The sequence below is a fragment of the Staurois parvus genome, unplaced genomic scaffold (assembly GCF_062004578.1).
Source record: "Staurois parvus isolate SC_StPar_1 unplaced genomic scaffold, SC_StPar_1.0 ptg000493l, whole genome shotgun sequence".
Taxonomy (NCBI): Eukaryota; Metazoa; Chordata; class Amphibia; order Anura; family Ranidae; genus Staurois; species Staurois parvus.
The window spans coordinates 521126-593214 of NW_028318289.1; the positions used below are offsets into that span (position 1 = coordinate 521126).

The 72089-nt window shown below is 43.5% G+C and overlaps 1 protein-coding gene across 1 annotated transcript; it reads left to right on the top strand.

Moving 5' to 3' along the window:
- Window positions 1-14419: 14419 nt before the first annotated feature.
- LOC149452165 (membrane-spanning 4-domains subfamily A member 4A-like) lies at window positions 14420-42805 on the top strand. Its single transcript, XM_089689703.1, has 6 exons — window positions 14420-14639; window positions 20611-20721; window positions 22303-22359; window positions 24011-24133; window positions 40005-40130; window positions 41969-42805. The coding sequence occupies exons 1-6, from the start codon at window positions 14427-14429 to the stop codon at window positions 42047-42049; spliced, it is 711 nt and encodes a 236-aa protein (XP_089545829.1). The 5' UTR covers window positions 14420-14426; the 3' UTR covers window positions 42050-42805.
- The last annotated feature ends 29284 nt before the right edge of the window (window positions 42806-72089 follow it).

Genomic DNA, 72089 nt, shown 5'->3' on the forward strand with positions numbered 1-72089 from the left:
AAGGGGTTAATCCTCTGCGTTGTGTAAAAAGGCTGTTTGATCCTGTCTTCTCTGCCCCTCCTCTTGTTGAAATGACCACCTGATGCAGATTGAATCCATAGTCACATGCACATGCTGAGTTTGGTGTGTATTACTAGAGTGTTTTTTTTTTTCTTGGGAGAGTGCATGTGATCAGCACAGGGCCAATCAGCACTGTCCAGACAGAGGGTCAGAACTTTCACATCCTCCTAGAGCAGAAAGAAAACTCCTCTTACAAGCTTTAACCAGTGCTCAGCTGAAGTCACAAGACTGCTCTAACTGCTGATGAGAAAAGGTATTTAGCAGTTTATATTTACTAAAATAATTGCATTTCCATGCTCTGTGTACTGTGGGAGACCAGATATAGTGAATGCAGGGTGTGGGGAGAGCGGATATAGTGAATGGAGGGTGCGGGGAGACCAAATATAGTGAATGCAGGGTTCGGGAAGAGCGGATACAGTGAATGCAGGGTCCAGGGAGAGCGGATACACTGAATGCAGTGTCCGGGAAGAGCGGATACAGGGAATGCAGGGTCTGGGGAGAGCGGATATAGCGAGTGCAGGGTCTGGGGAGAGCGGATATAACGAGTGCAGGGTCCGGGGAGAGCGAATATAGCGAATGCGGGGTCCGGGGAGAGCGGATATACCGAGTGCAGGGTCTGGGGAGACCAGATATAGCGAATGCAGGGTCCTGGGTTTAGTATCACTTTAAGGCAGCCTTAGCAAAGTACAACTTTGCAGTCACAGGCTGCACTGTGGGTTAGAGAAAAAATATTTGTAGTAGAGCCCCTCCACACTGCATGGGTTAAATGCTTGTTTTGTCTATGGGATGATGAATAAGGTGAAACACTTACCTTATTCCCAGTTTGCCCAACAGAGAGCCATCTCTTGTGATCCTCAACACTCAATGGATGTGGGCGATCCATAGGCATCCTCATTTTCAATGCAGTGGCATGGTTCAGTTTATGCTATCTGTTTCAAGGTCAGTAAATTTTTTCGACAAAATATTTTCATTGACTAAATTAACACTATTTTAGTCAACTAAATAATGACTAAAACAATTAAGATGAATAAAATACAACTAAAACTAAGATGGCATTTTAGTCAAAAGACTGATTTAAAATCGAAATTTGATGTCAACGTTAACACTGCACTGCTACATAAGGATAAGTAGGGGGCATTTGCTAAGCTGCTGAGAGAAAACAAAATTAAGAAAAATGTTTTTCTTATTTTTAGTCTTCATATGTAATGTTGGTAATATATTCAGATAATATGTGCAATGGCATTACAGCCTATAGAGTTTACAGTTTTTGAGTTTTCTGATATTTTAAAGTTGCACTTCTGTTTGTCAAAAAGCAATATTTGTGTTTATTTGTAAAGCCGTTCTATATCACAACAGCTAAATAGTGTTCAAACCTTAATACCATAAATAAAAATGCTATTAGATTTTTACTCCAGGAGTATACAGTATAAGACGTTTGGCAATTGTATAGAAATGCTTAAATAACTCCATTAGTTATTTTTTCATTGATCATTGTACCTGTGGTTCTTTGTTTGACCCTTTGAAAGCATTGAAAGGTTGGGTTCCCTCCCAAGCCTTTGTGATTGTTGAATGTCAGTAAATTTTCCTCATATTTATCAAGTCTGCAGACTCTTCTTTTAAGTAAAGTTTCCTGGTTTTTCCAGTAAGGTTATACTGGAGGGTCAGAAGTATCATACTGTATGTATGGATCCATAAATATTAAACTTTGGGACAGCTCTACCAAATATGGCCCATTATCCCTTATTTATCTTCGGAGATGTGTGAATAAAATTTGGCTACTCATGTTGGGGTCATATACCCTTTCATTATTAATTTATAGGAATTTTCTACTTTACATGCTGAAGCACACAATACACAGAAGTCGTCAACTGTCTGCAGAGTCAATAGTTAAAGACCTCCAAACTTCATGTGGCCTTCATATTAGCACAACAGTGCGTAAAGAGCTTCATGGAATGGGTTGCCATGCCCGAGCAGCTGCATCCAAGCCTTACATCACCAAGTGCAATGCAAAGCGTCGGATATAGTAGTGTAAAGCACGCCGCCACTGGACTCCAGGAGAATGGTACTTGCCTGACTGCATTGTGTCAAGTGTAAAGTTTGGTGGAGGTGGGATTATGGTGTGGGGTTGTTTTTCAGGGGTTGGTCTGGCCCCTTAAATCCAGTGAAGGGAACTCTTATTGCGTCAGCATACCAAGACTAAATTTTGGACAATTTCATGCTCCCAACTTTGTGAGAAGAGTTTGGGAATGGGCCCTTCCTGTTCCAACATGACTGCCCACCAGTGCACAAAGCAAGGTCCATAAAGACATGGATGAGCGAGTTTGGGGTGGAGGAACTTGACTGGCCTGCACAGAGTCCTGGTCTCAACCCAATAGAACACCTTTGGGATAAATTATAGTGGAGACTGCGAGCCAGGCCTTCTCGTCCGACATCAGTGCCTGACCAAATGCTCTTCTGGAAGAATGGTCAAACCTTCCCATAGACACCCTCCTAAACCTTGTGGACAACCTTTCCAGAGAAGTTGAAGCTGTTATAGCTGCAAATGGTGGGCCAACTCCATATTGAACCCTACGGACTAAGACTGGGATGCCATTAAAGTTCATGTGCGTAGAAAGGCAGGTGTCCCAATACTAATGGCAATATAGTGTGTGTGTGTGTGTGTGCGCATGTACAGTGAAGGAAATAAGTATTTGATCACCTGCTGATTTTGAATGTTTGCCCACTCACAAAGAAATGATCAGTCTAAAAATCGATTGGTAGGTGTATTGTAACAGTGAGAGACAGAATAGCAACAAAAAATTCTAAAGAAATGCATGTCTAACAAATTATGCACTGATTTGCATGGTCATGAGGGAAATAAGTATTTGATCCTTTTCACAAAACATGACTTAGTACTTGGTGGCAAATACCTTGTTGGCAATCACAGAGGTCAGATGTTTCCTGTAGTTGGCCACCATGTTTACACACATCTCAGGAGGAATTTTGGCCCACTCCTCTTGGCAGATCCTATCCAAGTCATTAAAGTTTGGTGGCTGACGTTTGGCAACTCGAACTTTCAGCTCCATCCACAGATTTTCAATCGGGTTAATGTCTGGAGAAGGGCTAGGCCACTCCAGGACCTTAATGTGCTTCTTCTTGAGCCACTCCTTTATTGCCTTGGCTGTGTGTTTTGGGTCATTGTCATGCTGGAACACCCATCCACAACCTATTTTAAATGCCCTGGCTGAAGGTTCTCACCCAAAATTTAATGTACATTGCCCCATCCATCGTCCCTTTGATGAGGTGCAGTTGTCCTGTTCCCTTAGCAGAAAAACACCCCCAAAGCAGAATGTTTCCACCACCATGTTTGACAGTTGGGATGGTGTTCTTGGGGTCATAGGCAGCATTCCTCCTCCTCCAAACACAGCGAGTTGAGGTGATGCCAAAGAGCTCGATTTTGGTCTCATCTGACCACAACACTTTCAACCAGTCCTCCTCTGCATTATTCAGATGTTCAGTGGCAAACTTCAGATGGGCCTGGACATGTGCTTTCATGAGCAGAGGGACCTTGTGGGCACTGCAGGATTTCAATCCTTGTCGGCGTAGTGTGTTACCATTTGTTTTCTTGGTGACTGTGGTCCCAGCTGCCTGGAGATCATTGACAAGATCCTCAAGTGTAGTTCTGGGATGATTCCTCACTGTTCTCATGATCACTGACACTCCACGAGGTGTTATCTTGCATAGTACACCAGACCTAGAGAGACTGACAGTTGTTTTGTGTTTCTTCCATTTGGTAATGATCGCACCAACTGTTGTCACCTTCTCACCAAGCTGCTTGGCGATAGTTTGGTAGCCCAGTCCAGCCTTGTGTAGGTCTACAATCGTGTCCCTGACATCCTTGGACAGCTCTTTGGTTTTTGCCATGGTGAAGAGTTTGGAATCTGATTGATTGCTCCTGTGGACAAGTGTCCTTTATACAGGTAACAAAATGAGATTAGCAGTACTCCTTTTAAGAGACTGCTTCTAATCTCAGCTTGTTACCGGTATGAAAGACACCTGGTAGCCAGAAATCCTGCTGAATGATAGGGGATCAAATACTTATTTCCCTCATGAACATGCAAATCAGTGCATAATTTGTTAGACATGCATTTCTGCTGAATTTATGCTATTCTGTCTCTGAGTGTTACAACATATCTACCATTCGATTTTTAGACTGATAATTTCTTTTGTGAGTGGGCAAACATTCAAAATCAGCAGGGGATCAAATACTCATTTCCTTCACGTATGTGTATATATATATATATATATATATATATATATATATATATATTATAACATAACAAAATTAATATAGGTATCCTTTTTTCTCTGTAATCAGTTTAGTTTCCATTATATTTTGGGTGTGCAGCTTTCATCATTAATTTTTACAGCTTTTTTTTTTTTCCTCCACATGTCATTAATATATATTGGAAAACTATGTAACTGTGTAACTTGAGAAGGTTGTAAAATTGTGCAGATAGTTGAGTACAAATAGGACCTGTGTTAAAGCAATGTACACAGTAACCTATACATCAGTGAACACTGTACAGGTATGGTACTATCTTTTATAGAGGATAGGACAATCCTTTGAGGTTCTACAACTATAAGTCATTTTAGCAAATATGTTAAAGGGATTTGTAACTTTATTGAAAATCAGATTTTTTTTCCTTTTTACCTATGTATAATTTGAATATTTGTGTGAAAGGCAATATTAGCTACCCTGAAATTTTAAGGTGAGCTACAAAATGACCCAAAATCTGTCTAGCTAAAAATTGCAACTTGATTTTTCTTTCTTTTTACCATTTTACTTACATATTAGCATGTGATTGTGATTTTACACAAATCGAATATTGTGCATCATCAGAAGGAAACATTTGTTCCATCAGTGAGCAGTCAATTGATTAATCTCACATTGTCATAGTAATATTGAGCTATACAAAGTGTTGTTCATGTGGCCTAACTGTTTATTTTCTCTGACTGTTTATGCGTATTTTATAAGACAACTATACATGTTAAGAGTGTATTTATGTTGTTTAAGAGCAATCAGTAAAGCTCCCTGCTGATGTGAAAGCTGTAGCTTTGATTCAGCAGGGGGAATGTTGGTGGTCTGCAGAGAGACCACAGCTTCCACACATAGAGCAAAGTTCTTTCTCTTCATCATTCTGATAGGTAACAGGCTTTTCTACTCAGGCTGTGGCTTCTTTCCAAAAAAAAACAAGCACACCGCAAGACTTTTTACATCCTTTGATTTGATGCACTTGGATTGTATTTAGTTGATTTAAACTATGGCTTAATTACCACAGTCGTTATAATTTTACTGATGCTATTACACATGTGTTTTCTAAGAGAAAAGATCTATAAAATGTATAGATGCGTTTAAATGTGTAAATATGTGTATGCGTATATAATTTGTTTTTATGATACTTTATTTTTTCCCTTGTTTAGACTTAATTTACATGCTTAAAAACACATATGTGCGTATATGTGCAAGAGCATACAGCGCCGCATGTTCTTAGATTTTTGGATTCTATGTTACAGATCTGAAAGCAGCTCATATATACACAACTGTGTGAATGGCTCCATTGAAAACAATGATGCTGCATTAAGATCTGTAATTAAAAAACGCTTGTACGTGTGAATGAGGCCTTTACGTGCAGATTGTCTTTCAATATGAAACTTCCTGCTCTGTTCCACTACACAATGGTTTTGATTCACTTCTTCTGCTGTGAGTTGGTCTCTTCTCCGAAAAAAATGCACTCCCTGTGATGCTGATATCTTATTTTCACAGTTGTTATAATGGGGGGTAAACTGTAGAGGTTAGGCTGACCATAAAATGAGCAATTTTCTTTCCTGCATCCAGACAGTGTTGACAGGGGAATCCCTCCCGTAGATTCATTGTGTTCTCCCAGCAGGGGGTCGGGGGAAGCTCTACCCTCCAGGAAACCACAGCAATTATTGCTACCAGCTATAACAACCTCTAGCAATAATCGCATGTAAAATCCCACAGACTGGTTGTATGCAAGCTGATCTATCGGTCAGCTTGGGCACATTCAGCCTGCCCATTCATGGTTCAAATCTCGGCCATTCCATGCTGAACTGGCCAAGATTCAAACCGTCTATGGTCAGCTGTAATCTTCTCTCCCTAGTTCTAATTCTCTCTAGTGGCTAATCTATAAATCTCTACACCTTTTTGGCTAAGATCAAGTGTAGTATCTGTTCTGGCATCCTCTTGAACTGGGGGGTGGGCTGGTTAGTAATTCCTGATGTATTAGGGAGGGTACTGCGGGAGGGATCCTTTCCTCCCGGGTTGAGTCTGACCTTGATCGCTAGGCTTGTCCTCGGGCTTAGGTAGCATTTTTCCAAGTGCTAATGCTTGTAAACATAGGGCTGCATCTTGTGTGTGGTCAGGGACTGGGAGACACAAGGAGCTACCGGTGATGGAAAACACTGAGGGGTTTGGGACTCTGGCAGTAGGTCATGTCTTCTTGGTATACTTGCAACACTTTTTGGAGGGTGTTCTGGCTAGTTCAGAGCATTTTTGTACTGGCCTTGTGTATCATACATGGTACTTTTTATTTACCAATGCATGTACTCTATCACTGGAACTTCCACTGCATGTGAGTAGATAAAAATGGAAGTGTGGGGTTTTTTGGGCCTGTGCTGATGTCGTGGAGAGGATCTGAGGCCCTTGGGTATTTTTCCTCTCCCCAACCAGGGTCCTCTCTTTGGAGAAGCACCCCACCAAGACCTTAGAGGACCAGCTTCCTTAGGTCCCCAAGGAGCAGGTCCCACCTGGCTTTGGCCTAGGTAGACCAGAGTACCTCAAAAAAGGAGAAATGCTACGAGCGCTGGATGGAAATGAAAAAGCGACTAGCATGAAAAGGCGAACACCAGGAGCCTCCAAAGTACATAAATCAAAAGAACATGCAGCGCTAAAATACAATATTACATGCATATATACTTATAGTGCATATTGTCAAACAATGGTATTGTGAGCACCATTTGATCATAGGATTGATCTAAACATATCTAAACGTCCAGAAATAATGATAATGGTAAATAAATAAATAACTCCAACACAAGTGTTATTGCGGTGCATCGTGCAAAAAATGCAAGGCAAGGTGGTACACAAATTGTATTAGTGACTTCTGTGACCGTATTCCTCCCACAGAGATGAGTGTAGATTGCACTAACCAGAAAGCGCAATGGTACTGCGCATTTGAGTGTTAACCAACTCCTGGTCATCCGCCTATTGAAACTGGATCACAGAGAGGGTCGTCAGGCCTACGTCAGCTGGGCAAGGATCGCAACCTCAGGGTCTCAAGATAACAGGGGATATGCAATCGTCTCATCAGCAGGGGGAGTATAACCATTCCTTGTGTGGCCACCAGATCCTCCCAAGCAAGCCTTGAAGAAGGATGGGGGGGCTCGGAAGTAATGAGCCAGAACAACAGAAAGGTCTGATAGTGTAGTACTTTATTATCCACAGGGCTAAAACATACAGAGTACTAGAACTAGGTACTCACATGCAGTAGTAGGCAGTTGATGTTAGGGAATTCCAAAATGGCCACCGGCCGTCCACAAGAGCCGTGCAGTGTGACGTCACAGGATGTAGGGCACCTCTCTAACGCGTTTCGTGCGCTTGCACGTTATCAAAATACTACACTATCAGACCTTTCTGTTGTTCCCCCTGCTGATGAGACGATTGCATATCCCCTGTTATCTGGATCCCCTGTTATCTATTCAAAGTAATTTGAATAGACCAATGAACAGAAGTATTATTAATTTAAAACACCAAACAGCTTACACTGCAACAAATAATTATCGTTAACACATAGCACTTTAGTGTAAATGGGAAAGGTAACACTTTTTTTTCCCTCCATAACTGAGGTATTTGGAGACACATGCTGAAAGGCTGTGCTCTGTGTAAACAGTGAGCTAACACATTGTTAACTGCCTTTTGAATTATACACACATGCATTCATCTGTTAATTTGTGTTGGGCAGTCAGAAACGTTAAATTAATCTTGGCAGATTCACCAAATCTAACTCTATGAGCTATTAACATAGGTTGATTATTCAAGGCACAGCTGGCCCTGCAGCAAACTGGCAATGTAGATATTTGAAGGAACCCATAGAATTTTGCCCATTATAGAGGTGAGCTATCACAGTCAGTTCTAAGTGAACATTTCTAGAGAGTAAAATAACCAACCAGGATATAAATTCTTGTTTGCTTCCCTGTGCATGCAGAAAAAAATGCCATGTTTTCCTTACTTTTGACTATTTGGGAATACTTAAATCTTCTATCTTAAACATTATAGATTTACGAACGGCAGTTATGGCACGAAGTATCAAGAAAGTAATATGTTAGGAAATTTCCTACTGGTCCATTTATTGGCAGGATTATTCTAAAAGAACTGGTAATGAATCCAAAAACCTAATTATCTAATAAGGATCTAACAAGGAAATCCAACTCTGTGTGCATGCTTCCTGGAAAAATTTGTATAACCAGACGGTCCAATCCCTTTAGGAGAAAGGAAACACAATGCAAAAAAAAAACAAAAAACCTATATGTTCCCTTTAAAGTGCACTTCCCACATAGAAAAATACCTGTGCAGGAATCGGTCGTCTGTCTTGTAGCTCTGGAGATAAACTCCCATGGTTTGGCTCCTTTGCACTATTTGAGATGGATATCTTGCCCTAACTAGTTTACATTTTTAAACCATTTCAATAGCCTGGTCTCTCTTGTGTTTCACAAAACTAAAAACAGTCTCCTACATGTTGAACTACCAATCAGCCCAAAAATTGCATATAATAGACTTGATATTCAAGATAATAAGCTATGGGTGCCCTTAGAAGAGGCCTTATCACCCCTCATGCACTCCTTTGGATGTCACCCTCCTGTAGACTGTATTCTTCCTCTCTCATAATGTGTACCCTCTTTATTGAAAATCTAAGACTCCTCAATGAAGCATTACTGTCACGTTGGCCCATTAACTCATTTGTAAACCTGATGTTCCCCCTCGTTTTTGTATACCTGATGTTCCCCCTTGGCATGATCTGCCTTCACTTTCTTTTCTGTTCTCGATAAACCCTGTTGCCAGAACAGGATGTGTTTCATAACATAAATTCTCTGCCGTTACCTCCAGCCTACACACCTCTTTCCTGGGCTGGCTTCAATATCTACAAATATGTGGCCTTAACAGTTCTCTGCGTAATAAAGGCAGCTTTGATAGAGAATTGTCACCATTGGAAGTCCAATGCTTACAAAAGAACAAAACTACTCATCTTACCTCATATCTTTGAACTGTCTTGCTCGTTCATGCATTTTACATGCCCACCTTTATCTTACCATAGGAGAAGCACCTCAATTGTAAGTGCCTGGAGGCATCTATACAAAAGTTATTAAATTTGGCTCAAATTCTCGCACAATTGTGCCACTGTCCTGTTACAATCCACCGAATTTTCCTACCTGTACTAGGAATTTGCTGGAGACGTAGAGTTGTACATGAAACCATGTAGTATATGTGGTGGACCTTTTCTCTCTTTACACGACTCCTGGTCTTGAGCCTTTCAAGCTTATAACACTGTCATGGATACACACATCCATGAGTCTCCTGCTATCTCTGTACTCTCGATACTCCAAGGCTCTATCTCAACTGTGAAAAAGGGACAATAACAATTTTTCCATTTGGCCACCAGGAATGTAAATGGCATTGAAAGACAACTTTTGGCCCAACAGACATATTGGAGTTCTAAACTTGCCCACTTGCAGTGTATTGAAGAACTGATAGCACGACATCATGACTGGCACTCTGCTTATGTTTCTGTGTTGGGGAAAAGATCAACCTCAACAAACCATCCATAATATGTACAGTATCTATTCGGGGTGGCAAGTGATGTCTGCAATGCACCCACTGACTCTGTGAAATAATGCCTATAAAACCAACCCATCGATGTAAAAATCTTGATATCTGTTATGGCACACCCTGGCAAGTAATGCAGGGTCCCCCAAGGCACAAAGTCTAAGCAACTGCTAATTTCTCAGCGGAGCTCCTGATGGTTGATGGTGATGGTTGCATGCTAGTACCATGGTACATCCCCCGGGATCTGCTCACCAAATGAGTACAAGAAAGCTACAGTGTGGGGACAGTAAACTAAACTACAAAGAGTAGTCAGATTCAAGAAGAGGATGTGGCAAGAGTGTGACAAACAAATGGCAACCACCCCAACCTATAACTGACTTCTGCAGAAAGGGGCACATGGAAGGTTGACGCATGTAAAAAAAGAGCTACACACAAAAATTCCCAGCTCGCTTACCAGCCAGCTTGCAACAAACCAAAATACTCTGTCTAGCAGTTTACGTTAAAACAAGAGGTTTAGTATACACACTTGCAAATATACTGTATGTGTAAGCTGCAGAGGCCATGTCACAGCGCCCCAATGTCCTGCAGTCCAAACTCTATATATAAAGTACTCTATATGTATATATGTTTTGAGAGTCTCTAAAGTGGGACCATAAATATAATAATAAATAGATTGAGGGCATTAGTGTGGTCTGGTTCAGCCAAAGGTCCTGGGCAAGCAGCAGGCAAAAGATTGGTTAGGCTGTAGGCAAAAGATTAGCCAGGTTAATCCGGATCAGCAATGAAGCAATCAAAAGTATAATTCAATTGGTTTGCACAATGTAGCTTGCAAAAAGATACAGTGCCAGCCCCTTCCAGGGCTAATGCTTAAATATCTCTGTGGGTCAGAGGACACACACCTCATTGGTTTAAGGAGGACTTACAGTACTAGCAAGGATTCTACGAGCACTATTCGATGCACTGGCAGGAATTCTCTGAAATAAGAGTTTTGGAAGTCCTGCTCAGGAATCTGAAAATCATGGTAGGAATTCTGAAGGTTCTACCACAAGTCCTGGTGGACCTGGAGGTACCGTAATAATACCACGCTACATGACATATGCTTTTTGTGTTTGAGGTATTCCCAAAGATGCTATAGAGCGTGGAATTTCTTTCCGTAGCTTTGTAAAGAAAATGAGAAGTCATACTGAACAAATTTGCAAATCTTGTGTGTGGGGACAGGCAGAGTCATGGGGCACATTTGATATTACCCCTTACTAAAATAACTAGCTGAAGACAGATCAGGTTGAATCAAGCAGGTTGGAAGGAATAAATAATACCTAATATTTGGGAAACCTCCTAATGGCTAATTAGCTACTGTAAAAAGCATTAAGCAGAAGACTTTAATGAAGCCCTATCATAAAATAATTGTTTAAACAATCCCTGGCCTGGTGTTTTCATAAATGGCTAATAGCCATTGTAAACTGCTAGCAGAGCCTTTAACAGGTCCTAATGGAAGTCATAAATACTCTAGCAGAGCAGCTGAAGGAATACACATTTCAGTCTAGTGTGTGTTTTTTTTTAACTGCCAGAACCAAAACCCCAAGAAAGCCATACATAAGTATCATGATTAAAGTCTATGTAATAATATGTCTGTCATAACGTAAAGCATGGTCTGCATGAGATATTGATTGGTTAGGTATTGGCAATAAAAAGGAGTGTCTACTGAAATAACACAAATGCTTCAGCATTCCTACCTTCCATTACTCAGTTCCCATGATTGGTGAGGGTTGGCTCAGTGACTCCCTCTAGAAGGTACACAAAAAGCAGCAGCAGACAGCTCTCAGTTTTCCCTTAAGGCTCTGTGCACATATATGCATTTTGCATTTGATGCTTTCTCCAGTGCTTTTTGCAGTTTGTTTTGCGTTTTTCTACATGCATTATTACCACGTTTTGCTCAGCTCTTTTTTTATTTTTGTTAAAGTGCCTTTTTTTTGTTGTTGCTGCACAGAATAATGCAAAATGCAGCCAAATCGCAGCAAGAATGCACTACCATGCATTTCAGCAGCTTCTCCATTGAACTCTATTGTAGCAAGAACACTGCTTTTTGCTTTTGAAAAAGTCCCTGACACTTTCCAAAAATGCAGCAGCTCAAAAAAGCATAGATGTGAATATGTTCCTTAGGAAACAGAGTTAAATGGACTGTAGTGCATTTTTGCAAAAAGCACTAAAAAACGCATTGTGAACAGAGCCTAAACTATGTTAGATTGCTGGGGACCATTCATAAGAGCCAATGATAATAAATCAGACTGAACATTGGACTTGACTGCTGGAACCAAAGACCAGGCAAACCTTGAAATCATTTTAATGGTACCATTGAGATTGTCTACTTTTGTAATGTCTTTTATCAAAATATTTTCTTGTTCCATTTTTTCTTTTTTATTTAATTAAACTGTATTGAAATGAAAAAAACCTTAAGCTGATTTTCTAAATGTTCTAAACAGAAAGTAACTACTTCTCCCTGGGTGGACGTTCTATATGACGTCGCCAGGTTTAAGTGGTTATACTGGGATGATGCCTACAGCTACAGGCATCATCCCACTATCCAACTTTTCAGCCGGCAATGCTCTGTAATGTAGAAGTGATTGAAGTGGCTTCCCAAGCTCACCTGTCCCACTGGAGGCCAGAGGAGAGAACTGGGGTCTAGCAGATCCCAGATGTTTCCATAAAGAGTACATGTTATGGCCCATGCTATCATGTTGTTCATCCCTTGTGATAGCGATAAAGTTCATAAAAAAAATAAAAGGGACAGTGTAAAAATAAGTTTTAAATAAAATAAAAATTAAAGCATTCCCGTCCCCCTGTGCTCACACGCGAATGCGAATGTAACATAATCTTTTATACTTTACCAAAAAAATTGGTTTTACAATGTGTTCATGTTCACTAAAACTCATTAAAGGGTATTTTTTCTAAAAAGTCTGCATTTGAAAACCTCTGCACAAATACTGTGAAATAATAATAAATATAATAATGTAAATAATGTGACATTAAAAATGTAACACCCACCATTTTATTCTCAAGGTCCTCTGCCTAAAAAATATTACATTTTGGGGGGTTTTAAGTAGATTTCTAGCAAAGACGTGCTGGTATGTTAATTGGCTCCTGTCTAAAATGGCCCTAGTATGTGTATGTATGAATGTGCGTTAGAGACCTTAGATTGTACGCCCCTTGAGGGTTAGGGACTGATGTGAACATAAAATATAAATGTAAAAAGTGCTGCGTCAATCCGGGGCGTTCTGACAACTCATGGCGCCCCCGGGCAATAGGGGATCATGGGGCCCCTGTGTCCTTGGCCAAACTCAAACAAGCCTATGAAAAAGGTACCAGGGGCATCTTATGGGGCCCCTACTAAACCCGGGCCCTTGGGCATTACCCAAGTTTCCAAATGGTCAGTCTGCCCCTGGCATCAATTGATAGAGCTACATAAGTACCTGTAATAAATAAATACATTTTTACATGTATGTGAAAAGTTTTAGAATTTGCCCGGTAGGCAAGTAAAGAACATACTGCCTCTGGAGATTATTATTGTTATGGTAGATACTGTGGATGGTATGTGACCCTGGCAAAACATGTCATGAAGGCTATTGTCTGTGTATAAATGGTTACTGCGGAGTTAACTAGCCCAAGAAACAATCACTTTCAGTCTGCCGGAATTCAGATTGTTGTCTCGTAAATTGGAATAATCTCTGTGCAGGATGAGGCTGAAAGTACAATTGTGACAATTTTATCTGTCAAACCCATGTCAGACTGCACAACCAGCCTGGTGACCTGACTTTTCTACTGCAGTTAAGCAATTCAGCCACTTATTTATTTATTACAGGTTCTTATATAGTGCTGTCAATTTATGCAGTGCTTTATATATATATTGTACATTCACATCAGTCCCTAACCCTCAAGGGGCATACAATATAAGGTCCCTAACTCACATTTATACATACACATACTAGGGCCAATTTAGACAGGAGCCAATTAACCTACAAGCATGTCTTTGGAGTGTGGGAGGAAACTGGAGTACCCGGAGAAAACCCACGCAGGCACAAGGAGAACATGCAAATTCCAGGCAGGTGGTGCTGTGGTTGGGATTCAAACCAGCAACCCTAGTATACTGCCAGGCGGAAGTGCCAACCATTTAGCCACTGTGCCGCCACTTACCTATCTTCCCTTCAGCCTGTGATTGGACAGCAAAAGAGCAACAAAAAGATGATTGGTTTCCCTCTCTCTGCAATCTGAGTGTAGCTCAACAGGAGGTCATTAAAGGTGAAATCAAGTCAAAACTAAGTTTTCAATTTAACTCGGTTGCATTTAAAATACATTTAGTATTTTTTTAATCAATGATTATTGGCTTTATTTTGTAATATTTTTTTCAGTATGTCTACAAAAATATTCTCTCTGTCCTGCTGGGTGTTCACTTCTGTTTTTCTTTTTTTTTTAATTAGTGAGGCTGAAAATGTCTACTGCCCAGTTCGGTAACAATGATTTTGCGCAACCCAACCCTGCCTACCCCCCTCCTGCCCAGTGGAATGTTCCAGGTGGCCCTGCACATAATCTACCTCCTACTGCACAGCAATGGAACAATCCAGCATTTACAGCTATACCTCAGATGACCCAGTCAGCTGCCTTCCATGAAGAATTTCTGAAGGGTAAACCAAAAGCCCTTGGGGTAAGTGTGGCCTGCATGTGCTTCTAAAAAATGTTTAATAGAATTGGGTGAATCTGTTTGCCTGGATTTAGGCTCCATTCACACTTGTGCAATTTGTCTTGTGACTTTGGACACTACAGTGGCATGACAAGTCATACCCCATGTTGTTTTTCAATGATACCTGTTCAAATATGTACAACTTAAAGTTACAGCGAATTCAGAGTAATTCAATGAAAACCCTCAAAAGTCATATGACTGTTGCACCTGAATGGTATACATGCAACAGTTGACCATTATCATTAATCAAACCCAAAGTTGTATCCAAGTTGCACCCATCCAAAGCTGCGTCAAAGTTGCACTCCAAAGTCATATGACTTTGGAGTCGTACAAGTGTGGATGGAGTCTTAGAGGGAGATTTACTAAAGAAGAATCTCATGCAGCAGGTATGGCTCTAGGAGAGTGCTGGGGTGGGCTTTGCTCCCCCAGATTTTATTTTTCCCCCAGGAGTGCATCCACTGATCCATGAGGCATGAGTCTGATGGGCACAATTGATGTAAGGGGAACTCTGATGGGGACAGTTCATATAAGGAGGGCTCTAATGGGGACAATTTATGTAAGGGGGCACTCTGATGGAGACAGTTGATGTAAGGGAGCACTCTGATGGAGACAGTTGATGTAAGGGGGCACTCTGATGGAGACAGTTGATGTAAAGGGGCACTCTGATGGAGACAGTTGATGTAAGAGGGCACTCTGATGGGGAAAGTTAATGTAAAGGGGCACTCTGATGGAGACAGTTGATGTAAGAGGGCACTTTAATGGGGACAGATGATGTAAGGGGGTACTCTGATGGAGACAGTTGATGTAAAAGGGTACACTGATAGGGAGAGTTGATGTAAAAGGGCACTCTGATAAAAACAGTTGATGTAAAAGGACACTCTGATGGAGACAGTTGATGTAAAAGGGCACTCTGATGGAGACAGTTGATGTTAGGGGGCACTCTGATGGAGACAGTTGATGTAAGGGGGCACTCTGATGGGAACAGTTGAAGTAAAAGGGCACTCTGATGGAGACAGTTGATGTAAGGGGACACTCTGATGGGGACAGGTAATGTAAGGGGGTATTCTGTTGGGGATAGTTGATGTAAGGGGGTATTCTGTTGGGGACAGTTGATGTAAGAGCACTCTGATGGGTACAGTTGATATAAGGGGGCATTCTGTTGGGGACGGTTGATGTAAGGGGGCATTCTGTTGGGGACAGTTGATGTAAGGGGGCTTTCTATTGGGGACAGTTGATGTAATGGGCACTGTGATGGACAGAACTGATGCAAGGGTGACTCTCTAATGTTGACAAATGATGTAAGGGGGGCTCTGATGCGGGCATTCCATAAACGTGGCACTCAGATGTGAGGAGGTACTCTGATGAGGACTCTGATTTAAGGAGGGAATCTGATAGGGACATTTGATATATAGAGACACAGGTTCTGTTTAATCACCCTAATCTTACAACAGCCTAATAGTTATCAGTGTTCCTTGTTCACTCCTGTAATGCTTCAGCACTACCTGTCAGATGTTATTTCTAGATTGTGACAATTGGTACAGAAGTGAACAAAGAATACCGGTTCCTTGCATCTTTTTCACACTGTTGACATTGTGCCCTCTGACTTTTTTATACTGCACCCCCAAATCAGATAGATCCAACCCTGTTGGGCAGCTGTGCGTAATAGCCAATCACCTTCTAATTTCAGTTTGCTCAATTGAGCTTTGGTAATAAAACATGGAAGCTGATTGGTTTCTATGTGGCACTGCACCAGATTTTGCACTCTCTAGTTTTAGTAAATAACCCCCTTAGTGTCAATCAGTCCACTGAGACTCATAGGTAGTGAAATATTTGTGAAATCTGATGTAACTTTTTGCTGGATTCTTGTCCTGGAGATTTGAGTGTTTGCTGTTGAGTGGTTGGTGCACATACTGTATGTTTTTCACATTATTATTTGCATATTATGAGAATATTGCCATTTATTTATGTATGAGTATGCTGTAGATTATCGCTAGATTGAGTGTATCACAATTTTTGCACTGTTTGTCTGCATTAACACTACACTTTCGTACACGTTGCTTAGTACCGGGTATCAAAGTACAGTACAGTGTGGATTCATTTACACATTTCTCATCTTCTTTCCAATTGACTTTAATGCCTATTTTGTACTCTCACATTGAGGACTGCAGGCTACCAGGCATTACTCTCTGATCAGGACAACCAACATGATTACGTTTTTTCAATAACTGGCAGCAAAGGGAACAATGCTGAATCTCTGCCTTGTGGTCATTAATTATGTCACTTAATCAGTCTGACCTATTCGGACCCAATTCAACAAGTCTGCTCTACTGATTATTTCTGCATTAAACTGGTAAAGGGGATCAATTGAATCCAACCTTTAAATAGCCAATGAGGATCTCCATTTTTTAGTGTCACATGGTGCAGGGGTGATATATGTAAGAATATGCTACATTTTCTGATAGAACGTTGCACTAAGTATAGTAATTTCCTACTGGGCATCTGACATCATACGGAGGGGGAGAATCTAACCCCTCAATTCCTTGTATACTTAATAACTAAAGACATACAGAATACCTTAGATTCCATACAGTAATAAACCGGAGGTGACTGTAATAACACAATCTTCTCAATGTCAACTGTTTTTACAACTGCATGGCTCCTGACTGTCCCTGATTTAGAGGACTGTCTCTCTTTTGAAACAAAGTCCAACAACCCCTCTTTCCTCACAGTTGTCCCCCCAAAAATTCTTCAAACATAATAATAGTTAAAAGGTCAGCTCTGAGCATGTAGTCCCTTTCATAAAATGATCTGGAGTGGGTGACTGGGGACAAAGAGAAGGCAAATTTATGAAATACCTTCTTCAGCTCTGTGTATACAAAGGAGCATGGGGGAGCTCTTGTCCATAATGGGCATGGTACTGACACAGCTCCAGATGATCCACATTGGCTCACAACTGATGTGATCCAGAAATATTTAGACAGAATAAAGGTGAATAAAGCACCTGGACCGGATGGCATACACGGGTCCTTTAAAGAATTGAGCTCTGTCATTTCAAAGCCATTGTTTCTAATTTTTAGGAACTCTTTAATAACTGGCATAGTACCCCTGGATTGGAGTAAGGCCAATGTGGTGCTAATATTTAAAAAGGGGTCAAAATCTTTACCAAGTAATTAACCTCCTTGGCGGTATTCCCGAGTGTAGCTCGGGGTAACATTTCAGTACCACAAACAGTAACCCCGAGCTACACTCGGGAATACCATGCGGCACTGCTCCGGCATTTGTTCTTCACCTACCTTACCCTGCGCTCCCGCGATGTGTCCCCAGCAGCGTCCCCGGCCATCTCCCCCGGCCGATGCCGGCATCCGGCTTCTGTGTCCTGTCCCTGTGACGTCGGGACGTACGGGCGCCGCTGGCGGCGGGAAATTTAAAAATTTTAAAAAATGTCTTTTTTTTTTTTTTTACATTTTACATAGTAAAACATTGCTGTCTCAACCGATTTCACATACATCTTGTCCCTAATGCTTTGTCCTGCGCTCTGCCTGCATTTTGTCTGTTCTTTCTGCCTGGAAACTGAGAAATGTCCATGGCATCCAAAAAGTGTCCCTTTAGGTCAAAAGCGGTTTAGATCAGCTAGGAGAACAGCGATAGTAAATCAGAACCACTTGCAGAATTGAGTGATAATGACTCGTGGGGAAATTCGTCATCAGACACTGAAAACGATTTTGCGACTTTGCTCAGCAATGTGCTAACTTGGCGCTATATTTCACATTTCAGTGTTTTTGGTTTGATTATATTATTGAATTAAATGTATTATTATTATATTATTATTTTTTATGATTATTTATTAAATTATAATTTATGATTACGTGTTTCAAATTTTATCCTACCCGGGATGTTTACTAGACTCTTGTTCGGACAGATTTCAGTGAGTTATTCCTAAGAATTACAGGCCTACAATAAAAAAACTACATATTTCCATGCAAAAAAATGGTACCGCTTTCAGCACCAAAAATCGGAAAGAATCATAACGCCAAGGAGGTTAAAGACCTGTTTAACTTCTATAGTTGGGAAGATACTGGAGAGTTTAACAAAAGACCACATAGATGAGTTCTTGCTGGAAAAAAAAACATTTTAATCAACAGACAGCATGGATTCATGAAAGACAGAAGTTGTCAAACAAATTTGATTTCTTTTTATGAGGAGGTGAGCAAAACCTTGGACAGAGGGATGGCAGTGGACATTGTATACTTGGACAGAGGGGTGGCGGTGGACGTGGTATACTTGGACAGAGGGGTGGCAGTGGATGTGGTATGCTTGGATTTTGCAAAAGCATTTGACACAGTTCCCCCACATGACTAATGTGTAAGGTAAAGTCTACAGGCTTGGAAAAATCCGTATGTAAATGGATAGAAAACGGCTAAAATATTGTTTTCAGAGAGTAGTGATTAATGATTCATACTCTGAATGGTCTAGGGGTGTCAGTGGTGTACCCCAAGGTTCAGTGTTGGGACCCTTACTTTTTAATATATTTATAAACAATATAGGGCCTGGGATTATAAATCCCATTTCAGTCTGTGCAGATGACACCAAGCTGTGCAGTGGAATAACGTTCTTACAGGATGTCTCCAATTTACAAGCCGACCTCAATGCTCTGTGTAATTGGGCAACTATGTGGCAAATGAGGTTTAATGTTAATAGATGTAAAGTTATGCACAAGGCGGCTAAGAATAGACATGCATCATACATACTAGGGGGGGGGTACAACTGGGGGAATCAATGGTGGAGAAGGATCTGGGAGTTCTGGTAGATCACAAGCTTAATAATGGCATGCAATGCCAAGCTGCAGATTCCAAAGCGAGCAAAATCCTCTCTTGTATTTAAAGAGGTATAGACTGAAGAGAGAGAGAGAGAGAGACATAATTTTACCACAGTACAAATCATTAGTAAAACCTCATCTTAAATATGCAGTTCACTTTTGGGCACCAATTCACATTAAGGATATCGGGGAACTTGAGAAAATGCAGAGAAGGGCAACCAAACTGATAAAAGGCATGGAGGAGCTCAGCTATGAGGAGAGATTAGAGGAACTGAATGTATTCTCTCTTGAGAAGAGGAGATTAACAGGGAATATGAAACGGAAAGTCTTCTTTACAGTAACAGCGGTGAAAATGTGGAATAGACTCCCTCAAGAGTTGGTTCTGGCCAGCTCTGTAGATTATTTTAAAAAAGGCCTGAGATTACCTAGATACACAAAATATAACTGGATACTAATATTTTTAGGTAAAGTTGATCCAGAGAATATCCGATTGCCTCTTGGGGATCAGGAAGACATTTTCCCCCTGCTGCAGCAAATTGGATCATGCTTTGCTGGGGGTTTTTTTTGCCTTCCTCTGGATCAACTGTGGGTATAGGATTGTGTTTATGGGGGTTTTCTATTCTATGTGTGGGTGTTTTTTTTCTCTATTGGTTGAACTGGACGGACTTGTGTCTTTTTTTTTCAACCAGATTACTATGTAACTATGTTTGGTCTGATGTATAGAGCCCTATGAAAAATGTAACATTCAACAATCACCAATGTTTTTCTGTGCAAAACCTTTCATCCCACTTCTAAATCATTGCATTTGTCAATTTCAAAAGCCAGTATAAAGGACAAGAAGTGGTAAAATAGAACTTGTGGGTTCGACCAACCATTTTTTGTCTAATAATTCTTCATAAGACTGAGTGTGTCTTTTGCCTACATACATTTTGCCAATGGATGTCCTCTTTTTCATCTGAAAAAGTTGGAAGGTATGCAACTGCATCCTCTGTTCAGTGTCCTGTACCATGGGATAAAAATACATTTATTATCTACAGTATTATCACCATTTTTTTCATTTACTCATTAATAAACTAGGCATGGTTAGTCTGGAAAAAACAAATCTTGTTCTGCTTTTAGATTGTCCTGATCGTTTGGGGCATCTTACACATTGGCATGGGTATTGGTCAGATTTTCACTACGTTCCTTACTACCGTGATCAGTGGAGTCGCATTCTGGGGAGCTATTTTTGTAAGTAAAAAATACTTATAATGTTTGACTGAAAGTTTATAATTACGTGGTATTTTGTGTTCTTAACTTATGAGGTTCCTGTGACGGACTGCCTGGCACCTTGCCTGTGTGCCTTCGCTAAACATTGCCTGGGTGCTTCTGCTAAACAGTGTCTCCTGCCCTCCAAATCCTTCCAGCAAACCAATAGCTAATACCAGCCTTTTACCCCAAGCATCATACACAGACAAGATGCTGAGGTAAAAACCAGAGGAACGACATTATTAAACAAAAATACAGGTTTTATACACTTCCAAAATAGGGGCAGTCCCCACAGGAATAATTGTTGACCCTGTCGGCAGGTTGTTTTGAGCTGATTATAATACTTTGCTTTGAGTCTGAGACCATAAGAGGGGGTTGAAGCAGTCAATGCTGGATTTAGCACAGAGACCTTAAATCTGTATCCGGGTCCTCCAGTTCTCAAAGTCTGTGTGTTTCAGGGAGACATGGACTTGAATCTGAAGTCAAACTACTCCAAACGTCTCCCAGGCACACACCTACCAAAGAATAGAGCCCCCTCAAACACCAGGGCCCATAGTCACAGTGCCAATATATTACATGCATTTGAAAACAATACATATTTGGCACTGACCTCGAGGAACTACAAAACATAAGGTATCATGACAGAAGAGCTACCTTACACGCAAAGGACATACCCTGAGAATGGGTTTCCCATTGTTATTCTTCTAGTGCAGCCTTTCTCAACCAGGGGTGCCTTGAGATTTCTTCAGGGGTGTCTTGGCAAAATATCTAAAAATTGCCCAAAATTTGTATACAAGCCAACAGGTAGAACAATCCTGCCTTTTAGTTACACAAAGCCACAGGTTTTCATTGTGCACTATTACGATCTTCTAGCCAACCAATGACATCATCAGTTGACAAGGATGTTAGCTGCCTGCACAGCATCCTATTTTAACCCTCCCTTGCCCCCTCTCCATCAGTGCTGCGGTCACATTAGCTAAGTGATGGAGAAAAACTGAGGGAGAAGAGAAACATAGGAATACTAGTCAGTGCCAGTGTGTTAAAGTGTATTTGCTTTGGAACAAATTTATTTTATTTTACACTATCACCATCTAGTGGGCGCTACATAAGTATGACATATTTGTCACTTTAAGAGACTTAGTTTCTAACCTCCCTTAACTGAATGATAGTCCTTCAGCAGGAACTGGTTTGACAAATTGCTGGAAGGGGAAGCCTCCTTAAATGTTCACATTACAGGCTGACCTGCAGCTATATAAATGCACACTCACACAGAATACAGATTATTTTTGGATAAAAAGCTCTTTAAAGGAAACCCCTGCCAAGTGAATGAGTTAACTACTATTAATGGTCTTCTAAAAATTATAGTTATCTGGCTGTCTTGCAGCACACAGCTATTGAAATCATGATTTTTGTTGTGTATAATTATTCGAAAGCAATACGTTCATTAGGCACATAAAAAGTGAACACCACTGAGCCAAATTCTACTAACATGACAAAGCCTAAAACTACCGATTCACCAATTTTTTTTTTCGAGCTAAAGTATATTTTGCTTATATTTCGCAGAACATCATTGCAGGGTCTTTATCAGTGGCAGCTGCTTCCAAGCCTTCCATGTGTCTGGTAAGTGAACCAATACAAGGACTCCTTCTTCTATTGCACAGAGCATACTAAAAAGTCAGAACACTTAAAGCCCCTCTCCAGGATCAATGTCACCTGCCATCCATCCCATCTTTCCACCTCCTCTGTCTTGTCCACTTGAAGTGTCTTTTCTGGCACTTTTTCTTTACATATAACAATCGGTATTTTTTAGTGGAAAAATTTCTTAGAACTCCGAATTATTATATATTTTTAAAGCATAGGCCATAGAAAATAAATTGGTGGGTTTTGCATTTTTATATGCCACACGGTATTTGCACAGCGGTTTTTCAAACACAATTTTTTTTGGGGGGAAAAAATACACTTTTTTAATTTTAATGCACAAAAACAATACATAACCCAATTTTTGGTAAAATATAAAAGGAGATGTGATGCGAGTGAACAGATACCAAATATGTCATGCTTTAAGATTGTGCACAGTCGCACAATGGCGACAAACAATGCAACGCTTTAAAAGCCTTTACAGGTTCCCACTTTAGATTTACAGAGGAGGTCTGGTGCTAGAATTACTGCCCGTTATCTGACATGCACAGTGATAATTCGACCGATGCTTGCAACCGCCTTTGTGCGCAAGCACGAGGGGGACGGGAGCACTTAAATTTTTTTTTAATTAATTAATTTGTTTATTTTAATTTTTACAGTGTCCCTTAAAAAAAAAAAAATTACCACTTTTATTGCTGTCACAAGGAATGTAAATATCCCCTATGAGAGTAATAGGCATGTGACAAAGGTAATAAATGTGGGGGATGAGCTGATGGTGAAAATAAAGTACAGATATTAGGTGGGGGCAGGAAAGGCTTGTCTAAAGAGATGGGTTTTCAGGAATCATCTAAATGTAAACAGAGAAGAAGACAATCAGACAAATTAGGAAAGAGAATTCCATAGGATGGGAGAGACTCGGGAGAAGTCCTGTAGGCGAGCATGGTAGGAGGTGACCAGGGAGCTAGAGAGCAGGAGGTCTTGAGAGGAACGAAGAGAACGATTTGGTTGGCAAATATTGGATTTAAACAACCATAGATGATGATACACCTTAAGATACCACCATACTTATCCTGGAAGAACAAGGTCTTTCAGGAAAGCCAACATTAGCCAAGTGACATTTTTTCCCTATTAAATTATTGGCCAAGGGGGTCAGCTAGGGTCAGGGGGTGACAAAAATATAAATATTCAGATATTTGCCAAAAATTATTTTGGAAGCTTTGGACAATGGTCGCATTTTTTAAAATATTTTAAACAGGCACAAAACTGTTTACTAAAGCCCAGTGAGGGGATAAAACAGGTTAAAGTAGACTTAAACCCAAAACCTAATTTTCTGTATGTTAGTCATCATGCCTTATTGTATAATTTTACAGTCTGAAGCTGACAATGCTAGGCCACTGCCTCACAATTAGCAGCAGCAATGTCCACCTTCCATGCTCACTTAGTTGACCATTGGGTTGCCGAAAGCATGAGCAGTCCTAATAGGAAGGACTAACTGAAGGAGCATGCACAGTAGGGTGGTAACAGTGCTGCTAATCTCAATGCCCTACTCCCTATCTACAAGACCCCACCTCCTTCACTTAGGCAACATGTAAAAATACAGTAAGATAAACATGAACATTTTATTTTCTTACAGATAAAAGGTTCCCTGGGCTTGAGCATTGTGATATCCATTACCTCTGTTATCGGGTTGGCAGTGAACATTGTGGATTTCTTCACCTATCATTACTGCCTTGGTTATTATTATTATCCTTGTGTTGTAAGTATTTCATTAATATTTGCCCATCTATTTATCATTAGGATTGATCTGCTGGTTCTATCTGAACTTAAGTTTGGATCAAATTTTGCTTGTTTGGAGGATCTAAATGAAGCCAAGTTGAACCTCCAGGAGCAGCGGGAAGTGAAGTATTTATTACTATCACTGCTAAGTGTGACGGCTTTCCTCTGAGGCTGATTGTTAGGAAGACAGCAGCTGGCGGCATCCTAACAACCATGAGTTGTTTCTGCTAGGCCCATTTATCTGTCAGCCCAACTGACAGTGGAATGAAAAGCAAAGTGGTGGGGATTGTTTACATTTAAAGAAATGTAATCTCCAAACATGGAAAGGTTTCTTCACAGTGAGAGCTGTGAAATTGTGGAATAGACTCCCTCAACAGTTGGTTCTGGCCAGCTCAGTGGATTACTTTAAAAAATGCCTGGATTATTTCCTAGATACACAGAATATAACTGGATACTAACATTTATTATTTTTTTTTTATTATTATACAGTATTTATAAAGCGCCAATAGTTCGCTCAGCGCTGTACATTACAGAGGGGGACAGAACATGTGACAGAACAATACCAATACAATGCAAAACATGAGGGGATTGAGGGCCCTGCTCTTTCGAGCTTACAATCTAGGAGGGAGGGGATGGTGGCACAGGAGGAGATAGCTGTGGGGGATGGAGTGGTAGGAAGAGTGGAGGAGGTCGGCAAGTTAGCAGGGGGTGGGGTAGGCTTCCCTGAAGAGATGGGTTTTCAGGGTGCGCCTAAAGGAGAGGAGAGTAGGTGATAATCTGATGGGTTGGGGCAGGGAGTTCCAGAGGATGGGTGACACCCTGGAGAAGTCCTGGAGGCGGCCATGGGAGGAGGAGACCAGGGAACTAGAGAGAAGGAGGTCTTGTGAGGAGTGGAGTGTGCGTGCTGGGCGGTACTTGGATATAAGGTCAGTGATGTAGTTCGGGGCAGTATGGTGGACAGCTTTGTACGTCAGTGTTAGGATTTTGAATTTGATCCGTTGCGCAATCGGAAGCCAGTGGAGGGATTGGCAGAGGGGGGTGGCGGAGACAGAGCGGTTGGAAAGGTGAATGAGTCTGGCAGCCGTATTCAGGATCGACTGAAGCGGGGATAGCCAGCGGCGAGGCAGGCAAGTGAGGAGGGAGTTGCAGTACTTGAGTCGTGATATGATGAGGGAGTGGATGAGCTGTTTAGTGGTTTCTGGGGTTAGGAACGTGCGGATTTTGGCGATGTTGCGGAGGTGGAGTCTGCACGAGTTTGTTAAAGATTGGACTTGGGGCTGAAAGGATAGGTTGGAGTCCAGAATGACACCAAGTACTCTGGCCTGCAGGGCGGGTTTGATGGTAGCGTTGTTGGATGTGACGGAGAAGTAAATGGGGGGTGGTGTCCGGGCTGGGGGGAAGACAAGAAACTCGGTTTTGAAGAGGTTCAGTTTAAGGAAGTGGAGCGACATCCAGTCTGATATGTCGCTCAGTAGGTGTGTGATTCGGGCTGAGACCAAGGGGGTGAGGTGGGGGGTTGAGAGATAGATTTGTGTGTCGTCAGCATAGAGGTGGTAGTTGAAGCTGTGAGAGTGTATGAGTTGGCCAAGGGAGGAGGTATAGATGGAGAAGAGAAGGGGCCCGAGGACGGAGCCTTGAGGGACCCCAACAGAGTGAGGGGGAGTGAGGGGGAGGTGGTAGCATTATAGGTAACGCTGAAGGAGCGTTGTGACAGGTAGTGTCAGGGATCTCCTCGATCCCCGCCGCGTTGGGCCCGGCGCAGGCGCACTGCTCCACCCAGTACACGGGCACTAGGTCCGGGCCGGCCGTGGCGTTCGAGTTCGCGCATTCGCAGTAGAAGCCGCGGCCGCCCGCTGGGCACCAATGGCAGCGCAGGGCGGGATATTTAAAGGTCCCTGAGCTGTCATTTTGTTGCCTTCTGGTCTTACCTGCTTCCTGTGTTCCTGTACCTGTGCCTAGTAAGTTATTGACCCGGATTACTCTTGACCTTGCTGATTTCTCCTGCCCAGACCCTTGCTTGCCTGACCTCTCTCCCTGGATGCCCCTTACTAGATCTGACCTCCTGTTGCTGACCTGGCGTGTGACCCGACGATTCTCTGCCTGCTCCCTTGTACCTTACCGTCCTCTACATTACCGACTCGGCCTGTCTGACTACGCACTTGCTCAGCCATCCATCCATCCATCCCATCGGGGTCACCCGACCTCCTCACATCTGGCTCTCCCTGGTTGGAACCCCTGGCGAACACCACTACCACTGACAGGTGTGCTCAGTAGAGGCGACCTGGTCTCGGGGTACTACAAGTCCATCCCCACCATCAGGGGCCCTGGTGAACAAGTACCCTGGGGCTTAGACTCCGCACTCTGGGCACGCCTGACCAGTGGAGTGCTAGTGGTGCCGCTCGGCGGTCCCTCACAGTACCAGAAGGCCATGACTGAGCCTCGAGGAGGACTCTCCCCGTTGGACGAGGTTTGCAGGCACCTGGCTACCCTGACGCAAGCTGTAAGCACATTACAGGACAGATGTCTGCAGATCGAAAATCGGTTTCAGGCCTGCACCATATCTGTTCCTGTTTCACAGGCCCCGGCTCCTGTACCACCGGTCGCAGCAGCCCACGAGCCGGCCCCTGGGCCTCCCACATCACTCCCTATGGCGGAACCCCGAGTACCCTTACCCGAGCGCTTCCATGGGGATCGCACACGCTTTCGGTCATTCCGTGACTCCTGTCTGCTCTATTTTGAACTACAGCCACGGACCTTTTTGACAGAATCAGTGAAAGTGGGGTTTGTTGTCTCCCTGTTGCAGGGTGAACCCCAAGACTGGGCCCACCGACTAAGGGGAAACAATGACCCTCACCTGGTTACGGTCGACAGCTTCTTTAACGCTATGGCCATCCTATATGATGACCCACAACGGGCAGCCTCGGCCGAGGCCACACTATACGCACTCCGACAAGGTCGGCGGGCGGCTGAGGAATACGCCTCTGACTTTAGGCGCTGGATGGGTGACACTCGTTGGAACGAGTTCGCACTTTTGCACCAGTTTCGTATGGGCCTATCAGAGGCTCTGAAAGACGAGCTCGCCCGGGTGGAGGTGCCCGAGACATTAGAGGACTTGATTGCACTCACCATCAAAATTGACCGTAGACTACGGGAGCGCAGATTGGAGAGGTCTGGTCAGGGTTGCGGAAATCCCTGGGGGTCATTTCAGGGATCCAGTCAACATACTAGGCCAAGCATCCAGAACCTGCCGTTTGAAGATGCTCCCGAACCCATGCAGCTAGGCCTGGCTCGGCCTAAACTATCGCCTGAGGAACGCCAGCGCAGACGCTCCCAGAATCTGTGCCTGTACTGCGGCGAAGCTGGTCACATGGTGCGTTCCTGCCCGCAGAAACTGAGTAAGTTCACCTCATCTTCATTATCTGTTGGCAATATGAATCCGTCCCAGTACTTAGTTGTTCCCCTCTCCTTTCAGCTTTCAGAAAGGACCGTGGAGGTGACGGCCATAGTTGATTCGGGGGCATGCAGCTGTTTTGTGGATATCAATTTTGCTCACCAGCAGGGTATTCCCCTCCGCCCAAAGGAGAAGGGGTTTCACATCTTTTTGGCTGATGGTTCCCGGATAAAGTCAGGAGTAGTTAACCAGGAGACCCCTTCCATTGTGACTTCCATTGCCGGTCAGCACCGGGAACTCCTCCGCCTGGATGCTATTGCATCACCCCTTTTCCCAGTCATTCTGGGGCTCCCTTGGTTGCGGGCCCATAACCCCCAAATTGACTGGGAGACTGGGGTTGTCTCGTTCCCTTCCCCATATTGTCGGGAACTGTGTCGAACTTCGGGCCCGGAGGTCCCCCAGGTCCTCCTGTGCTCTGAAGGGGATGACAGCCTAAAACAAGTGATTCCTGCAGCCTACCATAAGTTTCTTGATGTGTTCAGTGAACGGGGAGCAGATGCTCTACCCCCCCACCGCCCATATGACTGTCCTATTGATCTGTTGCCCGGTTCTGAAATTCCGTTCGGGCGAATTTTTCCCCTTTCTGAGCTAGAATTAGGGGCCCTGAAGGACTATATTGAGGATAGCCTCCGAAAGGGATTCATCCGTCCCTCCACTTCCCCAGCAGGTGCAGGGATCTTCTTTGTAGAAAAGAAGGACAAGACTTTGAGGCCATGCATTGACTATCGGGAGCTGAATAGGGTCACCATTAAAAATCGTTACCCATTACCACTGGTACCTGAATTATTCCAGAGCCTAAAAGCTGCAGTAGTGTTTACCAAGTTGGACTTAAGGGGAACCTACAATTTGGATCGCATAAGGGAGGGGGATGAGTGGAAGACGGCCTTCCGCACCCGTTTCGGCCATTTTGAATACCTAGTCATGCCTTTCGGGTTGTGCAATGCGCCAGCCACCTTCCAGCACTTTGTAAATGACATCTTTAGGGACTTCCTGGACATCTTTGTCATCGTCTACTTAGACGACATTTTGATTTTTTCATCCTCCCTGGGGGAGCACAGGGTACATGTAACAAAGGTGTTGGGGCGGTTGCGGCAGCACGGGTTGTACGCTAAAGCAGAGAAATGCTGCTTTGAGCAGGCTAGCGTTACATTTCTGGGTCTGATTATCTCCACCACGGGGGTCGCGATGGACCCTCAGAAGGTCTCAGCGATCCTAGATTGGCCTGAACCCACGGACAGGAAAGGTGTCCAACGTTTTATTGGGTTCGCAAATTTCTACCGGAAGTTCATCAAGAACTTCTCGGGTCTGGTCTCCCCCATCACTCAGTTAACCAAGCTTGGGACGCGATTCAGATGGACGCCCGAGGCACAGGAAGCTTTTGAAGCACTAAAAAGGTTATTTACCTCGGCACCCATTCTGGGGCATCCCGACGCCTCCCTGCCCTACATCTTAGAAGTAGATGCATCTGAAAACGCGGTTGGCTCCATCCTTTCCCAGCGGAAGGGCGCCAAGGAATTACTTCACCCAGTAGCATTCTTTTCACGGAAACTTACCCCTGCGGAGAGGAACTATGACATTGGGGATCGCGAGCTACTGGCTATCAAAACCGCCTTAGAAGAATGGAGGTACCTGCTGGAAGGTGCCTCCCATCCCATCCTGATATTCACGGACCACAAGAACCTGGAATATCTAAGGACGGCCAAACGTCTACGCCCACGACAAGCAAGATGGGCATTGTTTTTCTCGAGGTTCCAGTTCCACATCACATACAGGCCCGGCTCGAAAAACACGAAGCCTGACGCGTTGTCGCGCATGTACGAGGACACCAAGGAGATTCCAGTGCCCGACACTATTCTTCCTGCAGGAAATTTCTTGGCCCTTCAGACAAACCTTCGCTCCGAGATCCTGAGAGCGTCCACAGCAATGTCCACCCCCGATGGGGCCCCCCTCCAGAACAAGGAGGGACTCCTATGGAGGGAGGACCGGATTGTGGTGCCGGAGGATGCCCGAACCTTAGTCTTGGGACATTGCCATGACCATCCACTGGCAGGACATTTCGGGCCGGTCAAGACCCTGGAACTTCTCCGACGTTCCTTCTGGTGGCCGGACATGGCCAAGGATTGTAAGAACTACGTGGGCTCCTGTGCCATCTGCCAGCGGAACAAGCCTTCAAGAAATAAGGCGTGGGGCCCGCTACGTCCATTGCCCATCCCTGAACGGCCGTGGCAGAAAATCTCCATGGACTTCATAGTCAAGCTTCCACCTTCACTGGACCACACAGCAATTCTCGTGGTCGTGGACCGCTTGTCCAAGATGGCCCATTTCATCCCTTTACGGAAGACTCCATCAGCAGCCGAGACGGCGCAAGTCTTTATTCGAGAGATCGTTAGACTGCATGGAGTTCCCAAAGACATCGTCTCGGACCGAGGGGTGCAGTTTACCTCGCGGTTTTGGAGGGCATTGTGCAAGGCCCTGGATATCAAGCTGTCCCTTTCCTCGGCATTTCACCCTCAGACCAATGGCCAGACCGAAAGGACCAATCAGACCCTGGAGCAATACCTTCGATGCTACACATCATTCTCTCAGGACGACTGGGTGCCACTCCTCCCTTTGGCAGAATTCGCGTACAACAACGCTTGCCATTCAGCAACTGGGCAGTCCCCGTTCTTCGCCAACTATGGGTTTCATCCTGTCTTCCTCCCGGACTTGGTCCCGGAATGCCCGATTCCAGCGACACAGGATGCACTGACCTTCTTCACCTCCAACAATAGGAAACTACAGGAAGCCATCCGTCAAGCCCAAGAAGACTACAAGAGGGCTTTTAATAGGAAGCGAAGAGGGGATCTGGTGTTGCAGCCCGGAGAGAAGGTTTGGCTGGCTACGTCAAACTTGAGGATGCTCTGCCCGTCAAAGAAGTTGGGACCTAAATTTATAGGCCCTTTTTGCATCAAACGGATGGTCAATGAGGTGGCCTATGAACTTGTTCTCCCTGAGACACTCAAGATCCACCCGGTCTTCCACGTGTCCCTGTTGAAACCAGTAGTCCCTGATGCCTTCCCGGAACGGGAATCCAGGCCCCCGGAGGCCGTAACGGTTGAAGAGGAAGAAGAATTCGAGGTGGAGGCAATCTTGAAGTGCCGACGAAGGGGGGGCCAGACCCAATTTCTCATCAAGTGGAAGGGCTACGGCCCTGAGGACAATTCGTGGGAACCAGCCCATAATGTCCATACACCTAGGCTTGTCCGGGGGTTTCTTTGTGATCACCCGTGGTGGAGAGATCGGGTGGGCATCCGGAGGTTGCCCGTAGGGGGGGGGGGCAATGTCAGGGATCTCCTTGATCCCTGCCGCGTTGGGCCCGGCGCAGGCGCACTGCTCCACCCAGTACACGGGCACTAGGTCCGGGCCGGCCGCGGCGTTCGAGTTCGCGCATGCGCAGTAGAAGCCGCGGCCGCCCGCTGGGCACCAATGGCAGCGCAGGGCGGGATATTTAAAGGTCCCTGAGCTGTCATTTCGTTGCCTTCTGGTCTTACCTGCTTCCTGTGTTCCTGTACCTGTGCCTAGTAAGTTATTGACCCGGATTACTCTTGACCTTGCTGATTTCTCCTGCCCAGACCCTTGCTTGCCTGACCTCTCTCCCTGGATGCCCCTTACTAGATCTGACCTCCTGTTGCTGACCTGGCGTGTGACCCGACGATTCTCTGCCTGCTCCCTTGTACCTTACCGTCCTCTACATTACCGACTCGGCCTGTCTGACTACGCACTTGCTCAGCCATCCATCCATCCATCCCATCGGGGTCACCCGACCTCCTCACATCTGGCTCTCCCTGGTTGGAACCCCTGGCGAACACCACTACCACTGACAGGTGTGCTCAGTAGAGGCGACCTGGTCTCGGGGTACTACAAGTCCATCCCCACCATCAGGGGCCCTGGTGAACAAGTACCCTGGGGCTTAGACTCCGCACTCTGGGCACGCCTGACCAGTGGAGTGCTAGTGGTGCCGCTCGGCGGTCCCTCACAGGTAGGATGAGAGCCAGGAGAGAGCAGAATCTCTGAGGCCGAGGGAGTGTAGTTTTTTGAGGAGGAGGGGGTGGTCGACTGTGTCGAAGGCCGCAGAGAGGTCAAGGAGTAGGAGCACTGAATAGTGGCCATTAGCTTTGGCGGTTAGCAGGTCGTTAGAGAGTTTGAGTAAGGCAGTTTCGGTGGAGTGTAGGGGACGGAAGCCGGACTGTAGGGGATAGAGGAGGTTATTGTCGTTGAGGTGAGAGCATAGGCGGGTGTAGACTAGGCGCTCGAGGAGTTTAGATGTAAATGGGAGAAGGGAGATGGGTCTGAGGTTGTTTGGGTCATTGGGGTCCAGGGAGGGCTTTTTAAGTATGGGGGTGATGTGTGCATGTTTCAGAGGGGAGGGGAAAGTGCCGGAGGAGAGGGAGAGATTGAAGATGTGGGTGAGGGAGCGTAGGATGGAGGGGGAGGGAGGTCGTAGGAGTTGTGAGGGGATAGGGTCGAGGGGGCAGGTGGTGAGGCGGGCATCAGAGAGGATTTTGGAGACTTCCTCGATGGTAGTAAGGTCAAAGGTGCGGAGTGTTGGGGGATCTTCAGTATGAGGAATGTAGGGTGGGGTGGAAGAGGAGGTCAGAGCAGTGGTGGGGCCGTGGGATAGGGGTGATGAGGGGGTAGCTGAGTGAGGGTGAAGGGGGTTGGAGAGAGTTTGAGCAGCGACGAAGTCCCTGCGGGTTATGTCGAGGGGGAGGGGGGATGAGGGGGTAGCTGTGTGAGAGGGGACGGGTTGAGAGGGCGTGTGAGTTGCGGCAATGTCCTTGCGAATTGTGTCAATCTTGTTTTTGAAGTGATTGGCAATCTCAAGGGCAGTGAGTGAGGTGCTGGGTGGAGGTGGGGGTGGAGAGAGTAGAGAGTTGAAGGCGGAGAAGAGTCGGCGAGGATTGGAATAGAGGGCCTTGATGACTTGATGAGGGTCAGGAAGTAGGCTTGTTTGGCAGCATGGAGGGAGGAGGTGTAGGTGTGGAAGGCAGATTTGTAACGGGTGAAGGCTTGTTGGGATTTGGTTTTGCGCCATAGTCGCTCCAGGGCACGACTGTGTTGTTTGAGGGTTTTGGTGTGATCAGTCTGCCAGGGCTGGAGCGGTCGGGGTCTGATGTTGCGTGTGGTTAAAGGCGCTAGTGAGTCAAGGGCTGTTGAGAGCACGTTGTTGTAGGCGGTCATAGCCAAGTCAGGGCAGGACAGGGGGAGGATGCGGTCGTGGAGTTGATCAGCTGCAGAGTGGAGGGAGGCAGGGTTAAGGTTGGGTAAAGTTGATCCAGGGAATATCCAATTGCCTCTCGGGAGATCAGGAAGGAATTTGTTCCCCTGCAGGAGCAAATTGGATCATGCTTTGCTGGGGTTTTTTTTTGCCTTCCTCTGGATCAACTATGGGTGTAGGATTATAACTTTTTTTTATCCTTTCCAGTATTCAAGCCAGATCCTTCAGTTGTGGTATGGACATTAGGTGGGAACCCATGCAAAAAAAAAAACAAACTGCATATTTATGGATTTAAAGGGGGATCCCTAAGCAAAAGCAAGAAAAAAAATGTGAGCTCAAAAATCCACACCAGACCATGGTCCAAGCACCACAGGAAAAGGGTGTCCATATGTTGAGGGCAAGGGTTTTGTTCCACAGCTCTGGCCCTGTGGTCGTGGGGATCTGCGGGTGAGGGTTTATAGTAACCACTTGAAGACCCAGCCTTTTCTGACACTTTGTTTACATTTAAAAATCTGTATTTTTTTGTTAAAAAATTCTTTACAACCTCCAAACAGTATATATTTTGGTAAAGAGTAAGAATAAAATGCTGGGTTTTGCAATTTTTTTTGTCACATGGTATTTGTGATGCATTTTGTTGGGGGGGAAAATATACTTTAATGAATTTTAATGCACAGAAACACAATATAATGCCTACATTTTTGGTAAAGTATAAAAGATAATGTTATGCTGAGTAAATAGATACCAAACATGTCATATTTTAAAACTGCGTAAAACTATGGTATTTAAAAAATCTCCATAGATGACACTTTATAAGTCTTTACAGGTTACCAGTTTAAAGTTACAGAAGAGGTCTGGTGCTAGAATTATTGCTCTTGCTCTGACGCTTGGGCATTACCTCACGTGTGGTGCAATTGCCATTCACGTGTTCACCTTTGCACGGGGGGGGGGGGGGGGCAGAGAGCTTTCAATTACTTTTATTTTATTATTTATTTATTTACACTATTTCTTTAAATGTTTTTTAACCACTTGCACTCCAGAGGATTTACCCCACCCCCTTTCCTGATCCTGACCAGGCCATGTTTTGCATTCCGGCGCTGCGTTACTTTAACTGACAATTGCGCGGTCATGCAACACTGCACCCAAATGAAATGAAATTTATGTCCTTTTTTTTCTACGAATAGAGATTTCTTTCAGTGGAATTTGATCGCCTGTGCGTTTATTTTTTGCGCTACAAAAATGTTTGAAAATTTTGAAAAAAACCCCAATATTTTTGACTTTTTGCTATTAAACATATCCAGTAAAAAAAAAATAAACAAAATCTAATTTCGTCATAAATTTAGGCCATCATGTATTCTGCTACATGTCTTTGCTAAAAAAAAAAATCCCAATACTTGTAAATTAATTGGTTTACGTGAAAGTTATAGCGTTTACAAATGGCAGTATATATACTGGGATTTATTTTTTATTTTTTTACTAGTAATTGAGGCAATCAGCGACTTACAGCGAGACTGCGGCAGGAATTCTAACACTAATGTACGTCTTCAAGTGGGTAATCTGGAAAGCTCCTTTAAAAATACGGTGGGCCCCAAATATCACTCAACTCCCCCCCATGTGAATGAGCAAGCGGTACATAGTACCCATACTCATTCACTGAAAAATCCCAGTGTGGATCCTATGTCCCAGTATATGGGCAAGAAAACAGAATGTCAGTGTTTTGTCTGTGAGGGTTCATAGGCTTTGGGGTAATTGGGAGCACTGTTGGTTCCAAGGAGTCAGAGGATGAGGCTAGCTGACAGTGCTGTCACAGGGTGGTGTGCCCTGTCCTACATCTTTCCAAGCTGCCAGCAGATTGTCCCACTGTGCTATTAAAGATATGTAGGGTCCCTACCAGTGCTTGCTGGAACATGTGTGTGTCATCATGTGGCTCTGCTTCCAACAGAAAGATTCAATGCCATGGTCATATTACCTTCCATATGTTTGAGGAAGGTCAGGGAAGGCTTTATGTAGACATTAATAGTGGCTGGGTGCCTGCCACTGTGGTGTAATCCAAAAATATTGTGGAAGGGGGCCAATTCCCACACTGGAATGGGAGCAGTTGCAAAACCAGCAGTTTTGTCAACCTAGCATTGAGACACTGGGATGCCCAACTTGACTAGAAAGAACAGATTGAGGACAAACTTCCTGTGTTTATGTACAAAAAGATGGATCCTGAATGTTACTCAAGCCGGAGTGGTATCAGTTCCTTTCAAATCAGTAGCAGTGCTACTTTAAAGAGCACTAGGTCCCCTTGTGTGAACTCTCACAAAGTCCCAGTACTTGGTGAGGAAATGCCAGCCAACTTGGCTGATTTTGATAAATGTCCCAGAGCAAGGGATTAGGTTAGTTGTGACACTGTCCCCATGAAAGCATGCTGGATATTGCATCTAGCAGCCTTCTCCCTAGGCCCTGGGGGTCTACAGGTACCCACTCTGTCCCTTACATCCTATGACTTTGCATAAGACTGCTTGTTCAGGCCTTTTGGCTGTGCTAGTCTTCTATACTGAACAGGGTTTCTTCTGAATAATGTGAGTTGTAGTGCAGTTCCTTCTTTCTAACTGTATCTCCTTCCTTCCTCCTCAGCTTCAGCCTGGAGACAGACCCCCCCCCCCTTCCTCAGAGTCCCCTCCCAGGCCTCATGATCCTCAACACTCCATCTTCCACCCGGTCACCAGACTCCCCTGCTAGCTAGGCATCCTCATATTTATAGGCCCAGCTGCCAGGCCTCCTGCCTGGGATTGGCCATTCCCCCATGAATATGCAGAACTTGATCTCTGCCCACTAGTTTCTAACATCTCCTGGAAGACTCCAGAACCATGGGAAGGTGCCAGAGACCTGACCTGTTGAGCCTTCCAGACTGACCTGAAGTAAACCCAAACAGACATGCTCACTTCAGCTACTTCTGTAAGCCAAGCTGAATTTACTTCTCTAGCACCCCTACAGAGTGCTACACTTTTATCAGGCTGATACACTGCAGAAAAAGCTTCAGACATCAATGGTGCTTCAGTGGCTAAAAAATCCCACAATAAAGATCTCTATGGACTAGCTTTAGGGATAGCAGTGGTCTGTGTCTGTGGGGTATTGCCTCCAGATTGAATAGGGCACCTTAGCCATCTAGTTCTCTGCAAACTGCCTCTACCCCTTGACAAAAACCTTCCTCTTTGGTCCTCTGTCTCTCCCTCAGCTAATTCTTCTCCAACTAGTGAGACTTGGCAGTATGCTCCAGCTATAGGAACAACACTGCCTTTTGCTGTTCCATGCCACTGTGGTCCTAGTACTCTTTTCCTTATCTTCAATATCTGAAACTATGAATTTTTGTGCTTGACCAAAATCATCCTACCACAGCAAGTGACTGTTCATATGATGAAATAATTCATCTGACTCTTACAGGCTAGTTTGTGAGACTATGGTGGGCTTAGCTTCTCACTTTTTAAAAGTTAAAATCCTATCCTCATCTATCCTGTGTGTGGGGACATCATTTATAGCTACAAATGGAGATGAATAAAAAATAAATGTTATAAAACTTGTGATCTGTTATTTGAGTGACAATAGCTTCTAATTACTAATTGTGAATCGCCCACACTTAACACATACTAGTGTGTCAAAGCAATACTAAATACCAAAGTTGTGCTGCGCTTCACTCAAAATTACTAAATGTAAAACATATGCGCATCCAAGTGCTACTATTAATAATACATATCGACGTAAAATAAATGTATCAATCAATGTCAGATTCCAAAAACAAAGTCCATAAACAAGTGAGAAAAATATGAAAGAGGTCAGAAAAAAAGTCCATACATATACTTCTTCAAACGTGCATAGTTCACTTAGAAAAAAATATAAAAAATAAAAAATTCTAAAATATCCCATGCTTCTTAATTGATGATTTTGTGTGAACAAACTTTCATAAATGTGCTCCCCCACTGGTTGTGCTCTCACCTCAAATATATGGCCAAACCATTAAGTAAGGTCATATAACGCTTGTGCCCCTTTTAAATGGGTCAGAGTATGGATGAGATGGTATCTTGTTATTTGGGGTCCTCCTTTGTTCAATTGCAAGGCTCTCCTTCCACGGTGGTTTATGTAGAGGAATAATCAGATCATAGTGTGATATCCTTTTAAACCCGTTTTATTATTAACCACTTCCCGTCCGGCTGTTGTATATAAACAGCCAGATGGTGGCAGTGCAGGGGCGGGTTGCAGTTCATAAACGGTGCCAGCCATTTTGAACTGTGTGCGCTCCCTGGGAGAGCGCGGCACCGCAATCCAGTGCCTGCTGTGTCCTCAGGACACAGCTGAACACTGATCACTGTACAGGACCTCTGTGTGAGGTCCTGATCATGTGTTCACTGATTGGCCAATCAGTGATCACATGAATAGGTGTAAGCAAGATGTCACTTCTGACATCATTGCTTACTATGTATGAAATCTGTGAATAATCACAGATGTCACATGGTACAAGCCTATTCATAACAGCCTTGTACCATGTGACAAGCTGTGACCAATCACAGCTCTTACAGTATTTCTCAATGTCTGCAAGAATGCAGCCAGAGAGAAGGAGAAATTATTGCTTTTACAGCCTTTATGGGTGTAAAAGCAATCAGTGTAAAAAAAAAAAATCTTCATCACCCACCACAAGTAGTACAGTGTCACTATGATGACACTGTACTGCTAGGGTGACAGTATGTTAAAAAAAAAACATAAATAATATAAAAATAAAATCAGAATTTTGAAAAATTATAATTTTTGGTTATAAACTAATTTGGGTTATTTTTTTTACTAAAAAGATAACTTTTGGGCAAGATTTATGATGACATATTATTTATTTGCAACGTTTTATAAGAAAAACACTTTTTTTCAAAATTTTGGACTTTTTCATTTATATAGCAAAAAAAAATAAAAATCCCAGTGGTGAATAAACACCACCAAAATAAAGTTTTATCTGTCTCAAAAAAATGCTAAAAAATTCATATGGGTACAATGTTGCATAACCGCACAATTGTCATTCAAAGTGTGATAGCGCTGGAAGCTGAAAATTGGCCTGGACAGGAAGGGGGTAAAAGTGTCCGGACTTGAAGTGGTTAAAAAATTGCACTCACATATAATCTGTATGTAAAACCGTTTTGTGCACAAAATCCTCCAGATTTTTTTCAGTGGTGAAAAACCTAAACTTGCCAGCTGGTGTCAGTATGGAACCATCGAGCATGGTGACGTCAAAGCCCCTCCCCATAAATTTAGAGAGACACAAGCGTTATATGACCCTACTTAATGGTTTGGTCATATATATGAGGTGAGAGCACAACCAGTGGGGGAGCACATTTATGAAAGTTTGTTCACACAAAATCATCAATTAAGTTGATGATTCAATGATAAGTCATCATTTAGTAATTTTGAGTGAAGTGCGGCACAACTTTGGTATTTAGTACAAATGGAGGCCAGTCTTTGTCTATACCAGTTCTGCACAATGTTTTTAAACAGGCAGGGTTTCGATGTTTATTTCTAATGTCTGGGCTGTGCAATGCGGTCCATCAATTTCTGTGTAGTTTCTCCAAGGTTGCAGAGACATATTAGTGCATAAATTACAAGTGAGTAGAGGCAAGTAGGTTCTGCCCTGTCCTAGGTTGTTTATAATTGCTGCATGTGATCAACAAGGTGCTTTGAACATGCTAGTCGGGGAAAGGAACCCACAAACTTCACCCTGAAGAATGTTTGTTTAACTCCCCTGGGCACTGGTTGAAAATTATATTGGATGAGTAAATCTCTTAAACTAGGGGTCGCCATACTTTCTAAATAAAGGGCCAGTTTACTGTCCTTCAGAATTTAGGGTGGCCGAACTATGCCCAGTGGGAGCAAACAATGCCCGATCTTTGGTATTAGGTGGAGAAATAGTTGGAGAATAGTGTACAATTTTTGTTGTTGGTGTCAGTGGCTGGAATAGTGCCCCATTATCGGTGTCAGTGGCAGGAATAATGCCTAAAGGGCCAAATAAAGACTGCATCTGGCCACCGCTGTCTTAAACTATGGTTTTGGTAAAAAAGTCTGCATGGGTACTGTTTGCAATTCAGGAATTAATTGGTATCCTTCAGAGAGCAAATGTCAGTAACTCTTTAACCTACGCTATTATTTTGCATTTATTTGGATTAAATAATGGTTGATGGTTAATTAAACTGTACTTGATGAAGAGCAGGACGTTCGAAAACCTTTGTATTTACCTTTGTACCAAGATTGCAGCAATAGCACTACTTTGGGAGTGTGGGATTTCTTGGGGCAGGTAGGAACCTTTCTGTCTCCAGGACCTGGCATCACCAGTGTGGCACACAGCTTAACAGTGCAACTTGAGAGAATCCCACCCCTTTGGGCTTTGGGATAATATATATCAAAAACAAAGAAAAAAAATGGGGTGGAATGCAGAAGCTAAACAGCAACAGTTGTTGATGACACAAAAAAAGGTTGTGGGGGGGTACCCTAGATTAGCCCACCACAGTGCAGTCCATGTTGATTTACAGTTACACAGCTTACCAGCAATTAATTCTCCCAACACACAGACTATCAGCTCTCGATAAAATACTCTAACACACACTGTCAAATGTCTCCTGAGCACCCTGCCATTTATAGTAGGGGTGCTGGCACATAACAATTCCTCCATTACTTCTCCATTCTAAGCCACCAGGCTTAAGTAAAAAGGCCAAGAGGTTATGGTGGTTCGTTAGTTGCTATGGTGCTGAAATTGTGCGTTGGGTCCATAAACTATGAAAGGGCTGTGTTCACCTTGAACCCATATCTCATCCTCAGTATCTAGCTCCCTAGAGTATCCAAGGCTGATCCACTTCATTCTTTCTTTCTCCTTACCTCAGTCCAAGACTCAGACATCAGCCACTTTTATACAGTAGATTTCTATGAGTATAGTAATTTTATGTCCAGTATGTGATGCATAAAATCTTTAGATACGCTTCCCAAAGGAGAAAATGGAGAAAATAGCCCATTCATTTTAGTTTTGGATTTTTAATGTATTTTTTTCAGACTGGGCACATCAAAGCGGACTTGTTCAAGGGTATTTTACTCTTACAGCTTCAACTATCCTTTTAAAATGGTATTTTGCATTCACAGATTGGAGGCGAAGTTCTTCGTGGATTTTTCATTGCTACATATATTGTGCAATTCTCCATTTCCATTAGATTGTCTGTGGTTGGCTGTCGTGCTCAAAAACACTCAAATCCAACAGTACCCACTCAGGTAAGAGTCAAAGTATTCACATCTCATTAAACTGGAATAGCTTTAACACAAAGCCACACAGACCTGATGCTAAAGCAGTAGTTCATTGTGCTATGTTAGTGTATTGGGGTGCCATTCATTTTTAATGGCACCCTAACTCAAATCTCAGTCTTTATTTTTTCTTCCAAAAATCAGACAAAAGAAACAGGTAACTTTAAACAAAAACAGTCCATAATTCGGGTATACAACTAATAACACAACAGCTCACCGCCAGTATACTAGTTCCACAACAGAGTTTAAGGTCCCCACCTGCTTCCCAGGAGCCCAAGCAGTGTCTCAGTAGCCAGATAGTTCACTGACTTCTCACAAAGGTGTCCTTTCCCACACAACACCTCACAGACACCTGCCGACTACTTCCTCGCCTTTTCAGTCCTCTCAGGGACAGGTTAAAATTTCAGGACCAAAGGTCCAAACATCAGGGTTGGAGGATTGAGAGTTACACAGCTTTGCCATATAGCAAAGTTTAGCCTAACAGGGGAGGAGAGCTGATATTTTCCCCAATAACACTTACAGATCTCCCCTACCATTTGACTGGTCAGTTAAAAGAAACAGCAGACTGATGAGCTCATCTCTCTGTCTGCTCTCTCCTCCTATCAGCATGCTCCTGCACTGCAGCACAATCAGTTGGCTCCTTGCACTGCTCTTCTCACCAGAACTGACGTCCTGGCGCACCGGAAATGACGTCCCGGCGCACCGGAAATGACGTCCTGGTGCTCCGGAAATGACCTCAGTGGAACATGAAGCCGAAAACAACCATCGAAGGCGCTCAGTTGGAAGGAGACCAATCACAACAGGTCCCGATTACCATGACAACACATTTTGCACAGTTTAGTGCTTTGTCACAGTCCTGTCGATGATTGTGTTTCACGGAAGTCACTTCTGGTGCACTGTGACGTCACTTCCGGTGTGCAATCTCTGGCACACCGAGGAGGTCCTGTCTTCTCCTCTCATCCCTCTAGTGGTGTTTCTTTAGATCGCTGGCCTTGGACATCTTTACACCATCCATTGTGGCTCTCCCATGGTCCACCCACAGAGCTCACCACCCAGGCTCTCCATTGCCATGTCTACACAACAGTAAGCAGCTCAGATCATTCCTTCAGTCTATGGTTTGCACTGATCCCTATATAACATCCATTTATGGATACATCCCAATGGTGATTTGGTTTTATTGTTCCAATAAACTGTTTAACATTGTCTGCTGGTCATGAACACCATTGTTTTTATTCTGGACTCTCACCACGAGCGCTCTGATTTTTTATGCTTCTTCTCTTGACAATATACTCCCATTGGAGCAGCTGTGGGATTGTCTTCCTTTCATTCCTGGTTACACTGTGTTGGTTGAGGGCATTAGCACCTAGTCGTTTGTCTTTGTTTTTGGCTTCTGGCATTTTTTTCTACAGCCAGTAAACTTCCCAGCATGTTATCCTATGTGTCCATGCACGCATAGGCTTTAATCAGTGTTTTTTGACGGGCGTTTTCTGGCTGGGCAAAAAACCCCAGAACTAGTGGGTTTCAAGAGGAGGTTTTTAGACATAAAAACATCCTAATGCTAGTAAAGGCGGTAAAATGCAGCAAAACTGTGGTTTTTTTTTTTCAGCCAAAATTTTATTTTTTTTTTTTTTAAAAATGCTAATGCAGCAAAACGTGACTAGATGCAGCAAAACGCTAATGTAGAAATGCTAAGAGACGTGGAAAAACTAACGTTTTTAATGCAACTTTATACAGCTAAAGCTACCAATGTTTTTTAAATGCCCAGTGTGCATGAGGCCTTCATCTAATATATATATTTTTATTCCCAGGTATTTGTGGTACAGAACGGTGGTGAAGTTCTGCAACCAGCTGCAGTACCTGGATCCTATCCCACCTACTCTCCACAATAACCACCTTACATGACACAATGAGCAGAGGACCAACAGCATAGCAGAATCCCCAATTGTCTTTTACTCATTTGTTTCTCAACTCCTTCCCCATCATAATTTACTAAGATGTTTGCTATTTGTAAAGATCCCTCCCACACGGTGCTTCACAGACCTGTCACTGTTACTGCATATGAACAATAATAGTGTCCCGAAGGACATGATTTCAACAGCTTTCCAGTGCGCTGGCTCGTTGAGGAATGGAGACACTCAATGCAGTTCTATAGAAGAAAAATAAAGGAAAGGAGTTTCCGTGGACTTATAGACCACAGCAAGAAAATGGCAAGGGAACCTGAATAATTTGAAAGTTGAAAACAGAATTTGAAGCAATAATAAGTATTTCCTAAAGACAGATGTAAAAAATTTGAAGAAATCTCGCATAGCTGGACAAGAATAGTTTTTTGTCTATTCTGCATTTATTTTTGGTAAATGTATATTGTATTTAACCACTTAACCTCCGAAAGGTTTTACCTCCGAGCATTTTTTGCTATTTAGCACTGAGCTACTTTAACTGACAGTTGCGCGGATATGTAAAACTGTACCCAAATGAAATTTTTTGTATTTTTTTCACACAATAGAGCTTTCTCTTGGTATTTAATCACCACTGGGATTTAAATTTTTTGCTATATAAACGAAAAAATACTTAAAAATATGAAAAAGAAAAGTGTATTTCTTAGTTACTGTATAAAAGTTTGCAAATAAATAATCTTTCTTCATAAATTTAGACCAAAATGTATTCTGCTACATTTCTTTAGTAAAAATAACTCAAAGTGTATATTATTTAGTTTGTGTGAAAGTTATAGAGACTACATACTAGGTTATATATACATTATATTGCCAAAATTATTGGGCCAGCCCTCCAAAGCATTGCATCCAGGTGTTTCAAACACTTCCATGGTCACAGGTGTATAAAATCAAGCACCTAGGCATGCAGACTGCTTCTACACACATTGGAGAAAGACTGGGTCGCTCTCAGGAGCTCAGTGACTTCAAACGTGGTACCGTGATAGGTTGTCACCTGTACAATAAATCCATCCCTGACATTTCCTGGCTACTAAATATTCCACAGCCAACTGTTAGTGGGATTATAATAAAGTGGAAGCAACTGGGAACAACACCAACTCATCCACGAAGTGGTAGGCCATGTAAAATGACAGAGTGGGGTCAGAGCATGCTGAAGCGCATAGTGCACAGAAGTCGCCAACTGTCTGCAGAGTCAATAGCTAAAGACCTCCAAACTTGGTGTGGTGTTCAGATTAGCACAACAACAGTGTGTAGAGAGCTTCATGGAATGGGTTTCCATGGCTGAACAGCTGCATCCAAGCCTTAAATCACCAAGTACAATGCAAAGCGTTGGATGCCGTGGTGTAAAGCACGATGCCACTGGACTCTAGAGCAGTGGAAACATATTCTCTGGAGTCACCAACCACACTTTTCTGTCTGGCAGTCCAATGGATGTGTCTGGGTTTGGTGGTTGCCAGGAGAACAGTACTTTCCTGACTGCATTGTGCCAAGTGTAAAGTTTGGTGGAGGGGGGATTATGATGTGGGGTTGTTTTTCAGGGGTTGGACTTGACCCCCTAGTTTCAGTGAAGGGAACTCTTTTTTTTTTTTTTTTTTTAAAAGACTTTATTAGGTTTTATCTTATACACACATGAACCAACGATAAAAGTTATACAGTATACATAGCGTAGCAACATGTCAAAGCAGGTAACAAAATCCAGAAATACCAATTGTTCTCATAAAGAATATGCAAAAGCCCCAAGAGAGACAAAGAGAAAAACAACGATGTGTAGGAATAAAAGATTTACTTATAGAAAAGGGAGACATCGCACGAAGTGTCGAAATGTAAGGGCTTAGGAGTAATGTATCCAGGTTTTTGAGAAGATACGAGTCAAAAGATGCGTAGGTATAAGTCTAGAGAGATAAGCAGATATATTCCATGTTAGCCAATAGTCAAATGACCAGGAGGAGGGTCAACGTGCATATGGATAGGAAGTGGGAGCAAAATAAGAAAACATAGAATAGAGATTAGACCGTAGTGAAAGAAGGAGAAAGAAAATTGAGAAAACAAGTCTAGAAAGGAATAGACCATCAGGAAAGACAGAAAGAAAAAAAAAAAAAAAGAGAAAGAGAAAGGAGGGAGAAGTAGAAGACTTAGGAATGTATTGCCTAGGTTCAGAGGCCAGATGACCGGAAGAACATGTCAGTAACAAGAAACAGCTCGGCAGTGTGTGGGGGTGTAGATGGGCTAGTATGGGGACATTTCACTAAGAGTCAACAAAGAGGCGAGGTTGTGAGAGAAAGAGAATATAAGAAAACTGAAAACTGAATCCAAAGTGGAAGGAGGGTAGATTGTCAAAATAGCGAGGTGAAGTAAAAGTCCAAGAAGGCCCAGAAAGTGTAATTTAAACAGTCAGATTACCCCTAATACGAGCAATACATAATGCATCAGGAATATCCCAGAGGCTAAATTAGGACCAGGCTAGAAATCCGTGTGAGGGGTGCTGAGACTCCGAGGAAGGGAGTATTCTTGAAACATATTGTCCCCACTTGCGGTTGAACTTTTCCTCTCCTGGAGTAGATGGGGAGTTATGAATGCTGAGCCGCTCCAAACGAAGTAGAGAGTGTAAGTCCAATTTGACATCCGAAATGGTTGGCGGGCAGTTGGAGACCCATTTTTTTAAAATTGACCTTCTCGCTGCCATCAGGCAGGTGGAGAGCCACGGTTTGGCAGTTCTGAGCAGAGCAATGTGCTGATGTGAAGCAGCAGTCACGGGAACATCCAGGTTTCCAAAAAGAAGGAGCACTGGGTCTCTAGGTAGCGGGAGAGCAGTAACGAAGAGCATAAAGTTCAAGAGTTGGGACCAGAAAGTAGAGATCGAGGGACAACTCCAAAACCTGTGGTGGAGGGATGGCTTATATGAGCCACAAAGCGGACACGCAGAGATCGTTGGGTCCGATCTTGAGTACAAACAAGGCATATAGGCATGATGCATAATTTTAAATTGCTGCTCCCGCCAAAATTCGTTCGTGTTGAACGCACAGGTAGTGTTAAAGCCTGCGAGTATTTGTTCCGCAGTGAAAACATTGTCGAAGTCCCGTAACCATGTTTTGATGGAGGTAGAGGAGTCCAACGGTGTAGCATATTGCAAGGACAATTGACTATATATGTTAGATATGTTATACTTCTGGTTCCTCACAAGAACTTCTATCATAGTCATGCAAAAACGGGTGGACTTATTCTGAGCTATGGATTTCACAAAATTCCTGACTTGTAAAATATACAAAAAATGATGGGAAGGTAATTCAAACGAGCCAAGAATTTGTTGAAACGGAAGGGGAGAACCTGATGCACCGTCATACAATTGGTTCACAAGTCTAAGACCCTGGTTATACCACAGATCGTAGGCTGCATGTTGTTGAGAGACAGAGAAGGAAGGATTGTGATGTATGGGAAGAAAGCGAGATATCCAGGGAGAAACTCCTAATCTACGTCTGACCTCCCTCCAAGTGAAGAGTGTATCCCGTATGAGTGGATTATGTTTAAGATGAACCGGTATTGAGTTGGAGTTAGAATGTAATAGGGCCGACAGGTCGAACAGACTCACCATGGCTGATTCAAGTTGGTAATTGGAGAACATGGACGCTTGGGATAGCCAATCTATACACACCCGTAAAATACAAGATAAATTATAGAGCCTAATGTTGGGGAGGCCCAGGCCGCCCTCACATCTAGGGAGAAACAGCTTGTGTATAGCTATACGCGGGCGACGCCCCCTCTATAGGAAGCTGGAAATCCCCTTGTTTAACTTGTCTATATCTGTGCGTTTGAGAAGAAGAGGGATAGTTTGGAGAGGGTATAAAAGCTTCGGAAAGCTTGTCATCTTGAAGAGATGGGCTCTACCCATGAGGGATAACGGCAGGTCTTTCCACATTTCCAATTCCGCTAAAATTTTTTGAATAACTGGCGAAAAGTTGAGAGAATAAAGGGACGAAGCTAATTTCCCAATTTTGATACCCAGATAGGTAATGTAACGTGTATTGATTTTAAAGAGGGAGTCGCAGGCCCAATCAGGAAGTCGAGCGTGGTAGAGGGGAAGGACCTCACTTTTTGCAAAATTAATACGAAGACCCGAGCAACACCGAAAGTCTGCAAAAACTTTCTGAATATATGGCAGATCTAGTGACGGGTTGGAAGTGAATATTAATATGTCGTCCGCAAATAAAGCTAAGCGAAGATCTTGTTGAGTAACTTGAACGCCATGAAGTTGTGACTGAAAAAGCAGGAAGCGGGCTAGGGGTTCCAATGCTAAATTGAAAAGCAAGGGAGATAGTGGACAGCCTTGCCTTGTTCCTTTATGTAGTAGAAAAGAGTTAGATATTTTTCCCGCCGCTACTATCTGAGCCGTTGGGGCAGAATACATAGCCTGAATTAACTGTATAAACGAACCGGAAAAGCCGAATTTAGAGAGTACTAGTTGGAGTCATTGAAAACTAACATTATCAAAGGCTTTTTCAGCATCGAGAGAAATAATCGCTAAATCCTGAAGGGGGTTATTTTTAGCCTGATGCAGAACTGTAAGCACTTTGCGGATATTAGACGTGGCCGATCGTCCCTTTATAAAACCTGCTTGAGAAGGGTGAATGAGAGAGGGTAAAACAATGGCCAAACGGTTAGCTATGATTTTAGAAAGGATCTTTGCATCTAGGTTAAGGAGGGAAATGGGACGATACGATCCAGGATCAGAAGGGTCTTTACCTTTAACACAGCCTTCCCTGCATCCCAAAACAAATTTGGATTAGAGACATGGACAGCATTCGTAGTTTGAAAGTCTGCCCAGGTGTCTTGTAATAGTTTGGAGAGCTCCTGATTATTCGCCAGAAACGAGGGGAAACGCCATATCCTAGGATGTGGCGTAGGGTCTAAAAAGTTTATAGTAATAGAGATTGGAGAGTGATCTGATATGGCTATGTCATGTATGGTAGATGATACAACATGTTGCAGTAGAACGGAGTTACAAAAAGTATAATCTATTCTAGATAAAGAATGATGAACAGGGGAATAGAAAGTGTAATCTCTGCCGTCCGGATGGGTTAAGCGCCATATATCGGTAATTTGCATTGCTTCAGCGAAGCTACATAGCAAAGTAGGTGTGAGACGGGGAATCTGAGGGGAGCGAGGGCCACGGTCTACGCTCTGCGATTTATCCTCCTGCTCTTGCATAACAGAATTAAAGTCCCCTCCCACGACGAGCGGCTTGTGAACATATGCCGCCAGCCGTGAAGAGAGGGCTTGGAAAATCTGCCTCGTCGGGGAGTTGGGTGCGTAAAAACTAGTAAGAACCAATTCTTGGGTTCCGAGTTTGATATGTGCTGCAATGAAACGGCCTTCAGTGTCAGCATCCATAGCAACCAATTCCGGATTAAGCCGTTTGTGAATGAGAATAAGTACCCCTGCTTTATTGTTTAGGGAGGAGGAGCCGAAAACATGACCCACCCATAGTTTACGCATGCGGATAAAGTCAGATTGGGTAAGGTGAGTTTCTTGGAGCAAAGCTATATCCGCACGCAAGCGCCGTAGATGTCTTAGAACCGCCATGCGTTTGTGAGGGGACCTGAGACCCTTGACATTCCAAGAGAAAATACGTGTCATCTTAACTGATGTGCTTGATATGATAGAAGGATAAGCATTTTACCCATTAGTGATGTACGCACAAAGAACACTGCGTCGCTAGACAATTGGGGGTGATTAGAAACCGGTCTCAGAGGACGGAGGAGTTCTCCCAAGAAATAAAGTTGGAGAGGAAGAGAAGAGCGAGAGAGAAAGGCGAGAACAAGATCAAGGGCCCTAATAGAGCCCAACAAAAAGTCAAAACATACAATATACCAATACAGTATACAGGACTTCACGTCATTCCGCATGCTGTTTCCACCAATACCAGCGTGACCGGGAGTATCTGGGAGAAGAGCCTGCCCCAGGGGCCAGTGTATGATTGTTGGGATGGGAGAGGGCTTCCCTCAAATTTATTCCCATCAACGGCTCCAGCATCTCCCCCCCCCCCCAGCATCGCTGAAATATGGAACCAGGCACATGCAGGAGTAGGGAAGTACAAATTCAGGCATATATATGATTTACACAATAATGTTGAAGCAGGTGAGCGTGAGAGAACGCCGCACCATCAGATAATATATAAAACATTACAAGTTGAACAGCCAATAAAACTCAGACTTTGGAAAGTATGTTCATTGCAATAGAAAGCAATAGAAACCAAGCAAAAAATGAAAAACCGTCACATCTGAACCAATCGGGCCAGGAGATAAGCTTAAAGCTAATATGTAGAGACCAATGGCCTCTTAAACCTTCAAGGCGGGCGAGATTTGGAAGACGCTGGGTTTGTGCGTTGACGCTTAGGTGGGTCTTTGCGAGGACTACGTTGATCTCTAGGGCCAGAATTCCTGCCAGCAAGACGCGTCGACGGATCCCCGTCATTTAGGTGATCTTGGAGGTATTGGTAGGCTTCTTCAGGGTGGACGAAAGATTTGGATTCCCCAGATGGTGCATTGAAACGGAACGTGGCCGGATACGCTAATGTGAATTTTATTCCTTTCTGGTGAAGAGTGGCGCAGACTTGCTGAAACGCTTTCCGTTTACGTGATACTTCCTGTGAATAGTCCGCAAATATTAATAATTTGTGACCCTCAATTTGTAGAGAACGGGAATTACGAAAAGAGGTGAGGATCGCCATGCGATCAGCATAGTTGAGATAGCGTACAATCACCGAACGTGGCACCCGGCGTTCGTTAGATGGGGGCCCCAGGCGATGAGCTCTCTCTACCTGACAGGAGGAGGATAGACCCAAAGCTGCAGGGATTCGTGCTGAGCAGAGATCGGGAAGAGAACCTGTATTAAATGATTCTGGGAGACCCACGATGCGTAAGTTATTTCTACGTGATCGATTTTCCAGATCGTCGATTTTATCCAAAATATTTTGCTGTATACGATTGGATTGTGATGTAACTGCTTGTATGGAATGGACTTCATCTTCTAAGTCAGATAAGCGCTGCTCAGCCACAGTTAACCGTTTAGAATGTTCGCCCAAATCTATTCGCAGCTGTTCAATGCCCAGGCTCACAGCCTTATCCACAGCCTGTGTGATATTTGGGAGCAAAATAGAAGAAACTGCCTGGGCTATTTTAATATACTGCTCAGAAGAGCTATCAGTGCCTGAGGTGAGTGGAGAGGCAGTGAGGATGGTGGGGAGAGGTGCAGACATACCTGCTCCCACGGTGCGATCTCCCTCTGTGCCTGTGTCCATGCTGTGACAGGCATCTTCGGCGGCCATCTTGGCTGCAGGAGGGGGAGAGCCGCACCCCTCCGCTCTAGCAGCCGACTCGTGGCCGGACTGCACCGGCAGAAGGTACCGCTCCATGCTGGGGCCGCCGCGGGATGTGAGGGGGCACCCCAAAGCTAAGATGCGGGGGTCCCCGAGGCAGATAGCAGGTCTTGTAAGGGCGGGTTCCCGGGAGCCGCGGGTCCCGCTAGCTACAGCATCCGGCACCGGAACCGGAAGTTTAAGGGAACTCTTAAGGCATCAGCACACCAAGACATTTTGGACAATTTCATGTTCCCAACTTTGTGGGAGGAGTTTGGGGATGGCCCCTTCCTGTTCCAACATAACTGCACACAAGTGCACAAAGCAAGGTCATAGTGACACTGTACTACTCTGGGGTGGTGATCAGGGATTTTTTTTTTACACTGTTATTGCTTATACATTGATGATCAGTGTACAGTATAAGCAATAGTTTTAGTTGTCATAATATGCTCATGACAACATTAATGAACAGCTTGCTTATTTTTGTGATCTGTGATCAGCTACAGCTAATCATATGGTACAGGTAGCCATGTACCATGTGATTGTTGGGGGCCAAGCACTGATCACAACCATAAGCAAACTGTTCATGAATGACAATCCATTCCTGAAAGTTTGTTTACATTGTTATCATGTGACTGCTCTGACCAATCATAGCGAACCCATGATACCCTGTTATTGTAATCCTCTGTGTCCAGTGCACACAGCAATAACAGGAGCAGCTCACTGTGCACTACAGGGGGAACGTAGCATGCTCCTAACCCAGAACAGGCTGGATAACGTACATGTATGTGATTCAGCCTTCCCATGTCACCCTGCCGCATTAAATGTACTGTGGCCAAGCAGCAACTGGTTAATAAAATTATTTATTTTTGTTATGAATGTCTCTTTATGGTGTCATAGGCTGAGAGAGGAAGGAATTACTGCTCTGACTTACTTAACTGTGAGCATAAACTTCAACTTCAGCTAAAGGTATTGTTCCCACCTCCTCCATAGATCTTCCTTTTATTTGCAGTGTTCTGCTTCCCCCTGACTATGTAGATTTCACATCTCCTCCACAGACATTCCTCACTCTGCAGTGTCCACATCCCCTCCACAGACATTCCTCACTTTATAGTGTCCACATCCCCTCCACGGACATTTCTCACTCTACAGTGTCCACATCCCCTCCACGGACATTTCTCACTCTACAGTGTCCACATCCCCCCCACGGACATTCCTCACTTTGCAGTGTCCACATCCCCTCCACGGACATTCCTCACTTTGTAGTGTCCACATCCCCTCCACAGACAGTCCTCCCTCTGCAGTGCACACATCCCCTCCCCAGACATTCCTCACTCTGCAGTGTCCACATCCCCTCCACGGACATTCCTCACTTTATAGTGTCCACATCCCCTCCACGGACATTCCTCACTTTATAGTGTCCACATCCCCTCCACGGACATTCCTCACTTTATAGTGTCCACATCCCCTCCACGGACATTTCTCACTCTACAGTGTCCACATCCCCTCCACGGACATTCCTCACTTTGCAGTGTCCACATCCCCTCCACGGACATTCCTCACTCTGCAGTGTCCAAAACCCCTCCACGGACATTCCTCACTTTGCAGTGTCCACATTCCTTACTCTACAGTGTCCACATCCCCTCCACAGACATTCCTCACTCTACAGTGTCCACATCCCCTCCACAGACATTCCTCACTTTATAGTGTCCACATCCCCTCCACGGACATTCCTCACTTTGCAGTGTCCACATCCCCTCCACAGACATTCCTCACTCTGCAGTGTCCACATCCCCTCCACAGACATTCCTTACTCTACAGTGTCCACATCCCCTCCACAGACATTCCTCACTCTGCAGTGTCCACATCCCCTCCACAGACATTCCTTACTCTACAGTGTCCACATCCCCTCCACAGACATTCCTTACTCTATAGTGTCCACATCCCCTCCACAGACAATCCTCACTCTACAGTGTCCACATCCCCTCCACAGACAGTCCTCACTCTGCATTGTCCACATCTCCTCCACAGACAGTCCCCGCTCTGCAGTGTCCACATCCCCTCCACAGACAGTCCTCGCTCTGCAGTGTACACATCCCCTCCACAGACAGTCCTCGCTCTGCAGTGTTCACATCCCCTCCACAGACAGTCCTCGCTCTGCAGTGTCCACATCCCTTCCACAGACAGTCCTCACCCTGCAGTATCCACATCCCCTCCACAGACATTCCTCACTGCAGTGTCCACATCCCCTCCACAGACATTCCTCACTGCAGTGTCCACATCCCCTCCACAGACATTCCTTACTCTATAGTGTCCACATCCCCTCCACAGACATTACTCACTCTATAGTGTCCACATCCCCTCCACAGACATTACTCACTCTATAGTGTCCACATCCCATCCACAGACAGTCCTAACCAGGGGCGCACTGAAAACTCATGGGGCCCCCAGGCAATTGGGGATCATGGGGCCCCTGTGTCCTTGCCCAAGCTCAAAAAAGCCTATGTAAAAGGTACCAGGGGCATCTCATGGGGCCCCCTACTGACCCCGGGCCCTCGGGCAGTGCCCGAGTTTCCAAATGGTCAGTCCGTCCCTGGTCCTCACTCTACAGCATCTACATCCCCTCTAAAGACAGTTCTCACTCTGCAGTGTCCACATTCCCATGAATACTGTACATTCCTTACTCTGCAGTGTCCACATCTCCTCTACATTCTCCATATCCTCTCCACAGACATTCCTTACTCGGCAGTGTCCACATTTTCTCTACAGTGTCCACACCCCCTCCATGGACATTCCTCTCTTTACTGTGTCCAGATCTCTTCTATGCACTCTAGTGATGGCTGCATGGCATTTCTCAGGCAAGTTTCCTGATGGTCCCCATAGGTGATTATATCTGTGCAGAATCAACACAACTGCTGGTAATCCCCAAATAGATGTATGTTACAGGGTGACAAGTTGGCAGTAATCCAGGGAGATCCTATGAACAGGGCCCTCAACCCCCCCTGTATTGAATTGTATTGTAACTGTACCATCTCCCTTTATGTAAATTGTTATTTTTTTCTTCTTCCAAGGATGCATCACAGTGCCATGTGCTAATACTTAGCTAACACAATGTGGGTAAAAAATTATTTTGGATATATAATTTTTTGGTTTCCCATGGACCTAATAGAAAGCATGCATTACTCTGTAATCTTTATATACAATCTGTGAATTTCTGAGGAGTTGGCAATCTTGATCTTGTTCTGCTGTTTCATTAAGAACTTTGATCAGTTCAAAGCAGGGCACAGAAATAAGCGGGTAATGAAAAATTCTGCCAATAAGCCCATATTCTCACTATTGCAGCCTGTTAACACGTGATTTTTGCGTGCATTCATGAAACGCACACAAAATACATGTCCCGCTTGTGGGCTGGGTGCAGTATGCTGAAAACAGAGTCCAAGTCTGGCAATAGCAATATATTGAAGAAAAGTTCAACAAGACACAGGCCGATACACATACCTGACTGGGCCACGTACAACTGTGATAGTGGTGGAACAGCGGTCTGAAGAATGGAAGATGCCAACAGCCTCTGTCAGAGCAGTGGAATGTGGCCTGGCTGGTCCACACACAAGAGGGAAGGCTTCCTAGAAGAGGCAGACATAGTCCCTGCACTGTCCCTACTCCTCAGGAACCTTTCCCTGTCTCTAGCCAGGTAGGGAAGTTTTCCCTAGGCTATAAAAATCAAAAACACTTATGCCCTCCCACGGTTACACTAATATGACCAAAATATGTATAATCAGTTTCAGCTGATTCAATCTATACTAGCCTCTTGGATAAAGCATGCCAAGTCCAAGTTTAAATACACTCTGCATGCGAGCTTTCCATGTGATTTTGGCAGCCATCTTTGGTCAGACAATCAAATAACGACTCCCTTGTGACAGAGGAAATAGAGGAACCAGGTTCCCCAACTTCCTCCTCTAACTGCACTGCCACTCTGGACAAGCACCACCTGCAGTGAAGGATACAGTCTGCACTTGCCTACATGCTTGTGGTGCCATTAATGGCATTACCTTAAATGGCATTCTAAACATGCCAAGCAAAAACTGTGATTTTGCTTGCATAAGAAAACATGTTAAATGCAGCAAAACTCACAAAGCTTGCCTGAGCCTTTTTTTTTTATAGAGTGTGTCATGTCTAAAGTAGCCCATTAAAAAGGTTATGTGCAAAGCGCATCAAAGCATTAGAAATGCACATATGCCAGATACCGGAAGTCAGGGTACCATAGTGTAAATAGGAGCCGAGTCAGCAGAATTGAGCCCATTAGTTCCAACAGGACTTTCCCCTTCCATAGCAGAAGATTCTTCATAAAAAGAAGCAGGAAAGGACATTTCTGGGGGTATTCCATGCACCAGTGACAAAATGCCCACGGGTTGCCATATTACTTTGAAATTTTTGATAGTTTAGCAAGAAACTGCAGCTGCAGATTAAAAAGGAAAGGTAACTTTTCATGACATTTAAATTACAAAATGTCTTGTGCTGCAATTTTAATGGCATGTTTTGTTTTTTTTTAATAAAAGTAGAGTTTTCCTTTAACCCCCTTTTTTTTATAAAAAGAATGATCAGTAAAAAAAGGTGGAGGGGGGAAGGGGTTTTGTTTTACACATGTTACTTGGAGTCAATATACACTATATCGCCAAAAGTACTGGGACACCCCTCCAAATCATAGGATTCAGGTGTTCCATTCACCTCCATGGCCACAGGTATATAAAATGTGGACTCTAGAGCAGTGGAGACATGTCTCTGGAGTGTGCAATCATGTTTCTCTGTCTGGCAATCCGATGGACGTGTCTGGGTTTTGGAGTTGCCAGGAGAATGGTACTTGACTGACTGCATTGTGCCAAGTGTAAAGTTTGGTGGAGGGGGGTTTATGGTGTGGGGTTGTTTTTCAGGGGTTGGGCTTGGCCCCCTAGTTCCAGTGAAGGGAACTCTTAATGCGTCAGCATACCAAGACATTTTGGACAATTTCATTCTCCCAACTTTGTGGAAAGAGTTTGGGGATGGCCCCTTCCTGTTCCAGCATGAGTGCGCACCAGTGCACAAAGCAAGGTCCATAAAAGACATGGATGAACCAGTTTGGGATGAAGGAACTTGACTGGCCTGCGCAGAGTCCTGACCTCAACCCCATAGAACACCTTTGGGATGAATTAGAGCAGAGACTGCGAGCCAGGCCTCCTCCCCCGACATCAGTGCCTGACCTCACAAATGCTCTTCTGGAAGAATGGTCAAACCTTCCCATAGACACCCTCCTAAACCTTGTGGAATGCCTTCCCAGAAGAGTTGAAGCTGTTATAGCTGCAAAGGGCGGGGCCAACTCAATATTGAACCCTACGGACTAAGACTGGGAGGCCATTAAAGTGCTTGGAAAGGCAGGCCGACCAATATATTTGGCAATATGTATGATTGTGCCTCTTCTGGATTAGGAGTGCGCAGAACTGACACAGTGGATTACCATTAGCGGTAACCGGGTAGCATGTGATTGCTATGATTGGTCATAGCGATCACATCATAACAATGCGAACAACCAGTCATGAATGGCTTTCCATTCATGAACAACTTGCTTTCTGTTGTGATCTGTGATTGGCCCAAAGCAAGCAGTACCTGGCTACCTGTACCATGACATTAGCTGTAGCCAATCACAGATCACAATCATAGGCAAGCTCTTCATGAATGGCTAACCCCTTTCGTGAAAGCTAAAATTATTACAGTGTATATCTATTTAACCAGTGGAAAAATTACCACTCAGCCCAATCCAATCTATGTAGTTAACATGTGTCTTGCACCACTCCACAAGCCATGCCCTTAGTCATAGGGGACCTCATCCATTGAGGTATCCAATCATGGCGCAACGCATCAGACGGGCAGCGATGTCATTGCGCTGGGCAGAGTCAGGATGCCATTTTGTTAGGTACCTTCATACATGTGGCTACTAAAACGCTACTACAAACTGGCACAAAAACGCTGTTATTAGTGTTTTTCATCCAGGTTTTTTTCCTAGCATTGTTAAGCTTCTAAAAACGCAAGTGGGCATGGAGTCTTATCATTTGTGAGTGCATTTTTACTTTTATTTACAAATATAATAGCTTTTGCAGTCTGCACTATTGGGTCTTTTCTATGCCTTTCCATATTATGTCATCTATGAGGGACTGAACACCACGCCCTAAGAGGGATCTGGATGCATGTTCTCTGATTGTATAAAAGGCGCTTTTGACCTCCATTTATACAGTTGGATGCATCCAAAAAGGTGGGGAGACACCCATAAGGTGTGGTGATGGGGCACATCGGTGTATTAAAGGATAAGTTCACCTTTGGGAACATGTACCATGTTCCCAATGCTGCAGCTACCACCTGCTGTCCCCATTCCCTGTGACAGATGTACAGGGAGACGTTCCGCATACTGGCTGTCAGTATTTAAAAACAGGACAGCCATCCACACGGCCACGTCATTCGTTCATAGTGTTCTGTGAATGAATGAACTAAAAGTCCCGAGAGCCTTAGCAGCTGTCGGCTTGTATTTCTCAATGAACTACTACGGCACTGTGGTAGTTAATTGATTCTTCCTGTCAGTGTATTAGCTTGACCATACACTGGTGCAATGCTTTACAGGCTACTGCAGACAGAAATAATACATGCACATTTTTTTTAAAAGTGCATGTATTATTTTTGTGTTAAAGGTGAACTTATACTTTAAGCTTATACCCTTTGGAGCAAGACTGGCAATGTCATGGAGAATTCTACAGGAAGATTGATTGGTGTATGGGACTGAGAGAGAAAAAAAAATTTTTTTCTGAAGAACTACTTGCTATTTCTTTATTTTGTTACAATTACAGTCATGGCCGAAATTGTTGGCACCCTTGATATTTTTCCTGAAAATCAAGTATTTCACACAAAAAAGGTATTGCATTAACACATGTTTTGCTATACACATGTTTATTCCCTTTGTATGTATTGGAACAAATATAAAACAGAGGCAGAAAAGCAAATATGACATAATGTCACACAAAACCCCAAAAATGGGCTGGACAAAAGTATTGGCACCCTTAACTTAATATTTGGTTGCACACCCTTTGGAAAACATAACTGAAATCAGTCGCTTCCTATAACCATCAATAAGCTTCTGACACCTCTCACCCGGAATTTTGGACCACTCTTCCTTTGCAAACAGCTCCAGGTCTCTCTTATTGGAAGGACACCTTTTCCCAACAGCAATTTTAAGATCTCTCCACAGGTGTTCAATGGGATTTAGATCTGGGCTCATTGCTGGCCACTTCAGAACTCTCCAGCGCTTCTTTGCCATCCATTTCTGAGTGCTTTTTGACGTATGTTTGGGGTCATTGTCCTGCTGGAAGACCCAGGATCTTGGACGCAAACCCAGCTTTCTGACACTGGGCCCTACAGTGCGACCCAAAATCCTTTGGTAATCCTCAGATTTCATGATGCCTTGCACACAGTCAAGGCACCCAGTGCCAGAGGCAGCAAAACAACCCCAAAACATCATTGAACCTCCACCATATTTTACCGTAGGTACTGTGTTTTGTTCTTTGTAGGCCTCATTCCGTTTTCGGTAAACAGTAGAATGATGTGCTTTACCGAAAAGCTCTATCTTGGTCTCATCTGTCCACAAGACGTTTTCCCAGAAGGCTTTTGGCTTACTCAAGTACATTTTGGCAAACTGTAGTCTTGCTTTTTTATGTCTCTGTGTCAGCAGTGGGGTCCTCCTGGGTCTCCTGCCATAGCGTTTCATTTCATTTAAATGTCGACGGATAGTTCGCGCTGACACTGATGCTCCCTGAGCCTGCAGGACAGCTTGAATGTCTTTGGAACATGTTTGGGGCTGCTTATCCACCATCCGGACTATTCTGCGTTGCAATCTTTCATCAATTTTCCTCATCCGTCCACGACCAGGGAGATTAGCTACAGTGCCATGGGTTGCAAACTTCTTGATAATGTTGCGCACTGTGGACAAAGGCAAATCTAGTTCTCTGGAGATGGACTTGTAACCTTGAGATTGTTGATATTTTGCCACAATTTTGGTTCTCAGGTCCTCAGACAGTTCTCGTCTCCTCTTTCTGTTGTCCATGCTTAGTGTGGCACAGACAGACACACAATGCAAAGGTTAAGTGAACGTCTCTCCTTTTTATCTGCTTTCAGGTGTGATTTCTATATTGCCCACACCTGTTACTTGCCCCAGGTGAGTTTACAGGAGCATCACATGCTTGTAACATTCTTATTTATCCGCAGTTGTGAAAGGGTGCCAATACTTTTGTCCAGCCCATTTTTGGAGGTTTGTGTGACATTATGTCGAATTTGCTTTCTTTCCTCCCTTTTTTTGTTTTGTCCCAATACACACAAAGGGAATAAACATGTGTATAGCAAAACATGTGTTAATGCAATACGTTTCGTGAGAAATACATGATTTCCTGGAGAAATATCAAGGGTGCCAACAATTTCGGCCATGACTGTAGTTGTGTACACATTTTATGTACATAAAAACTGTATAAAGTGAGCGCTAAGAGGACACATTACTGATGCCATGTATCAACCCTTGAGAGGAGGAGATCTACATATCTTGGAGGATTTTTACTACAAGCCTGTTTTACTTACGTTTCTGGCGAGTGCATAGTTGTGAAGGATTTCACGGATGTCTTATTTCCACATTGGGATGTCACTTCACTCTATTCAGGACTGCGGTTCATACTAATTGTGGGTGCAGCCCTTTATGCTACTGAGCACCTTTGTTTGTGCACTGGATATTATTGGATCAAGGATTACTTTTATTCATTTGGACTGTTTGTTGAGTCATTATGATTTATGATTGCACATTTAGTTACATAGTTAGTCTGGCTGAAAAAAGACAAAAGTCCATCCAGTTCAACCATTAAAAAAAAAAAAAAGTTATAATCCTACACCCACAGTTGATCCAGAGGAAGGCAAAAAACCCAGCAAAGCACGATCCAATTTGCTCCTGCAGGGAAACAAATTCCTTCCTGATCCCCCGAGAGGCAATCGGATATTCCCTGGATCAACTTTACCTATAAATGTTATATCCAGTTATATTCTGTGTATCCAAGAAAGAATCCAGGACTTTTTAAAAGCAATCTACTGAGCTGGCCAGAACCAACTCTTGAGGGAGTCTATTCCACATTTTCACAGCTCTTACTGTGAAGAAACTTTTCCTTGTTTGGAGATTATATTTCTTTTATGTTCCATATGTAAAGAGTGCCCCCTTGTCCTCTGTGATGACCTCAGGGTGAATAACTCGACACCAAGTTCACTATATGAACCACTGATGTATTTATACATGGTGATCATATCCCCCCTTATGTATTTATACATGGAGATCATATCCCCCCTTATGTATTATACATGGAGATCATATCCCCCCTTATGTATTTATACATGGAGATCATATCCCCCCTTATGTATTATACGTGGAGATCACATCAGCCCTTATGTATTATACGTGGAGATCATATCCCCCCTTATGTATTATACGTGGAGATCATATCCCCCCTTATGTATTATACGTGGTGATCATATCCCCCCTTATGTATTATATATGGTGATCATATCCCTTCCTTATGTATTATACATGGAGATCATATCCCCCTTACGTATTATACATGGAGATCATATCCCCCTTACGTATTATACATGGAGATCATATCCCCCCTTATGTATTATACATGGTGATCATATCCCCCCCTTATGTATTATACATGGAGATCATAACCCCCCTTATGTATTATACATGGAGATCATATCCCCCCTTATGTATTATACATGGAGATCATATCCCCCCTTATGTATTATACGTGTTGATCATATCCCCCTTATGTATTATACGTGGTGATCATATCCCCCCTTATGTATTATACGTGGTGATCATATCCCCCTTATGTTTTATACATGGAGATCATATCCCCCCTTATGTATTATACATGGAGATCATATCCCCCCCTTATGTATTATACATGGAGATCATATCCCCCCCTTATGTATTATACATGGAGATCATATCCCCCCCTTATGTATTATACATGGAGATCATATCCCCCCTTATTATACATGGTGATCATATCCCCGCTTATGTATTATACATGGTGATCATATCCCCCTTATGTATTACACATGGAGATCATATCCCCCCTTATGTATTATACTGTACATGGAGATCATATCCCCCCTTAATCTCCTCTTCTCAAGAGAGAATACATTAATTTCCTCTAATCTTTCCTCATAGCTGAGCTCCTCCATGCCTCTTATCAGTTTGGTTGCCCCTGCTTCTTCTCTGCCCTTCACATTTCTTAATATTTTTGTATACTTATCTTGATGTGTAGCAATGTCCATGGGCTACTGTATCACATTTTATCTATATGAGTTGATTTTTTGATTTTCTTGTATACACACTTATTATTATTATCCTCTCACATAGCGCAGCACTTTTGTTATGTTACATTTATGTACACGTTTATGATAATTTTTTATATTGTTTATGCTTTGATGAAATGCTGCATGTAATATTTATTTTGTTTAGGTTTGATATATTTACTATCTGTGCATAGCGCTTCACCTGCAAAATTTATATACACTGCTTACAAAGGAACACTTTGAGAACACATCAGATCTCAATGGGGAAAAATCTCATGCCTTATATCTATACGGATATGAACTGGGTAATGTGTTAGGAACATAAGGATGCCCCATTGTTTGATGGAAATTAAAATTATCAACCTACAGAGGACTGAATTCAGAGACACCCCGAAAATCAAAGTGAAAAAATGATGCAGCAGACTAAATTTCAATTTCTATTTGAAATTTCATTGTAGCAACTCAAAATGGTCCTCAGTAGTTTGTATGGCTTCACGTGCTTGTATGCATGCCTGACAATGTCAGGGCATGCTCCTAATGAGACAACGGATCATGTTCTGGGGTATTTCCTCCCAGATCTGGACCAGGGCATCACTGAGCTCCTGGACAGTCTGAGGTGTAACTTGGCGGCTTAGGATGGACCGAAACATGATATCCCAGAGGTGTTCTATTGGATTTAGGTCAGGCGAGTGTGGGGTCCTTTCAATGGTATCAATTCCTTCATCCTCCAGGAGCTTCCTGCATACTCTCACCACATGAGGCCGGGCATTGTCATGCACCAGGAGGAACCCAGGACCCATGGCACCAGTGTAGGGTCTGATAATGGGTCCAAGGGTTTCATCCCGATAAATAGCCTCCCTAGCGGTCTGATTATGTTCATATTTCTGTGCTCAAAGCGGTACATTTATGTATTTTTTTATTGTAGGCCTGTAATTTTTAGGAATAACTCACTGAAATCTGTCCGAACAAGAGTCTAGTAAACATCCCGGGTAAGTTAAAATTTGAAACACAAAATCATAATATAATGAATAATCATAAAAAATAATAATATAATAGTAAATTGAATTCACTAATATAATCATACCAAAAACAATGAAATTTGAAATATAGCGCCAAGTTCGCACATCACTGAGCAAAGTCACAAAATCGTTTTCAGTGTCTGATGACGCATTTCCCCACAAATCATTATCACTCAATTCTGCAAGTGGTTCTAATTTGCTATCGCTGTTCTCTAGCTGGTCTAAAACCTCTTTTGACCTAAAGGGATGCTTTTTGGATGCCATGGACGTTTCTCAGTTTCCAGGCAGAAAGAACAGTAAAAATGCAAGCAGGGCACAGGACAAAGCACTCAAGACAAAATGTATGTGAAATGGTTTGATACAGTAATGTTTTACTATGTGAATTTAGTGAATGTCACTTTTACAACTTTCAAATTTCCCACCAGTTCCGTCCCCGTATGTCCTGACGTCACAGGGAACGGAACCCAGAAGACAGATGCCGGCAGCCGTCAGAGGACATTACAGGGGACACTGCAGGAGGGACATCGCGGGAGCGCAGGACAAGGTAAGTGAAGAAGAGATCCCGGAGCAGAGCTGCAGGGTATTCTGGAGTGTAGCTCGGGGTTACTGCTTGTGATACTGAAACCTTAACCCGAGCTACACTCGGGAATACCTCCAGGGAGGTTAAAGGCAGTCAGAATGCCATTTTCTAGCCTGTAGAGGTCTGTGCGTCCCTCCATGGATTTGCCTTCCCAGACCATCATTGACCCACCACCAAAATGGTCATGCTGAATGATGTTACAGGCAGCAGAACATTCTCTATGGCTTCTCCAGACCCTTTCACATCTGTCACATGTGCTCAGGGTGAACCTGCTCTCCTCTGTGAAAAGCACAGGGTGCAGTGGTGGACCTGACAATTCTGGTGTTCAATGGGAAATGCCAATCGAGCTCTATGGTGCCGGGCAGTGAGAACAAGGCCCACTAGAGGATGTCGGGCCCTCAGGCCACCCTCATGAAGTCTGTTTCTGATTGTTTGGTCAGAGACATTCACACCAGTAGCCTGCTGGAGGTCATTTTGTAGGGCTCTGGCAGTGCTCATCCTGTTCCTGTCAGGGCCTCCACCTGTAAAATCATTCCTGTTTTGGGGGTCATCTGATTGTTGCCCATCCAGTGCACCTTTTGTTAATTTTATGAACACCAAAGCAGCTGATAACTGATTAACAACCCCCTCTGCTACTTACCTGACAAGATAAATATCCCAGGAGTTTCATTGACTTGATGCTATACTCTGATTAAAGTGTTCCTTTAATGTTTTTGAGCAGTGTACATTTGATATACACTCAAAGGTTATTTTATTGAGTACACCTGTTCAATTGCTTGGTAACACAAATTGCAACTCAATCCATTTAGGCATCTAGACGTGGTGAAGACGACTTGCTGAAGTTCAAACGGGCAACAGAATGGGGAAGAAAGGGGATTTAACCTCTTGATGCCAGCCGCACCCAAATGTGCGGCCTCCCGGCGTCTGGGCCTTGATGCCAAGTGGCCGCATATTTGCATGCAATTAAGAAAAATATATGGGCTTAGAACGTGCGCCTTGCGCGCTCCCAGCACACGTCCGGTAGTCACGGAAAGGTCCCGATCTCCACTTTTGACGGCGAATCACGGCAGTCACCTGACCCTAAAACCCCGCCCCACCTTCCGGCTTCTGAAACCCTTAAAGGGCAAAAAGGCACTGATGTCAATGGGTTAAGGAACTTTGAACGCGGCATGGTTGTTGGTGACAGATGGGCTGGTCTGAGTTTTTCAAAAACTGCTGATCTACTGGGATTTTCATGCACAACCATCTCTAGGGTTTACAGAGAATGCCTTGTTGATGTCAGACTGGTTTGAGATAATAGGCAACAGTAACTCACGTCAATATGGACCAAAATCTCAGAGGAATGTTTCCAACACCTTGTTGAATCTATGCCACAAGGCAGTTCTGAAGGCAAGAGGGGGTCCAACCTGGTCCTAGCAAGGTGTACCTAATAAAGTGGCCGCTGAGTGTTGTAGTGTGGTGATTGCACGATTTGGTTGCAGCAGCTTTCAGTTTTATTACTTATTATATTCCACACGTTTTTTTGATTGCACTGATAATAGTTTGGGGTTTTATATTTATTTATTACCCTGAGTGGAGATACTTCAGCATTTATACATGGATAAGTGCAGGACCCACACTCAATGACACATGATGGCCATTATATACAGTCAGGTCCATAAATATTGGGACATCGACACAATTCTAACATTTTTGGCTCTATACACCACCACAACAGATTTGAAATGAAACGAACAAGATGTGCTTTAACTGCAGACTGTCAGCTTTAATTTGAGGGTATTTACATCCAAATCAGGTGAACGGTGTCGGAATTACAAGAGTTTGCATATGTGCCTCCCACTTGTTAAGGGACCAAAAGTAATGGGACAATTGGCTTCTCAGCTGTTCCATGGCCAGGTGTGTGTTATTCCCTCATTATCCCAATTACAATGAGCAGATAAAAGGTCCAGAGTTCATTTCAAGTGTGCTATTTGCATTTGGAATCTGTTGCTGTCAACTCTCAAGATGAGATCCAAAGAGCTGTCACTATCAGTGAAGGAAGCCATCATTAGGCTGAAAAAACAAAACAAACCCATCAGAGAGATAGCTAAAACATTAGGCGTGGCCAAAACAACTGTTTGGAACATTCTTAAAAAGAAGGAATGCATCGGTGAGCTCAGCAACACCGAAAGACCCAGAAGACCATGGAAAACAACTGTGGTGGATGACCAAAGAATTCTTTCCCTGGTGAAGAAAACACCCTTCGCAACAGTTGGCCAGATCAAGAACATTCTCCAGGAGGTAGGTGTATGTGTGTCAAAAGTCAACAATCAAGAGAAGACTTCACCAGAGTGAATACAGAGGGTTCTCCACAAGATGTAAACCATTGGTGAGCCTCAAAAACAGGAAGGCCAGATTAGAGTTTGCCAAATGACATCTAAAAAAGCCTTCACAGTTCTGGAACAACATCCTATGGACAGATGAGACCAAGATCAACTTGTACCAGAGTGATGGGAAGAGAAGAGTATGGAGAAGGAAAGGAACTGCTCATGATCCTAAGCATACCACCTCAGTGAAGCATGATGGTGGTAGTGTCATGGCGTGGGCATGTATGGCTGCCAATGGAACTGGTTCTCTTGTATTTATTGATGATGTGACTGCTGACAAAAGCAGCAGGATGAATTCTGAAGTGTTTCGGGCAATATTATCTGCTCATATTCAGCCAAATGCTTCAGAACTCATTGGACGCCGCTTCACAGTGCAGATGGACAATGACCCAAAGCATACTGCAAAAGCAACCAAAGAGTTTTTTAAGGGAAAGAAGTGGAATGTTATGCAATGGCCAAGTCAATCACCTGACCTGAATACGATTGAGCATGCATTTCACTTGCTGAAGACAAAACTGAAGGGAAAATGCCCCAAGAACAAGCAGGAATTGAAGACAGTTGCAGTAGAGGCCTGGCAGAGCATCACCAGGGATGAAACCCAGCGTCTGGTGATGTCTATGCATTGCAGACTTCAGGCTGTAATTGACTGCAAAGGATTTGCAACCAAGTATTAAAAAGTGAAAGTTTGATTTATGATTATTCTGTCCCATTACTTTTGGTCCCTTAACAAGTGGGAGGCACATATGCAAACTCTTGTAATTCCTACACCAATCACCTAATTTGGATGTAAATACCCTCAAATTAAAGCTGACAGTCGGCAGTTAAAGCACATCCTGTTCGTTTCATTTCAAATCCATTGTGATGGTATATAGAGCCAAAAATGTTAGAATTGTGTTGATGTCCCAATATTTTGGACCTGACTGTAGTTGTGATCACAGGGTCTGGCAGATGACATGTGAGCAAATGTTTAGAAAGTTGATGCTGGAAGATATAAAGGTGTGTAACAATAAACCATGTGCTTTAGGAACACCCAACTTTTACTATGCCAGCCAGTCTATATGGCACACTTTGCACAATACACTTTCCCACAGAAATTTGTCCCTACCATGAAAGGAACATTTGGTTATGTTTGCCTCCTAAGTCAAAGGCTCCCATTCTTTCCCTGGCATGAAGCCAATTGCATGGCCTTCATTGACTTTGAATAGACAGCATAAATACATGGAAGCGTCTTCAGGGTCTGAAATTTATAGGAAAAAAAATGAGTGTCACAACACAGGTTTGGATTTCGTTTTGCTTCAGTGTAAAGGTCCAAGTTAAATGACCAGCATGTTTTGAGGGCTTTAGGGTTTCCTCTTCATCAGGGCTTGGAATGCTGGTTAAGGGTGGATGATGCCCTCCAGAGGGTTAATATAGGAATGATGAGTTTTCTATTTTGAGGCAAGCAGCTGGTTGTTCCAGCCTAGATAGAGGAAATTAGTTCCCTGTTCCTAACGCCTTTGCAGATAAAAGATGCAGAATAAAGTAAGAAAAAGTCAAAGTGACCCATGTCAGAGATTTACAACTTTGGATATTTCCTTTAATTCTGAATAGATATTAGGGATTTTGAAATGCTGATATAGCTGCAGTGAGTCACTCATCAACTATGGCCTGAGTAGGCAAAGCCCTTCAATAAACAGGTTAGGACTTTCTTTCATTATGCAATAACCCTTTTTATATGTTGGATCATTTTTCAAGTGCAAGTATGGGCATAATAAAAAATTACAAATATGATATTGTCTGTCATCAACACAGCAGTTTTTATTTATAGGTGTCCCCGTCTGTAACATTTGGTGATCCTGCCAAACTTTCTGTTATTTTTCCTATAATAGGGTGATAATACTGATGGTTCTACAGTGCAATCACACAGCCACCTTATCACCAGTAGTGTTAGATAGATATGTTTTAAATATATACACTATATTGTCAAAAGTATTGGAATGCCTGTTTTTACACACATATGAATGTTAATGGCATCCCAGTCTTAGTCCATAGGGTTCAATATTGAGTTGCAGCTAGAACAACTTCAACTCTTCTGAGAAGGCTGTCCACAAGGTTTAGGAGTGTGTCTATGGGAATGTTTGACCATTCTTCCAGAAGCTCGACCATGGAAACCCATTCTATGAAGCTCTCTACGCACTGTTGTTGTGCTAATCTGAAAGCCACATGAAGTTTGGAGGTCTTTAGCTATTGACTCTGAAGACAGTTAGCGACTTCTGCACACTTCAGCATGCGCTGACCCCGCTCTGTCATTTTACGTGGCCGAGTTGTTGTTGTTCCCAGTTGCTTCCACTTTGTCATAATACCACTAACAATTGATCGTGGAATATTTAGTAGCAAGCAAATTTCATGGATGGAGGTATTGCACAGGTGGCAACCTATCACGGTTTGTAGAAGCAGTCTGCATGCCTAGGTGCTTGATTTTATACACCTGTGGCCATGGAGGTGATTGTAACACCCGAATCCAATGATTTGGACGGCTGGCCCAATACTTCTGGCAATATAGTGTATATATATTTCCTGGTAGGAAAGCGGTGATACCAGGACCATAGTTGAGGCTACAACCATGATCCTGGTATCATTTTTTTCCAGCCACCGATTCTCTTTGAAGTAAAAGTAATCCGAGGAGCTAAGCACCGACACTGTTGCTGGGCTTCCCATGTGATTGAGAAGCCCAGGATGCAATCCACCATTATATTCTAATATTACAACAGTTATTATCTTACTACAGTTATCATCAGAAAGAGAACTAAGGAAATACTTTATCTGTAAATCCAATTAATTAAAAGAAATTTACGTAATTACAGTATATCATACAAGTGTTACATTTTAATATCACAGCTCATCTGTCAAAAATATTACTCATTTTTACATTTATGTTGCACCTCAACTATTTGTAATATCACTGTGGTTCGATATTTCTATTACATAGCTAATGGGTTCAAATTGATTATTGCTTTCTACCATAGTGACTAAAAATTGGCATTATGGAATGTACTGAGGAGATTTTGTTGTGAATGTTCGTATCAAAATCAACCATTGTATTGCCAGCTTAAGAGCCATTTTAAACTTAAAAACTTTAAACCAAATCTGAATTCCTTGCATGCCTGTAGACACTTGGCCAATAAAGTTGATTATTATTCTGTTACAAATCTTGCCATAACTACAATTACTTTGGTTATTTCTATGTTTTTTCCACAACCATTCTTGCAACTGAATCTATAATTACGTTTCCTAACAGTTATAGAACTGCTACACAAAGCTGGACTAAACTTAAACAAGGCCTAGACAGGTTGACAGCTTTGAGCCCAACACAGCTTTGGCAGTTCACCGATATCCTCCAGCTCTCCAACTTGACCTGGCCATATACATTTCATTTTCTCTCATTTAGCCTGCTTGCTGAATGAGAAAAATAATTAATGCTAAGCAATGTGAATGGAGGAATATCATACTGCCAGCAACTGTATTCGAACAGCCAGTACCCAAGGCTGTCACAATACTTGAACAGTGACTGCAGTTCTTTCGATATCTCTGTTGCAGTTTGTTGAGCTGGATGGTGCCAGCAAGGCTAACCAAGGTGTGAATTTTGGTCAAATCACAGGAATGTGCACAGATTTGGCACAAGATTGGGCGCCAGCCATCATGCAGCATGCCAGTAATACTATTGCTACTGCTAACATTTCCATTGTGATACCGTTATTGCTATTTATCATTTCTACGCAGACTAGTATGTAAAGCCCTGCATAAATTGTCAGCACTAAAAAAATACCTGCAATAAATAAAATATATACGGCATCTGTTATTCCCACTAATAGTAGTACTGCTACTATTTATTGCTGTATATATTATACACTCACCTGCCTCTTTATTAGGTACACCTCTTCAATTACTTGGTAACACAAATTGCTAATCAGCCAATCACATGGCAGCAACTCAATGCATTTAGGCATCTAGACATGATAAAGATGACATGATAAAGTTCAAACCGAGCATCAGAATGGAGAAGAAAGAGGATTTAAATGACTTTGAATGTGACATAGTTGTCGGTGCCAGACGGCTAGTCTGAGTATTTCACAAACTGCTGATCTACTGGGATTTTCATGCACAACCATCTCTAGGGTTTATAGAGAACGGTCCGAAAAAAAACAAAAAACATCCAATCAGTGGCAGTTGTGTGGATGAAAATGCCTTGTTGATGTCAGAGGTCAGAGGAGAATGGGCAGACTGGTTCTAGATGATAGGTAACCATGGTATGCAGAATACCATCCCTGAACTCCAACCTTGAAGCAGATGGGCCACCTCAGCAGAAGACCACACCGTGTGCCACTCCTGTCAGCTAAGAACAGGAAACAGAAGCTACAAATCGCACAGGCTCATCAAAATTGGACAATATAAGATTGGAAAAATGTTGCCTGGCCTGATGAGTCTCAATTTCACCTCTGACAATCATATGGTAGGGTCAGAATTTGAAACATGAAATCATGGATCAATTCTGCCTTGTATCAATGGTTCAGGCAGGTAGTGGTGGTGTAATGGTGTGGGGGTTTTTTTCTTGGCACATTTTGGGCCCCTTTGTACCAACTGAGCATCGTTTAAACGCCACGGCCTACCTGAGTATTGTTGCTGACCATGTCAATCCCTTTGGATAATGCACCAGGTCACAAAGCTCAAATCCTCTCAAACTGGTTTCTTGAACATGACAATGAGTCAATGAGTTCACTATACTCCAATGGCCTCCACTGTCACCAGATCTCAATCCAATGCACCTTTGCGGTGTGGTGGAATGGGAGATTTGCAGCATGGATGTGCAGCTGACAAATCTGCAGCAACTGCGTGATGCCATCATGTCAATATGGACCAAAATCTCTGAGGAATGTTTCCAACACCTTGCTGAATCTATGCCACCAAGACTTACGCCAGTTCTGAGGTCAAAAGGGGGTCCAACCCGGTACTAGCAAGGTGTACAGGTGAACGTATATACCTGTATTATAATATTGTTAGATATACAAATTCAGCTTCTAATTCTATCATCTCTGCTGCTGCTATTACTAACACAACTGATGACAGTAGTGATAATAATTATAATAATTTGACAAGAGATTTTCATACAATAAAAGACAGCTGAATGAATACCTCCAAGTTTTCTGATGGTTAAGGAAACCTAAGTAATGTACAATTGCACAATAACAGGCTTTATACGCTGAACTCCAGGTTAGAGAAAAATGTAACCCTTGTAGTATAGCCCTTCAACACTCCAAGAAATAAATGCTTGTTTTGTGTAGGGTATGATGTATGGGGATAAATGCTTAACTTACCCCTAGTTTACCCAACAGACAGCAGTCTATTGCTCCTGGGATATGGGGAAGCCCTAGGAATCCTCATGTACAATGCAGGACCACAGTGCCTTTTATTCCATATGGTCCCAGGTAGGCTATCCAAGGAGACCAAATTTTGATGAATTTAATATGCTGTTTTTTAGAATCAAAGTCAATTTTTCATTGATCTTTGCTCCTTTTGTTTTTTGTTTAACCTATTGAAAGCAAAAGATTGGTTTCCTCCAAGCCTTAACATAAGCCTTAACATAACATATTTTCTCATATTTATTAAGTTTGCAAATTCGTCTATTAGGTAACATTTACATTGTTATTCTGATATGGTTTTATTAAATGGTTGAAAGTATCATACTGTATGTACAGGTTCTTAAATGTTGAACTTTGGGACAGTTCTGCCAAATATAGACCACTGTCCCTTTTTCACCCTCCGAGGCATTTGAGGAGGCATGTAATGCAATTTTGGCAAATCAGTCGGGGGGTCATGGACAATTTCATTTGTATGTTATAGAAATGTTCTAAAAGGAATTTCTGTTTCATCCCATACAATGAGATTGACAAACAGGGCTGGATCTAGCCTAGTACATATTCTCTCCCAATCCCCCCCAGTCCAAATCCCCTAAAACTCCACTCCTAGTGTAATTCCTCTCCCCAAATCTCCCCTCCTAGTACAAATACTCCCCCCTAAACCCCCTCCCAGCACAAATTCTACCCCAGATCACCCCTTAAACACCCCCTACTAGTACAACTCCCCTCCACAACCCTCCTAGTACAATTTCCCCCCCACAAATCCTCACCCTTCCCAGCACAAATCCCTGCCCCCACCGAAATCCCCCTCCTAGCATAAATCTCCCACAATTGCCCTCCTCCTACCACTAATCCTCCCAACCCCCAATTCCCCCCTCCTAACAAATCCTTCCCAATTATCCTTCAAAGCACACACAGCCCCCCCACCACCCCTCCCCTCCCCCAATCTTGCATGTGGGAAATACAGGAGTAGTGAGGAGATGCGGGCTCTCTGTGATCTCCCTCCTCCTGTCATAACAGCGATCCTCCATACAGAAGGTTACACAGGATTGCTCTTGGATCCGACAGTGCATGGCTTGATTACCCGCCCCCATCCACATTTCCAGGAGCTGAGCAGTCTTTGAAGGAGATAGGGCAGGTAATGAAGCCGTGTACTGTCATATCTAAGAGCGATCCTTTGTAACCTTCTGTATGGAGGATCACTGTTATGACAGGAGGAGGGAGATCACAGAGAAGCCAGCACCTCCTCCCCGCTCTCTCCTCTCTGCCAGTGTCGTCCTGTCTGGACTGTATACTTCAGTTCACTCTGGCTGGCCCTGAGTGCGGGGATGAGGCACAATGAGCATTGGGGTAGGTGCAGCTAGGTGCAAATGAAATCTGGGGGGGCACAACCCACCCCAGCACCCCCCTAGATCCGGCAATGGTGACAAAGTGGTTTAATTGGAGGCATCTGAAGATTTCCAAGCTTTGTGCCCCCAAATTGTCTTTGAGGAATTAGAAGGTTCACCTTCTCCTGAGGATGTCCTTGTGATGAAACGCATTGAGGTGGAGTTGATGTAAGAGGAGGCTCAGAAGTTATTAGATGTGTTCTGTGTATGCAGGAATCCTGGCTGGGTACAGGAGCATTTATTCATTGGTTTTATGTGAGTATTTATTTGGTATAAAAGCATTTTTTTTACCAGTACTGCACTATGGAGGATATTTGCTTTTGATGTATGACAACTGATAATGAGTGAAGAGGAGAGCTACAGTACTGACCTGCAAGTGAAGGAGGATCCGGAAAGAAAAAAGGGACTGGATGTGCCATGGTTATTTATATTAAATTCTATTACTTACTTAAGAATAAGAGGTCATGTCCATCTAGCGAGCCTTTTTAAATGTTTGAGCACTAGTATGATGGATAATCTGGGAGAAAGATATTTGATGTCACATTAACTATGTACTTTGATGATTTTTCGAAGTGATTCATGGATATTATTGGAAATCTTTGTTTCTAGGAATTGTGTACTCTAGGGCAGGGGCGGACTGACCATTCGAGCACTGCCCGAGAGCCCGGGGTCAGTAAGGGGCCCCATTAAATGCCCCTGGTACCTTTTTATAGGCTTATTTGGGTGTGCTTTGAGTGTGGGCAAGGACACAGGGGCCCCATGATCCCCTATTGCCGGGGGCCCCATGAGCTGTCAGTCCGCCCCTGCTCTAAGGTCTGGGGTGTGGGTGGCTTTGTTCATGTTTGGATGCTAATTTTGTTTGTAGGATGATTAATGTGTAGCGCTACCCCCATAAGGGCCGCTGGTAATAGTTGGCTCTTCCCAAATAGTACAAAGGATGCCTGTCCCCAAAAGCACCCGCACCCGTATATACACACCAGCTCTGAAAACCCAGTCTAGGGGATGTCTTTGAGATTTATTACCCTTCCAGAATTTTAAACAGGAGAGGGGTTAGGGCATGGGATACTCCAAATGCTTGCACAGCACTAGGGAAGACACTTTTCTTTAGGATCACACTCCAGAATTCTGCTGAAGATAGAGGAATGGACAGTACTCAAAGACCCTATGAGAGCCTTCTTGGTACAGAGCTAACTCTGGCATTTATATCCCAAATACTCATTCAGGAAACACAACTCAGGGCCATTACTCACAAGTCCCCAGGACAGCTTCACACCTTCCAGCTTCCTTTGGATAGGGGGGCAATCCTTCCTCAGACCAGATTCTTTATGATGAAGTCTTACAGTCAAGCTCAGGTCCTCAGCTCTGCCCTCAAAAAACAGCAACACAGTCACAGGCTGCCTCATAGGGGTAGCATCCTCTCCCCAGTCTTTGGGACCCTCCTTATCAAGCAAAGAACAATCTTTCCAGGGATCCAGA

Excerpts from the sequence above, each read along its gene's own strand:
- LOC149452165 (XM_089689703.1), top strand. The coding sequence starts at position 14,427 with ATGTCTACTGCCCAGTTCGGTAACAATGATTTTGCGCAACCCAACCCT. Across the intron at positions 22,360-24,010 it reads CCAAGCCTTCCATGTGTCTG|ATAAAAGGTTCCCTGGGCTT; the intron begins GTAAGTGAACCA and ends ATTTTCTTACAG. Across the intron at positions 24,134-40,004 it reads ATTATTATTATCCTTGTGTT|ATTGGAGGCGAAGTTCTTCG; the intron begins GTAAGTATTTCA and ends TTGCATTCACAG.